Here is a 51,740-nt window from a genome sequence, read left to right on the forward strand (position 1 = left end):
CTTTCATCTCAAAATTCTTTGATCTCAGAATTCTGACTTTTGTTTCTGAAAATTCTAACTTGGGTCACAGAATTCTGACTTTTGTTTCTGAAAATTCTAACTTTGATCTCAGAATTCTAACTTTTATCTCACAATTCTGACTTTCATCTCAAATTTCTTTGATCTCAGAATTCTGACTTTTGTTTCTAAAAATTATTTGATCTCACAATTTTGACTTTCATCTCAAAATTCTTTGATCTCAGAATTCTGACTCTTGTTTCTGAGAATTCTAACTTTGATCTCAGAATTCTGACTTTGATCTCACAATTCTGACTTTCATCTCAAATCTCTTTGATCTCAGAATTCTGACTTTTGTTTCTAAAAATTATTTGATCTCACAATTTAGACTTTCATCTCAAAATTCTTTAATCTCAGAATTCTGACTTTTGTTTCTGAGAATTCTAACTTTGATCTCAGAATTCTAACTTTGATCTCACAATTCTGACTTTCATCTCAAATCTCTTTGATCTCAGAATTCTGACTTTTGTTTCTAAAAATTATTTGATCTCACAATTTTGACTTTCATCTCAAAATTCTTTGATCTCAGAATTCTGACTCTTGTTTCTGAGAATTCTAACTTTGATCTCAGAATTCTGACTCTTGTTTCTGAGAATTCTAACTTTAATCTCACAATTTTGACTTTCATCTCAAAATTCTTTGATCTCAGATTTCTGACTTTTGTTTCTGAGAATTCTAACTTTGATCTCACAGTTCTGACTTTCATCTCAAATTTCTTTGATCTCAGAATTCTGACTTTTGTTTCTGAGAATTCTAACTTTGATCTCACAATTTTGACTTTCATCTCAAAATTCTTTGATCTCAGAATTCTGACTCTTGTTTCTGAAAATTCTAACTTGGGTCACAGAATTCTGACTTTTGTTTCTGATAATTCTAACTTTGATCTCACAATTTTGACTTTCATCTCAAAATTCTTTGATCTCAGAATTCTGACTCTTGTTTCTGAGAATTCTAACTTTGATCTCACAGTTCTGACTTTCATCTCAAATTTCTTTGATCTCAGAATTCTGACTTTTGTTTCTAAAAATTCTTTGATCTCACAATTTTGACTTTCATCTCAAAATTCTTTAATCTCAGAATTCTGACTTTTGTTTCTGAGAATTCTAACTTTGATCTCAGAATACTAACTTTGATCTCACAATTCTGACTTTCATCTCAAATCTCTTTGATCTCAGAATTCTGACTTTTGTTTCTAAAAATTATTTGATCTCACAATTTTGACTTTCATCTCAAAATTCTTTGATCTCAGAATTCTGACTTTTGTTTCTGAGAATTCTAACTTTGATCTCACAATTTTGACTTTCATCTCAAAATTCTTTGATCTCAGAATTCTGACTCTTGTTTCTGAGAATTCTAACTTTGATCTCAGAATTCTGACTTTTGTTTCTGAAAATTCTAACTTGGGTCACAGAATTCTGACTTTTGTTTCTGAAAATTCTAACTTTGATCTCAGAATTCTAACTTTTATCTCACAATTCTGACTTTCATCTCAAATTTCTTTGATCTCAGAATTCTGACTTTTGTTTCTAAAAATTATTTGATCTCACAATTTTGACTTTCATCTCAAAATTCTTTGATCTCAGAATTCTGACTCTTGTTTCTGAGAATTCTAACTTTGATCTCAGAATTCTGACTTTGATCTCACAATTCTGACTTTCATCTCAAATCTCTTTGATCTCAGAATTCTGACTTTTGTTTCTAAAAATTATTTGATCTCACAATTTAGACTTTCATCTCAAAATTCTTTAATCTCAGAATTCTGACTTTTGTTTCTGAGAATTCTAACTTTGATCTCAGAATTCTAACTTTGATCTCACAATTCTGACTTTCATCTCAAATCTCTTTGATCTCAGAATTCTGACTTTTGTTTCTAAAAATTATTTGATCTCACAATTTTGACTTTCATCTCAAAATTCTTTGATCTCAGAATTCTGACTCTTGTTTCTGAGAATTCTAACTTTGATCTCAGAATTCTGACTCTTGTTTCTGAGAATTCTAACTTTGATCTCAGAATTCTGACTCTTGTTTCTGAGACTTCTAACTTTGATCTCAGAATCCTGACTCTTGTTTCTGAGAATTCTAACTTTGATCTCAGAATTCTGACTCTTGTTTCTGAGAATTCTAACTTTAATCTCACAATTTTTACTTTCATCTCAAAATTCTTTGATCTCAGATTTCTGACTTTTGTTTCTGAGAATTCTAACTTTGATCTCACAGTTCTGACTTTCATCTCAAATTTCTTTGATCTCAGAATTCTGACTCTTGTTTCTGAAAATTCTAACTTGGGTCACAGAATTCTGACTTTTGTTTCTGAAAATTCTAACTTTGATCTCAGAATTCTGACTTTGATCTCACAATTTTGACTTTCATCTCAAAATTCTTTGATCTCAGATTTCTGACTTTTGTTTCTGAGAATTCTAACTTTGATCTCACAGTTCTGACTTTCATCTCAAATTTCTTTGATCTCAGAATTCTGACTTTTGTTTCTGAAAATTCTAACTTGGGTCACAGAATTCTGACTTTTGTTTCTGAAAATTCTAACTTTGATCTCAGAATTCTAACTTTTATCTCACAATTCTGACTTTCATCTCAAATCTCTTTGATCTCAGAATTCTGACTTTTGTTTCTAAAAATTATTTGATCTCACAATTTTGACTTTCATCTCAAAATTCTTTGATCTCAGAATTCTGACTCTTGTTTCTGAGAATTCTAACTTTGATCTCAGAATTCTGACTTTGATCTCAGAATTCTGACTTTCATCTCAAATCTCGTTGATCTCAGAATTCTGACTTTTGTTTCTAAAAATTATTTGATCTCACAATTTTGACTTTCATCTCAAAATTCTTTAATCTCAGAATTCTGACTTTTGTTTCTGAGAATTCTAACTTTGATCTCAGAATTCTAACTTTGATCTCACAATTCTGACTTTCATCTCAAATCTCTTTGATCTCAGAATTCTGACTTTTGTTTCTAAAAATTATTTGATCTCACAATTTTGACTTTCATCTCAAAATTCTTTGATCTCAGAATTCTGACTCTTGTTTCTGAGAATTCTAACTTTGATCTCAGAATTCTGACTCTTGTTTCTGAGACTTCTAACTTTGATCTCAGAATCCTGACTCTTGTTTCTGAGAATTCTAACTTTGATCTCAGAATTCTGACTCTTGTTTCTGAGAATTCTAACTTTAATCTCACAATTTTTACTTTCATCTCAAAATTCTTTGATCTCAGATTTCTGACTTTTGTTTCTGAGAATTCTAACTTTGATCTCACAGTTCTGACTTTCATCTCAAATTTCTTTGATCTCAGAATTCTGACTCTTGTTTCTGAAAATTCTAACTTGGGTCACAGAATTCTGACTTTTGTTTCTGAAAATTCTAACTTTGATCTCAGAATTCTGACTTTGATCTCACAATTTTGACTTTCATCTCAAAATTCTTTGATCTCAGATTTCTGACTTTTGTTTCTGAGAATTCTAACTTTGATGTCACAGTTCTGACTTTCATCTCAAATTTCTTTGATCTCAGAATTCTGACTTTTGTTTCTGAAAATTCTAACTTGGGTCACAGAATTCTGACTTTTGTTTCTGAAAATTCTAACTTTGATCTCAGAATTCTAACTTTTATCTCACAATTCTGACTTTCATCTCAAATTTCTTTGATCTCAGAATTCTGACTTTTGTTTCTAAAAATTCTTTCATCTCAAAATTCTTTAATCTCAGAATTCTGACTTTTGTTTCTGAGAATTCTAACTTTGATCTCAGAATTCTAACTTTGATCTCACAATTCTGACTTTCATCTCAAATCTCTTTGATCTCAGAATTCTGACTTTTGTTTCTAAAAATTATTTGATCTCACAATTTTGACTTTCATCTCAAAATTCTTTGATCTCAGAATTCTGACTCTTGTTTCTGAGAATTCTAACTTTGATCTCAGAATTCTTACTCTTGTTTCTGAGAATTCTAACTTTGATCTCAGAATTCTGACTCTTGTTTCTGAGACTTCTAACTTTGATCTCAGAATCCTGACTCTTGTTTCTGAGAATTCTAACTTTGATCTCAGAATTCTGACTCTTGTTTCTGAGAATTCTAACTTTAATCTCAGAATTCTGAATTTTGTTTCTGAAAATTCTAACTTTGATCTCAGAATTCTGACTCTTGTTTCTGAGAATTCTAACTTTAATCTCAGAATTCTGACTTTTGTTTCTGAGAATTCTAACTTTGATGTCACAATTTTGACATTCATCTCAAAATTCTTTGATCTCAGAATTCTGACTCTTGTTTCTGAGAATTCTAACTTTGATCTCAGAATTCTGACTCTTCTTTCTGAGACTTCTAACTTTGATCTCAGAATTCTGACTCTTGTTTCTGAGAATTCTAACGTTGATCTCAGAATTCTGACTTTTGTTTCTGAAAATTCTAACTTGGGTCACAGATTTCTGACTTTTGTTTCTGAGAATTCTAACTTTGATCTCACAATTTTGACTTTCATCTCAAAATTCTTTGATCTCAGATTTCTGACTTTTGTTTCTGAGAATTCTAACTTTGATCTCACAGTTCTGACTTTCATCTCAAATTTCTTTGATCTCAGAATTCTGACTTTTGTTTCTGAAAATTCTAACTTGGGTCACAGAATTCTGACTTTTGTTTCTGAAAATTCTAACTTTGATCTCAGAATTCTAACTTTTATCTCACAATTCTGACTTTCATCTCAAATTTCTTTGATCTCAGAATTCTGACTTTTGTTTCTAAAAATTATTTGATCTCACAATTTTGACTTTCATCTCAAAATTCTTTAATCTCAGAATTCTGACTTTTGTTTCTGAGAATTCTAACTTTGATCTCAGAATTCTAACTTTGATCTCACAATTCTGACTTTCATCTCAAATCTCTTTGATCTCAGAATTCTGACTTTTGTTTCTAAAAATTATTTGATCTCACAATTTTGACTTTCATCCCAAAATTCTTTGATCTCAGAATTCTGACTCTTGTTTCTGAGAATTCTAACTTTGATCTCAGAATTCTGACTCTTGTTTCTGAGAATTCTAACTTTAATCTCAGAATTCTGAATTTTGTTTCTGAAAATTCTAACTTGGGTCACAGAATTCTGACTCTTGTTTCTGAGAATTCTAACTTTAATCTCAGAATTCTGAATTTTGTTTCTGAAAATTCTAACTTGGGTCACAGAATTCTGACTTTTGTTTCTGAGAATTCTAACTTTGATGTCACAATTTTGACATTCATCTCAAAATTCTTTGATCTCAGAATTCTGACTCTTGTTTCTGAGAATTCTAACGTTGATCTCAGAATTCTGACTTTTGTTTCTGAAAATTCTAACTTGGGTCACAGATTTCTGACTTTTGTTTCTGATAATTCTAACTTTGATCTCACAATTTTGACTTTCATCTCAAAATTCTTTGATCTCAGATTTCTGACTTTTGTTTCTGAGAATTCTAACTTTGATCTCACAGTTCTGACTTTCATCTCAAATTTCTTTGATCTCAGAATTCTGACTTTTGTTTCTGAGAATTCTAACTTTGATCTCAGAATTCTGACTTGTTTCTGAGAATTCTAAGTTTGATCTCAGAATTCTAACTTTTATCTCACAATTCTGACTTTCATCTCAAATTTCTTTGATCTCAGAATTCTGACTTTTGTTTCTAAAAATTCTTTGATCTCACAATTTTGACTTTCATCTCAAAATTCTTTAATCTCAGAATTCTGACTTTTGTTTCTGAGAATTCTAACTTTGATCTCAGAATTCTAACTTTGATCTCACAATTCTGACTTTCATCTCAAATCTCTTTGATCTCAGAATTCTGACTTTTGTTTCTAAAAATTATTTGATCTCACAATTTTGACTTTCATCTCAAAATTCTTTGATCTCAGAATTCTGACTCTTGTTTCTGAGAATTCTAACTTTGATCTCAGAATTCTGACTTTTGTTTCTAAAAATTATTTGATCTCACAATTTTGACTTTCATCTCAAAATTCTTTGATCTCAGAATTCTGACTCTTGTTTCTGAGAATTCTAACTTTGATCTCAGAATTCTGACTCTTGTTTCTGAGAATTCTAACTTTGATCTCAGAATTCTGACTCTTGTTTCTGAGACTTCTAACTTTGATCTCAGAATCCTGACTCTTGTTTCTGAGAATTCTAACTTTGATCTCAGAATTCTGACTCTTGTTTCTGAGAATTCTAACTTTAATCTCAGAATTCTGAATTTTGTTTCTGAAAATTCTAACTTGGGTCACAGAATTCTGACTTTTGTTTCTGAGAATTCTAACTTTGATGTCACAATTTTGACATTCATCTCAAAATTCTTTGATCTCAGAATTCTGACTCTTGTTTCTGAGAATTCTAACGTTGATCTCAGAATTCTGACTTTTGTTTCTGAAAATTCTAACTTGGGTCACAGATTTCTGACTTTTGTTTCTGAGAATTCTAACTTTGATCTCACAATTTTGACTTTCATCTCAAAATTCTTTGATCTCAGATTTCTGACTTTTGTTTCTGAGAATTCTAACTTTGATCTCACAGTTCTGACTTTCATCTCAAATTTCTTTGATCTCAGAATTCTGACTTTTGTTTCTGAAAATTCTAACTTGGGTCACAGAATTCTGACTTTTGTTTCTGAAAATTCTAACTTTGATCTCAGAATTCTAACTTTTATCTCACAATTCTGACTTTCATCTCAAATTTCTTTGATCTCAGAATTCTGACTTTTGTTTCTGAGAATTCTAACTTTAATCTCACAATTTTGACTTTCATCTCAAAATTCTTTAATCTCAGAATTCTGACTTTTGTTTCTGAGAATTCTAACTTTGATCTCAGAATACTAACTTTGATCTCACAATTCTGACTTTCATCTCAAATCTCTTTGATCTCAGAATTCTGACTTTTGTTTCTAAAAATTATTTGATCTCACAATTTTGACTTTCATCTCAAAATTCTTTGATCTCAGAATTCTGACTCTTGTTTCTGAGAATTCTAACTTTGATCTCAGAATTCTGACTCTTGTTTCTGAGACTTCTAACTTTGATCTCAGAATCCTGACTCTTGTTTCTGAGAATTCTAACTTTGATCTCAGAATTCTGACTCTTGTTTCTGAGAATTCTAACTTTAATCTCAGAATTCTGAATTTTGTTTCTGAAAATTCTAACTTGGGTCACAGAATTCTGACTTTTGTTTCTGAGAATTCTAACTTTGATGTCACAATTTTGACATTCATCTCAAAATTCTTTGATCTCAGAATTCTGACTCTTGTTTCTGAGAATTCTAACTTTGATCTCAGAATTCTGACTCTTCTTTCTTAGAATTCTAACGTTGATCTCAGAATTCTGACTTTTGTTTCTGAAAATTCTAACTTGGGTCACAGATTTCTGACTTTTGTTTCTGAGAATTCTAACTTTGATCTCACAATTTTGACTTTCATCTCAAAATTCTTTGATCTCAGATTTCTGACTTTTGTTTCTGAGAATTCTAACTTTCATCTCACAGTTCTGACTTTCATCTCAAATTTCTTTGATCTCAGAATTCTGACTTTTGTTTCTGAAAATTCTAACTTGGGTCACAGAATTCTGACTTTTGTTTCTGAAAATTCTAACTTTGATCTCAGAATTCTAACTTTTATCTCACAATTCTGACTTTCATCTCAAATTTCTTTGATCTCAGAATTCTGACTTTTGTTTCTAAAAATTCTTTGATCTCACAATTTTGACTTTCATCTCAAAATTCTTTAATCTCAGAATTCTGACTTTTGTTTCTGAGAATTCTAACTTTGATCTCAGAATTCTAACTTTGATCTCACAATTCTGACTTTCATCTCAAATCTCTTTGATCTCAGAATTCTGACTTTTGTTTCTAAAAATTATTTGATCTCACAATTTTGACTTTCATCTCAAAATTCTTTGATCTCAGAATTCTGACTCTTGTTTCTGAGAATTCTAACTTTGATCTCAGAATTCTGACTCTTGTTTCTGAGAATTCTAACTTTGATCTCAGAATTCTGACTCTTGTTTCTGAGACTTCTAACTTTGATCTCAGAATCCTGACTCTTGTTTCTGAGAATTCTAACTTTGATCTCAGAATTCTGACTCTTGTTTCTGAGAATTCTAACTTGGGTCACAGAATTCTGACTTTTGTTTCTGAGAATTCTAACTTTGATGTCACAATTTTGACATTCATCTCAAAATTCTTTGATCTCAGAATTCTGACTCTTGTTTCTGAGAATTCTAACGTTGATCTCAGAATTCTGACTTTTGTTTCTGAAAATTCTAACTTGGGTCACAGAATTCTGACTTTTGTTTCTGAAAATTCTTTAATCTCACAATTCTGACTTTCATCTCAAATTTCTTTGATCTCAGAATTCTGACTTTTGTTTCTACAAATTCTTTGATCTCACAATTTTGACTTTCATCTCAAAATTCTTTAATCTCAGAATTCTGACTTTTGTTTCTGAGAATTCTAACTTTGATCTCAGAATTCTAACTTTGATCTCAGAATTCTGACTCTTGTTTCTGAGAATTCTAACTTTGACCTCAGAATTCTTACTCTTGTTTCTGAAAATTCTAACTTTGATCTCACAGTTCTGACTTTCATCTCAAATTTCTTTGATCTCAGAATTCTGACTTTTGTTTCTGAGAATTCTAACTTTGATCTCACAATTCTGACTTTCATCTCAAATTTCTTTGATCTCAGAATTCTGACTTTTGTTTCTGAAAATTCTAATGTGGGTTGCAGAATTCTGACTTTTTTTTCTGAGAATTCTAACTTTGATCTCACAATTCTGACTTTCATCTCAAATTTCTTTGATCTCAGAATTCTGACTTTTGTTTCTAAAAATTCTTTGATCTCACAATTTTGACTTTCATCTCAAAATTCTTTAATCTCAGAATTCTGACTTTTGTTTCTGAGAATTCTAACTTTGATCTCAGAATTCTAACTTTGATCTCACAATTCTGACTTTCATCTCAAATCTCTTTGATCTCAGAATTCTGACTTTTGTTTCTAAAAATTATTTGATCTCACAATTTTGACTTTCATCTCAAAATTCTTTGATCTCAGAATTCTGACTCTTGTTTCTGAGAATTCTAACTTTGATCTCAGAATTCTGACTCTTGTTTCTGAGAATTCTAACTTTGATCTCAGAATTCTGACTCTTGTTTCTGAGACTTCTAACTTTGATCTCAGAATCCTGACTCTTGTTTCTGAGAATTCTAACTTTGATCTCAGAATTCTGACTCTTGTTTCTGAGAATTCTAACTTTAATCTCAGAATTCTGAATTTTGTTTCTGAAAATTCTAACTTGGGTCACAGAATTCTGACTTTTGTTTCTGAGAATTCTAACTTTGATGTCACAATTTTGACATTCATCTCAAAATTTTTGATCTCAGAATTCTGACTCTTGTTTCTGAGAATTCTAACTTTGATCTCAGAATTCTGACTCTTCTTTCTGAGACTTCTAACTTTGATCTCAGAATTCTTACTCTTGTTTCTGAGAATTCTAACTTTGATCTCAGAATTCTGACTTTTGTTTCTGAGAATTCTAATTTTGATCTCACAATTCTGACTTTCATCTCAAATTTCTTTGATCTCAGAATTCTGACTTTTGTTTCTGAAAATTCTAATGTGGGTTGCAGAATTCTGACTTTTTTCTGAGAATTCTAACTTTGATCTCACAATTTTGACTTTCATCTCAAAATTCTTTGATCTCAGAATTCTGACTTTTGTTTCTGAGAATTCTAACTTTGATCTCACAGTTCTGACTTTCATCTCAAATTTCTTTGATCTCAGAATTCTGACTTTTGTTTCTGAGAATTCTAACTTTGATCTCACAATTTTGACTTTCATCTCAAAATTCTTTGATCTCAGAATTCTGACTCTTGTTTCTGAGAATTCTAACTTTGATCTCACAATTCTGACTTTCATGTCAAATTTCTTTGATCTCAAAATTCTTTGATCTCAGAATTCTGACTTTTGTTTCTGAAAATTCTAATGTGGGTTGCAGAATTCTGACTTTTGTTTCTGAAAATTCTTTAATCTCACAATTCTGACTTTCATCTCAAATTTCTTTAATCTCAGAATTCTGACTTTTGTTTCTGAGAATTCTAACTTTGATCTCAGAATTCTAACTTTGATCTCAGAATTCTGACTCTTGTTTCTGAGAATTCTAACTTTGACCTCAGAATTCTTACTCTTGTTTCTGAAAATTCTAACTTTGATCTCACAGTTCTGACTTTCATCTCAAATTTCTTTGATCTCAGAATTCTGACTTTTGTTTCTGAGAATTCTAACTATGATCTCACAATTTTGACTTTCATCTCAAAATTCTTTGATCTCAGAATTCTGACTCTTGTTTCTGAGAATTCTAACTTTGATCTCACAATTCTGACTTTCATGTCAAATTTCTTTGATCTCAAAATTCTTTGATCTCAGAATTCTGACTTTTGTTTCTGAAAATTCTAATGTGGGTTGCAGAATTCTGACTTTTGTTTCTGAAAATTCTAAGTTGGGTCACAGAATTCTGACTTTTGTTTCTGAAAATTCTAACTTTGATCTCAGAATTCTGATTTTGTTTCTGAGAATTCTAACTTTGATCTCACAATTTTGACTTTCATCTCAAAATTCTTTGATCTCAGAATTCTGACTTTTGTTTCTGAAAATTCTAACTTTGATCTCACAATTCTGACTTTCATCTCAAGTTTCTTTGATCTCAGAATTCTGACTTTTGTTTCTGAGAATTCTAACTTTGATCTCACAATTTTGACTTTCATCTCAAAATTCTTTGATCTCAGATTTCTGACTTTTGTTTCTGAGAATTCTAACTTTGATCTCACAGTTCTGACTTTCATCTCAAATTTCTTTGATCTCAGAATTCTGACTCTTGTTTCTGAGAATTCTAACTTTGATCTCAGAATTCTGACTTTTGTTTCTGAAAATTCTAACTTGGGTCACAGAATTCTGACTTTTGTTTCTGAAAATTCTAACTTTGATCTCAGAATTCTAACTTTTATCTCACAATTCTGACTTTCATCTCAAATTTCTTTGATCTCAGAATTCTGACTTTTGTTTCTAAAAATTCTTTGATCTCACAATTTTGACTTTCATCTCAAAATTCTTTAATCTCAGAATTCTAACTTTGATCTCACAATTCTGACTTTCATCTCAAATCTCTTTGATCTCAGAATTCTGACTTTTGTTTCTAAAAATTATTTGATCTCACAATTTTGACTTTCATCTCAAAATTCTTTGATCTCAGAATTCTGACTCTTGTTTCTGAGAATTCTAACTTTGATCTCAGAATTCTGACTCTTGTTTCTGAGAATTCTAACTTTGATCTCAGAATTCTGACTCTTGTTTCTGAGAATTCTAACTTTGACCTCAGAGTTCTTACTCTTGTTTCTGAAAATTCTAACTTGGGTCACAGAATTCTGACTTTTGTTTCTGAAAATTCTAACTTTGATCTCAGAATTCTGACTTTTGTTTCTGAAAATTCTAATGTGGGTCGCAGAATTCTGACTTTTGTTTCTGGGAATTCTAACTTTGATCTCAGAATTCTGACTTTTGTTTCTGAAAATTCTAACTGGGGTCGCAGAATTCTGACTTTTGTTTCTGAGAATTCTGACTTTGGTCTCAGATTTTGAACTTTCATATCATAATTCTTACTTTCATATCATAATTCTGATTTTGATCTCAGAATTTTGATCTCAGAAGTTTTTTATTCAGAATTCGTTCATTTCTCAGAATTCTGACTGATGTCAGCATTCCTACTTTTTTCTGAAAATTCTGACTTTGGTCTCAGTATTCTGACTTTGACCTCAGAATTCTGACTTTTGTTTCTGAGAATTCTGACTTTGATCTCAGAATTCTGTCTTTAATCTTAGAATTGTAATCTCAGAATTCTGACTTTTTCATTCAGAATTCTGACTTTGGTCTCAGATTTCTGACTTTAATCTCAGATTTCTAATCTCAGAATTCTGACTTTATCTCAGAATTCTGACTTTGAATCTACGGGTTTTGACGTTTTTCTCAGAATTCTGATTTTTAAACTCCTAAATTTGTACTTTTAATCTCCTGAGTAGTCTTTTTTTGTAGAATTCAAACTTTTAATCTGCTGAGTTCTGACTTTTTCTCAGAATTCTGACTTTTTCTATAAAAAAAATGTAATCCTAACAACTCGGTCTTAGATGACATTTCTGCCTCTTGTGAAAGTCATGTCTCGCTTTTCTGAATATGGTGAATTGGTGTCTTTGTTAAAAGCTAAGCAGACCCAGTTAAAACTGGTCCTTAATGGTTTGACCCCTCAGACTTTGTCTCCAACTAGACAGAACAGTTTTCGTACTAGACTTACTGCAGATGAAAAAAATATTTTTTTCCTATGTGAACAAACCGGGCATTGGCCAGAAATTGTACTGCCACTCTAACTCTGAAGCTAAACAAGCTACACTTCCTAGGCAAATGGAAAACTATAACCAGCCAGTATGCAGAGTCAAATATTGATGGGCAGCCTCCATGGCTCTATTGATAATGTTAAAGCTAGTGCCTGTAATCTAGTTGGTGAATGCTTGGAGGGGGAGGGGGATTTTGCTGGGGTTAGTGTAAATTGTTTCCTAGACAGTGGCAACTACTGTAACAGAAAGTTTCTTTAAAAACAACATTTCTCATATGTCTGATAAAGAACAAAAGGACTGTGGTTAGCTGGGTTTAAAAGCAGCAAATGGGTTAAAAATTCCTTACCTTGGTTACAGGTAAGGGTTAGGGGGTGTGTTTGGGATGGTACTTCCTCATCGAGGGGTGTTGGTAGTTGAGGACCCATTAGATTGTTATATGAAACAGAAGAAATTTGATGTACCTGGGCTATTGGGAATGAATGTGGTTAACCCTCTTTACATTGAGCTGCATTAGCAATATGGTCCTGACTTCTGGGAAGTCCCTGTACTCAAGTCAGCACCACGGGGGTGGAGGAGAGCACTGAAATACTGTCAAATGATGAAAGTTATGGTCAACTCCCCAGACCCTCGTTGTGTTAGAGTGCAGGGTAAAGAATCTTTATGTGTTCCAGCTGGCAGTCTTTATGTGTTGTGTGCCTGTTACATGCCCACAGCTGCCTATACCCCAGCCAGTTAATTTGTTTGTTGAACCTCTTGATCCAGACAGGGGTAGCCTTCCGAATCAGAATCAGAATCAGAATCAGAATCAGAATCAGAAAAGCTTTATTGCCAAGTACGTTTTTGGACATACAAGGAATTTGTTTTGGCGTAGTCAGTGCAATACAGTACAAATTAAAAAGTATAAACATATCTACAATATAATATAAATATATGTGCACACATACATCCAGAGGGTTTGTTGGTTTCACCCTCTTTAGTGAAGGCAGAAATGGGTTGTGCATTTGTTCCCATTACTAATGGGAACAAATGCACAGGGCCACACGTTTTCAGTGGGTACAACTGATGTTTGCTTAACACCTTGTAGAGTTGTGGCAACTGTTCAAACTGCTACTGTGGTATCAGAGGATTCTGAGATACACGTTTCTGCTGACTCACATAGTTGTACAGCATTTATTTCTAGTCATGAAACTACATTAAATATTGACTTAGACCTACCTGAGTTTGAAAAATCTGCAGGTCAAGAAGAAACAACAGGCTGAGGAATTGTGGTTAAGGTACAACAAAATGTTTGCTTGGAGTGATCTGGATGTGGGCAGTACCAACTTAATTACACACGAGATCCTCTTATTAGATGAAACACCAGTATGACAACCTTACAGACGCATCCCTCCTTCCCAATATGACTTAGTTCATAGTCATATTCAACAGCTATTACAAGCCTCATGCAATCAGGGAAAGCAGTAGCCCATCTGCATCACCAGTAGTTTTAGTGCAAACGAAAGATGGTACTCTACGCGTGTGTGTGGATTACAGACAGTTAAACTCCCAAACAAGAAAGGATGCATTCCCGTTACCTAGAATTGAGGAATCTCTGGATGCTTGGACCGGAGCACAGTGGTTTACAACACTAGATTTGGCAAGTGGATACAGTCACGTTGAGATGGGTGAGGAAGACAAGGAAAAAACTGTTTTGTACACCGTTTGGGCTATTTGAGTTTAACTGCATGCCTTTTGGTTTGTGTAATGAGCCTAGTACCTGTAAGTGTCTCATGGAGCATCTGTCCAGGGATTGTTGTTACCAGTCAGTGCTCCTGTATTTGGATGACATTATTTTTTCTATCATCCGTTGAACAACATCTGCAATGATTAAGTCAGGTACTCTCCAGATTAGAAGCCCAGGGGTTAAAGGTTAAACTGTCGAAGTGTCACTTGTTTCAGAAAAGAGTTAAGTATTTGGGTCACGTCGTGTCAGAGGAGGGGGTCTTTGCAGAACCAGAGAAGGTAGCTGCAGTACGTGATTGGAAGCAGCCCTCTAATCTGGCAGAGCCTCGCTCATTTTTGGGGTTTGCCAGTTATAATAGGAGATTTATTCGTGGGTTTTCAAGCATAACTGCCCCGTTAAATCATCTTGTTGCTAGGCCGCTTCCCGTTGGAAAAAAGGGCAAAACCCATAAAAAACCTTTAGGTGATTTTTGGGACGGGGAGTGTGAGCAGAGTTTTCAAGAGCTCAAAACGCCATTAATAACAACCCCTGTTCTTGCTTATGCAGACTTCCAGAAGCCATTTGTCTTAGATGTAGAAGGCAGTCATGTAGGTTTAGGAGCGGTACTCTCTCAGAATCATGGGGGTAAGCTGCACCCCATAGCATTCACAAGTCACAGTTTGAAGCCCACTGAGCAGAACATGAATAATTGTTGCTCTATGAAATTAAAGCTGGTAGCTCTTAAATGGGCTGTCACTGAAAAATGCAGACAGCATTTGCTTGATAACAAATGAACAGTCTTCACACATTATAATCTGCTAAGTCATTTGGCTACAGCAAAACAGAGCAACAGAGCAGAGATGGGTCTCTGTGTTGGCAGATTTTGATTTGATTTTGAAGTACCGTTCAGGCTCGCAAAATATTAATGCCGATCCATTGTCTCGTCAGCATAGCATACATAGGAAGGTAGAAACTAACTTTGAGTTAGATGAGAGGATTACTGTAGTACAGGAAGAAATCATTCAGTTGCCTGGTCTGTGAAACTCTGACGTCTGTACATTGCAGCACATTGGCTCTTTTATACAATTTTGGGTGAGAGGTAGAATGCCTAATGCTAGGGAGAGAGATGGGCTTGATAAGATCACCAGGGACTTAGTTCGACAGTGGGGTCATCTCAGGGAATGACAATCAGTTCTTTGTCATCGTGTTTATGCTTCCAATGGACAGATGAAGGTTGAACAGGTTGCGCTTCCACTGTGTTTGCAAGAAGGCACTCTCCGTTCACTTCATGATAATCATGGTCATCAGGGGGTGGAGTGCACTTTGCAGTTAATTCGCTTGCGGTACTATTGGCCCAATATGTACTCAGCCGTAGAGGTGTGGTGAAAACATTGTGAAAGGTGTGTGTTGTCGAAGACTGTGTTGCCAAAAGTTCAAATGTATATGGGCACAAATGAGATTTTGGCTATAGATTTTACAGTTTTAGAGCCCTCTACAGATGGTAGAGAAAATGTTATTGTGATAGCTGATGACTTTTCAAAGTTTATGCAAACTGTCCCCACGTAATATCAGCGTGCTAGTACTGTTGCAGAGGCACTGGTAAAACATTGGTTTCAGCTTTTTGGTCCACCAATTCAGATTCATTCTGATCAAGGGAGAAATTTTCAGAGCAATTTGGTCCATCAACACTGTTAATTATATTAAGTAGAAAAAAGCTGGACTACCCCTTATCATCCCCAGGGGAATGGCCAGTGTGAACGTTTTAATCGCACTTTACGTGATTTGCTCCCATCACTTCCACCTGAGCAGAAATGTAAATTACCTCACCATATTTCTCAAGTTACCTTTGTGTATAATACAACAGTTCACCAATCCACTGGCAAAACACCTTTCTAATGTTTGGTAGGGAACCACAGTTCCCTATAGATTTTTTGGTGGGACTGAGTGAAACCGATGGGGTGCCTGGTCTCCCCTTAGAGTGTGTGGAGGAGCATCAAAAGTCTCGGACTGTAGCCTATGCTATGGTACAGCAGAAGGTGGAAACCAAAAGAGCTCAGAGAGATCAAAAGACTAAAGATGTGTGTGTTACTCTGGATTTTTTGGGAGGGAGATACTGTCTTCACAAGAGATCACTCAGTTCGGGGCCGGAGCAAGATTCAAGACTTTTATGATCCAACTCCCTATCAAATAGTCTGTCCGCCTCCTGCTCGAGGTGTAGTCTATTCTATAGCACCTCCGGGTCAGGAAGGACCCCTTCGCTAGGTACATAGGGCCGAGCTTAGAATTGTCCCTGAAAGTAGGGGGGTGGAAGGGTCACAAGGAAAGGAGATTTCGAAAATGTATTGACCAACCGTGGGGCAGAAACAATTGGTACGGCTGAATCTGAAATCCCATTAGATGTTGATCGTGATGATGCTGGTCTTGGTGAGAAAGTGATGTCTGATGTTCAGGTTCTTCCTGACCAGGAACCCAATAATGGAAACTGGCACACCCATAGTTTATGAGGCTAGAAGGTCAACTAGGAAAACTGCTGGACAGCATTCAAATCCATATAGGCTGCACCGATTCGTGCAGATTCAAAGATAGTTGCCGGTATTGAGGAGCTCAGGTACATCGTCAGGTTACCGATGCACAATGAAGGGGGGGAGTGTAACAGATGGTACCACAGGGTGTAGCACTTCCCCCATGGCCAGAGCTTCTATAAGAGGGAAGCTGACTATTTTGCAGGAAAGTGCTAGTTTCCTGTTGGTAGCCAGGTGTTAGCTGGGCTCGCGCCTTCCATTGTCTGTGTGATTGTGGCAGGATTTCAGGGCCACATGTTTTTAGTGAGGACCAGAGTGGCATTGACTGGGCATGGGGCTATTCAACAATACAAGATGGATTCACCTTTGGTGCCGTCTCATTCAGTGCTGCAGTTTTATCATTGTTACCTGCTGTCTTTTTAGTATTTATTTTTTTTAGGTAGTCCGCCAAGCTCCTGGATGTTTTTTTCTTTTGAGTATATGTTAGGGCGGACTAACCATTTTTTACATTTGTGTTTGTAGGTTTTTTTGTCTTTTGTTTTGGGTCACTTCCCTTGAAACTTCATGCTCTGGGCCACTACTAATCCTGTATATTTGAAGCCTGATTCCGTTTGGAGTTTTACTCTTTGTGGTGTTTTACAAGACTGTATGAATTGTTTGTTGTGGTTTTACACAGGTTTGTCCGCCTGAGTGGTGTGTTGTTATGTCCAGCCAGTGTCTGTGTTTTGAGTTTGTGTTTTTGTCTATTTCTCCTGGTGTGGTCCTTAGTTTATCCTTAGTTCTGTGTTTTTGACTTGTTAATTGACTTCACTCCCTCTGTCTCCCTGCAGTCTGACCCACACCTGTTCTTAGTTTCCCTGATTACCTGGTCCCTCTATTCATTGGTTTACCCTGGTTTCCCTCTTTGTATTTAAGCTCTTTAGTTTCCATTGTTCCTCGCTGGTTCCTGTTGTGTTAGTCCTGTCTTCCTTGTCGTTTTGTCGTGTCTGGTACTATGACCTGTATCTTACCCTGATGTCTGGTGTTCTGTATTCTGGTCTGGTTGGAGCATGTCATACTCCTGGTCTCCCTGTCCAAGTACTGTGAGTGAGAGGAATTAAAATCCAACTTACTTTCATTCGTCTGGCTCCTGGCATCCTTCACTGCACTTTGGTCCTACCTTCAACCCAAATCATGACATGTGTTGGACCAGGGTTTGAATGTTTTCCGGATAATAGCGGAGGGATGCAGTTTAATGGGAAAACCACCTATTTGTGTCAAACATTTTCAACTACATCTATCTGAGTAGTTGATCTTTACTACTTGTTGTGTTTTATTTTATTGTTCTTCTAAATTAACTAAACTTAATATTTCCCATAAAACAGTAAAATGAAAACTGCTGGATGGGGAGCACTGCCACTTTGAACTTTGACCACAGGGCGATTTGATGTTTGCACAACCATGGGAACGCAGAATGAACGGGTAGATAGATGGAAATAGACTATAAACAAATAAATAAATAGATAATTAACAGCGAAGATCCTTTCGCTGTTCCAAATAATGATTTACCATGTTTCTTTGTGTGTTCTTTACCTTAAATAGACTGTATATTTATGAATGTGTTATCGCACCTTAATATTGATTTGCAGGGAAGACTGAAGAAAATAATTGTTTTCTGTCTGTTTTTGTGCAGATTGACTGTGAAGTCATAGCGCTGATGGATGACGCAACTCTGGCAAATTACGTCCCCTCCTATGGAGACCACATTTCCCTCTTCGATTTCTGCAAAAGCAAACAACCACTCTCAAAAAGAAAACAAGGACTTCTACAGAAGCTTTGTGAGAAGATGAAAAACAGAAAGGAAAGTCCAAAGGAGAACACCTCGCATAAAAGAACACGACAGACAAAGAGGCAAAAAGCAACACGAAATATTGAGATAGGATGGATACATAGTGATGGAAAAATAACAGGTGAGAGCCAAACAGGGAGGTGGCACTAGAAAAATTCAAATGGCCACTGACAATGGATTAAAAGATATTCTTCAAGAAGGAAAGAAACTTTTTTTTTTCCTGATGTCATGTCTTCTAAGGGAACTGACAAAGATTTTGAGGTTTGGGACTTTAAACAGTATCACCTTACCGATGACACCTGCCTGTTGGTGATTTAGCAAATTTCAAAGATATTGTTAGTTACCACAAAACTTAAAATAAATTATTGTCAAATGATTTAAAGAAGCTTTTCATATTAACATTAAATGATAAACATGGAAGAAAAGGTGTGTGTGTGTGTGTGAAAAAGGTAATTGCCCCTTAAACCTGTTGTCTGGTTGTGCTACTTTTAGTAGCACCAACTGCCATTTAGGATTTGTTGATAACTTGCAATTAATGTTTTACATCGCTGTGGAGGAGTTTCGACCCACTCTCCTTTGCAGAATTGCTTCAAATTGAACCACACTGGAAGGTTTTTCAGCATGAACACCCTGTTTCCATTCATGCCACAGTATCTAAATCAGATGTATGTCTTTCATTTCCAGAGTTGAACCTTCTGGTGTGCTTTGGATCATTATACTGGTGCATAACTCAAGTGTGCTTAACATCTTCAAGATTTTCGGATTCAAAGTATAATTAATGGTTCCATCAATTACTGATGTTGACCAGGTTCTGTAGCACCAAAGCAGTCCCAGACCATCACAATGGCACAATCATGTTAGACTGTAGGTTTGATGTTTCTTTTCTGAAATCATGTGTTAGTTTTAGATCAGATGTAACAGGATGAAAAGCTTTCCAAAAGGTTCCACGCTAGTCTTGTCAGTCCACAGAATATTTTCCTAAAAGTCTTAAGGATCATCAAGATGTTTTTAGGAAGGTTTTAGCCGGGCCTTTGTATTCTTTTTGTTTAGCTGTGGTTTTGGACCAGGCCATCTCCCATGGATGCCATTTCTGCCCAGTCTTTCTTATTGTTGAATCTAACTGAGACAAGTGAGGCCAGCAGTGCTTCAGATGTTGTTTTGGCTTCTTTTGTGACCTTCTGGGGGAGTTGTCAAAGCACTCTAGGAGTAATTTTAGGCCAGATACTTCTAGGAAAGGTCACCACTGTTCCATGTTTTCTTTATTTTCGGATAATTGCTCTTACTGTGTTTCGTAGGAGTCCTAAAGTCTAGAAATGGCTGTGTACCTCTTTCTGAACTGATACATGTCAATGATTTTATTTCTCATCTCTTCTTCAATTTCTTTAGATTGGGGTATGATTTAATGCTTTTATCCTACTTCAGTTTGTCAGACAGGTTTCATTTAAGTGATTTCTTGATTCTACAGGTCTGAAAATCAGGCACAGGTGTGGCTTAAGAAATAAATACAAATTAAACTCCACTTTCATAAAAAGTGATCAATCACAGTTAATTTCTGATGTACCAAGGGGGCCATTTTGGTTTGGATTTGGCTTTTTCCTTTAATAAATGTAATAATTATTTGAAAACATCTTTTGAATTAACTGATCTTAAACTTTGTTCTATAGTCTAAAACATTTAAGTGTGCTCAAATACAAACTGAACTAAATATTTGAACATAAAATGCCTATATACTATGATTTCACAACAGGAAACTCATAAAATAGAAAAAAAAAACTGACTCACTGTTTTGAATTGTTGTATTATTTATGGGGGTGGAATATTTCCAACATAATTTAACTGTCACCACAGATGCTCTCCAGTGCTTTTTATTTACAGAAAAGTGACAATACTCAATGTTACTGTACACTTTGATATTTTCCCTTTTTAATAAATACCCATAGGGTAATAGGTCCTCAGTAGCTTTGAGTGCATTATAAAACACACAACCCTAAGTTAATGCATCCTTTACTAGCCATACAAAACAGAGACAACATAGAAAATATAGCATAACACCATGTTACAAAGTTACAGAAAATACTTCCTATATATATCTATCTTTATAGATATATATAGATATATAGTCACAGAAAAACAGCAGAAAAGCTTGCAACAGAATACATTTGTTGTGTTTAAGTTAACTATCTGAGATGGAAACACATGATGGTTGTCAGCTCAGAGTCACAGACCTGGTGTCTCAGGAGAGGGTTAAGGCAGAACAGCTCATCGTGACGAGATGCTGCAACAGTGCTGGGTAACACAAGGAAAACCGGCAACGATATCCAAAGACAGCACTGAGAGCGACAAGGGCAACTCTGGCTGAGGTGTACATTCCTTAAAACAAAGGCACAGCTTGGCAGCAGCATTGCACTCTTTATATGATTTTGCTGCAGGTTCAGACAATTGGTATGCTTTGTTTTCCTTCATCAACTGTTTCATGGAAGAAACAATTAATTAGACTTCTGATAAAATTATGCCACAATCAGTGACTGATGTAACAGGGCTCTTTAAATTATCAGTCCTTGATTTCTTTCCCCTTGCCCTCTGCTCCTGTTTGTTTTTGAGAGAGTTTAGAGACTGCAGCTGCCAGTTTATCAGGCATGGAGTTTTCACACAACAGAAGTCTGTCAAGACCTACTTGGCCCAGCCTGTTGTGGCCTCTCCGTTGATGTAGGCAAAGCCTGGAAAATGTTGCGAGTGTTCGTACTCTGAGTTCCTGCGGGGGCCGAGGGGGGAGTACATGTCCCCGGAGGTGGCGTAGCGGGATGAATGTAAAGGCGGGCTGCTGTAACAGCTGTTAGCAGGGGACACATCTGGCCAGCGGGGGGCAATGGGTGCAGGGTGCAAACGAGGAGTGCTGCCCATCAGGCATGGCTCCATTCGGGGCATCTGGCTGTTGAGTTGGTACTGTAGAGGAAACAAGAAGAAATACGATGAAGTTAATAGGTCAGCTTCTAAGAACTATTTTTATAAGCAATTTGCCAGTTAGATGATACTTAAAACTGATCATTCACCACAGAATAAAATCATAAATAAATACAACGAATAACAGCCCAAAAACAAATCTATATCTGCATTAACAACCATAATAAATATAGCTATTATTGTTATTTTTTTATTATTAACAGCAATAATAATCATAACAATAAAATAAAATAGAGTAAAGGCGAGTGGGGGCCTAGAGAACAGGGCATTTGTGTCATGCACAGTGGAAGCCCATTGCTCCCTAAGGGATTGGTTAAACGCAGAGGACAATTTCGTTGGAATGTACAATTGAAATGCCAAAAATATCGTCAGTCAGTCATCTTCTTTCATAGTGGGTCGCAGGGAAGCTGGTGCCTATCTCCAGCCGTCTACGGGCGGGAGGCGGTGTACACCCTGGACAGGTCGCCAGTCCATCGCAGGGCAACACACAAACAACCAAGCACACTCATTCATACACCTAAGGGCAATTTAGAGAGACCAATTAACCTAACAGGTATGTCTTTGGATTGTGGGAGGAAGCCGGAGTACCCGGTGAGAACCCACGCATGCACGGGGAGAACATGCAAACTCCATGCAGAAAGACCGCCAGCCAGGAGTCGAACCCAGGACCTTCTTGCTGCAAAGCAACAGTGCCAACTGTTCCACCGTGCAGCCCACAAATAAAGATTGTTATTATTATAAATCAAAATATATATCTATATTGTTAAAAAATAATAATAATAAATGTAATGTATTAAAGAAAATAAATAAATAGAAAAGATCTAAATCTTTATCTTCACTGACTATTAATAACATCTTCTACCTTGATGAAGACTGATATTTATTTTGTTCCAAACATACACATTTAACCTTCCTGCTATTGGAATATGGTTGAATAAAATCTAGAAAAGCTTCCATCAGTAAACCCATAAATTCCCTCCGTTATAAGACATTACCTCAGTGTCATCTTATATGTGAACCTGTTTATGTGAGCTGACTCTGCCGACTGCAATTTCCTGTTGGAGGGAAATTGCCTCACAAGTTCTGCCAAAATGGTCTAAATAGAAAATTAAGGCATTCAACAAAATTAGTCTTTTCCTTAAAAAAAATGGTTTTCCTATTTGTTATTTGCGTTGCCTGTGGTGATGGACAAAGAACAATGACTAAATCCGCCTGGTGATAAAAATACTCTGGACAGATGTGGATCTGGCTGAGTTTTTGGCTCTATTTCTGACCTTTTGCTCTGACAAAGTGTGGTCATTGTGCTTCATTACAGTTCAGACGGGTCTAAAAAAGAAAAGTGGAAGTAAGACCCTTTTCTGTCTAAATATACACACTACAGTTGATTCCATTATGAAGGATCATGGCATGGAAAAAGACAGACAGAGCAGAGCAGATTCCTCAGCTGCTTCTTGTTCACAGGCAGAGAAGGGACCATTGAATAACAATATTTTAATAAACGCCCCTTTGCCCCACTCTGTGGCTGCTGGCTCAAACAGATGAAGAGACCATTGAGAGCTGGAAGGAGGAGTAATAGAGCGGGGCCCCTCTTGGCCCCTGGTCGAGCCACCTTTCACTGTCTGCTTCCGCTGAGCGGAGAGGGTTGATTCAGAGACGTTCAGAAACACTGAGTTCTAAGGTCGAGCTGATCACCCCCCTCCACCATAAAAGCAGCGGAGGCTGGAGCTCCCTTAACAGGAAATTACCACCAAAAGAGCGAATTCCCAGCACAAGCTGCAAGATAACAATAAAGATACCCAGAGGCCCAACAGGTTTCTTGTGAAGTACATCAAGTTGAGTCTCTTGTAAATTTCTGGTACAAACTATCAGACTTGTGTGGATGCACACAGCTCTGCAGCATGTAAAATAGTGTAGTTGTATCCTTCCGGTGGACAATACAGTACCTTGTAAAAAATATATTAATATCACTTGAACATTCATAAAGGCCATCTTTGTTGAGTGGGTTAGGAGGATGTTCTTGTCTTGGTAGGTGTGCAGCTGTGTGATACTCTTTCCATTTTCAGATGATCTCTAACTTCATCTCTGACCTGACTGCAGTGTTCCTTAGTCTTCATGGTAATGATAATTCTGTAATGTTATCCAACAAACCTCTGAGGGCTTCACAAAACAGCTGGATTTATACTGAGATTAAATTACACACAGGTGGACGTCGTTTCCTATTTAGGTGACTCCTGCTCGTACTGGATTTTATTTAAGAGTATCAGGCTAAAAGGGGGCTGAAAACAAATACACATCACACCTCCAGGTCGTATTTGCGAGAAATGCTGTAAACCAGGAATCATTCACACTTGAGTTATGCGCTACTTTGTGTTGGTCTCTCACATAAAAACCCAACATAATGCACCGATGTCTGTGGCTGCAGAGATCAAATGTGAAAAAGTGGAAATTGTATGAGAGACAGCGTATATGATAGCATTTTCTGAAATGACAATGAATTACTAGTTCAAAATCTTAGAATAGCGTTCTTTACTTATTTACTGAAAGATTTATTACTTAGCTAAGCTGCAGACTGAAAATTATAATTACACGAAATTAAATATTTTAATTAGTGAACAGCTTTTTAAATCACATGGATAACCTTGTTTCATACATTTTGCAGGACTAACCTGAGCAGATGAGCGGTGGTAGGCGGAGTAGTGAAGCGGGGCGGTTATAGTCGGCTCATGGGCCAGGCTCGGATACTGGCTCTGGATGGAGTGAGGGTGCTGGTTGGTGTAACTGCCATAGTTGTAGCTACCACTGTATCTGAGACAGTGACAGGGGGAAAAAAGGGTCTGATTAGCAGCAAATTCAAACCAATTAAATGTCATGTGAATGAATTTAACACTGAGTTCATATTTACCCGTGTTCCTCCCTGTGGGCGTACACCGGCATCCTGTGGTTGGAGGACGGGGGCGGGACGGGAGCGTTGCTCCGCATGCAGGACAGCTGCTGTCCCGCCTCGGGAGCGGCGCCGCCTGCTGTGGTCACTGTGTATGTAAGGGACCAGGTATATGACTGAACAGCGCCTGGCAGACACAGAAACAAATGTTTCGGTGCGGAGTAGCTAAATAATGTGAAGCCTATCATTCTGCTTAGTTTTCTGTGTGCATATGCGAGTCCTGTCCTACCTGTGGAAGCGGTGACTCCTGTGTATTCTGGGGACAAGGCAGCAGTGGGGGAGCTGGCCGACGACACGTCCACGGATTGGACGGAGCGGGCAGGAGAATAGGAACCTGGAGATGGGGAGGTGGGGGTGGTTTCTGTCAGGGTGAATTCCTCCTCTCGCTCTGCTGAAAGTGTCAGGAGAGGACAGATTAATACATTATTTTATTGATACTATATTTGGAGTGAAGGAGCTAAATTAAAACTGATTCAGCCCTCTTAAACTAAACTCTGTGGAAACACCTTTTGCTGCATGCCACAGCTGCTTTGCACATACAGAACCTCACATTTTGGAGAGCATTTCTGAACATTAGTTTCAAGTCTTGCTAAATATTGTCAATTGGATTAATTCATGGACTTTGACTGGGCCACTTTAGCACAATAATGTGCTTTAATTTAAGCCATATCATGGTAGCTCTGGCTTCATTTTAGGGTCCTTGTGCTGCTGGCAGGTCAAGCTCTGCTCCAGTCTCAGAACCATTGCAGCCTCTAACAGGTGTTCCTACAGGACTGCATAAACTCTGCACAGCTTCACTTTCTCTGCAGCAAAACAGCATCCCCACAAATGATGCTGCCACCACCATTTTTCATCATGGGGACGGTGTGTTCAGGGTGATTGGCTGTGTTCATTTTTCCCACACAAGTTCAACAACTTTAACTTTGGTCTCATCGGACTAAAGCACCTTCTTCCACGCGTTTGCCGTTTCCCTTACGCGGCTTATGGAAAATTACAAGCAGGGCTTTTTATGGCTTTCTTTTAAAAATTGGCTTGTTCTTGACACTTTTTTCATTAGAGCCCAATTTGTAAAAGCATTGAAAACATGTCCTGCAGATAGATTATCCCTACATCTCATCCCTCTAAGCCTAAAATAAACTGGTTTTGTTTTAGACCAACAGTTTGAAATCAAAGATTATGTTACATCACCACAAAAACAAAACCAAGGGGGCATTTATTAAAAATAAAATCATATTTAGATGAGCTAATAGACCGGGTATCAAACTAAAAACATGTAGCATGGCCATTTCAGAAATTTATATTGACGTCTTCTGGCTCCAAGTCAATTTGGCAAAATGGAAAACTGACATAGAGCTAATCTACTGAGGTAGAAACAACAGTAGGTGCTCAAATACAGTTGAAGTCAGATATTTAGATACACTATAAAAAGACACATTACCTTTCTTTTCTCACTGTCTGACAATAATATAAATGTTTCCTGTTTTAGGTCAGTTTGGATTATAAAAACTATTTCTGTTTGCTAAATGTCAGAATTATGAGTTTTTTTTTTTACATTCTTACTTTCAAATCAGAAATTTACATACACTAACATTACTGTGTCTGGTAGAATTACCTTTTAAACTGTGGGACTTGGGTAAAACCATTTGGGTATCCTTTAATAAGTTTCTCACAATACTTTGTCTGAATTTTGGACCATTCCTCCTGACAGACCTGATCCTACTGGCTTGGGTTCGTAGGCCACCTTTTTTTTACCTCTGACCACACGTTTTCTATGGGACATACACTCACCGGCCACTTTATTAGGTACACCTGTCCAACTGCTCATTAACGCAAATTTCTAATCAGCCAATCACATGGCAGTAACTCAATGCATTTAGGCATGTAGACATGGTCAAGACGATCTGCTGCAGTTTAACCAAGCATCAGAATGAGGAAGAAAGGTGATTTAAGTGACTTTGAACGTGGCATGGTTGTTGGTGCCAGATGGGCTGTTTCAGAAACGGCTGATCTACTGGGATTTTCACACACTACCATCTCTAGGGTTTACAGAGAATGGTCCGAAAAAGAGAAAATATCCAGTGAGCGGCAGTTCTGTGGGCGCAAATGTCTTGTTGATGCCAGAGGTCAGAGGGGAATCGACTGGTTTGAGCTGATAGAAAGGCAACAGTAACTCAAATAACCACGCGTTACAACCAAGGCATGCAGAAGAGCATCTCTGAACGCACAACATGTCGAACCTTGAGGCGGATGGGCTACAGCAGCAGAAGACCACACCGGGTGCCACTCCTGTCACCTAAGAACAGGAAACTGAGGCTTCAATTCACCCAGGCTCACCAAAACTGGACAATAGAAGATTGGAAAAACGTTGCCTGGTCTGATGAGTCTCGATTTCTTCTGCGACATTCGGATGGTCGGGTCAGAATTTGGCGTCAATAACATGAAAGCATGGATCCATCCTGCCTTGTATCAACGGTTCAGGGTGGTGGTGTAATGGTGTGGGGGATATTTTCTTGGCACACTTTGGGCCCCTTAGTACAAATTGAGCATCATGTCAACGCTACAGCCTACCTGAGTATTGTTGCTGACCATGTCCATCCCTTTATGACCACAGTGTACCCATCTTCTGATGGTTACGTCCAGCAGGATAATGCGCCATGTCACAAAGCACGAATCATCTCAGACTGGTTTCTTGAACATGACAATGAGTTAACTGGACTCAAATGGTCTCCACAGTCACCAGATCTCAATCCTTTGGGATGTGGTGGAACAGGAGATTCACATCATGGATGTGCAGCCAACAAATCTGCAGCATCTGTGTGATGCTATTATGTCAATATGGACCAAACTCTCTGAGGAATGTTTCCAGTAACTTGTTGAATCTATGCCACGAAGGATTAAGGCAGTTCTGATGGCAAAAGGGGGTCCAACCCGGTACTAGCAAGGTGTGCCTAATAAAGTGGCCGGTGAGTGTAGATCAGGTCTTTGACATTGTTGTTCTTGTAACTTATTTGGTGGTATGATTAGAGCATTTGGTAGACAAATTTGCCCCTAAGGTTTGAACTTCCTGACTGATGTCTCGAGATGTTGCTTCACTATTTCCACATTATCTTCATTTCCTCATGATGCCATCTGTTTTGTGAAGTGCACCAGTCACTACTGCAGCAAATCCCCTAAACAACAAGATGCTGTCACCTCCGCTCATTTGGATGGAGTGCTGAGGCTTTCCAGCTTCCTCCTTTTCCCTCCAAATGAAACAATGAAAGACCAAACACTTCAACTTCAGCTTCATCAGATCACAGGACATGTTTAAAACAGTAAAGCTGTTCATCCCTGACCCTTATCTGGTGTTTCATGTTGCTTTTGGAGTGATGGCTTCCTCCTCTCTGAGTGGCCTTTCAGCCCATGTCCGTGAAGAACTTGTTTCACTGTGTATAATCACAGAAACGTCTGGAAATGATACCAGAATGAACCAAGTTCACACTTTTCTTGCTAATATCTTTTCTAATTTTTATAGCTTTTCCTAGGAAGAAGTGTGTTAGAGATGTTGCCTTAAAACACAACCATAGGTGTCTCTAAATGACTTGTTAACCTATCGGAAGCCTACAAAGACATTACATCTTTATCCTGGTTTTCCCAAATAAAGGCAAAGTAATCTTGGTGAATGTAAAGTTATGAATTTGAACAAACTAATACAGAAATAATCTCTAATTATTCTGATATTTAGCAAATACAAAATCATTTTGGTAATCCTAACTACCTAAAACAGGAAACATTTATTCTGATTTAATGTCAGACAGTGGTAGGACATGATTTGTGTCTTTACTGTGAATTCAGATTCAGTATCTGAGTTGAACTACATATGTAACTTTGTTCCCAACAGGTACCTCAGCAGCTGTGTCCTCACCTGTGCTTCCCTCTCCTTTCATGGCCCTCATCAGGTCATTGGCCCTCTCCTGGAAGTGCAGCGACTCCAGCAGGTAGAGAACGTAATCATCAAACATGAGGTGAATCAGGTGGAAGGACCCTGCAGACACAAAAACCCAACATGCAATCTAATCCTGCTGGAAACATAACAGATAAGGAAAATGCATGAAATAAACAATGACTGTTTAAATGAAGATGACTTCACATCCCGACAGGAGGCTTGCTGTTATTAAAAACGTAACAACTAGGGCTCTGAAATATGTCAGCTGACCCCAGAGGTCGCATGAAACAGATGAGGGAGGAGCATCACAAACATGTCATTGTGCCGCAGCCATGCGCATAATAAAAACACTTGTGGTCATTCAAGGGAGCGGGGTGCAATCCTGAACAGTCATAAAATGAGAAAAAACAGGCAAACGCATCGGGAGAGGGGAGGGGTGGCCTTTGTTAATTAGCTGTTTGTGCACAGAGACCTGCTTTATCAAAACACCGCTACCAGCTGTGTCTTTGATATTCAAAGAAAGGGTGAGTAGAGGAGAGAGAAGTCATTTTTCCTCTTTCACTTTTACTGCCACATCCTAACTTTGGCTTGTGCGCAGCAAGTTGTAAAAGGAAGTAGCCATTTCACTTTTTCCTGCTTTCTTCTTAAGACTGCAGGTGTGAGCAGGATTTCAATTTCAACACAAAAATATCAGACTCACAGATTGTATCGATTCAATTCTTTGCTGCAATCTAAAAAATTGTGAATGATTAGTCAGGGGCCAGTTTCTGGTATGAGGGTCAACTGCAGATTTAGGTTTAAAGTGATCTTTTAATTTAACCAACATCTTTCTTCTGACTGGAAGTAACATTAACATGTTGGAGAGGCCCACACTTGAATATGATGCAGAATCTGTGAAGGGAGCTAAAGATTAGGGTTATGGCAAGGAGGCCTTCCAACGCTGAACACTTGGAGTTCATGAGTAGAGATAAACTGTCAAGAAAATCGAGGGGAATATGCAAGAACCTGGTCAGCAGTTATAAGAAGGGTTTGATTCCAGTAATGCCTGTAAAGTTTTTTTTTCATTGATTATACAGAAGAACATAATTAACTTTAATCATGCAATCGTTTTAAAACAGATTGACTGTTTTTTCAAAGCTTATGCCTGTTCAAAATCATTTTAAAGCTACTGTAAATCTACCAGGGAAATAAACAGTTTTGGACCAAACTGTATCAGATCTATCTTTACTTATAAAACTAAAATTTCCAAGTTTGAACTTCCAAAGATAAACAAAATGTTCTCTAAAAGTCAGAATGGGAAGGTCGGACATTTCTTACCAATCCCGACTTCAAAATCTAATATGGTAACTTACAAAAATGGCTGCAGTAAAAACTGCATTTTTCTCTTTTTGAGGACATATCTTAAATCTTTCACACACACTGTACTATAAAACCTCCAGTAGTGAACCTGCTGTTATGGCATTGCAAAGAACAAAGTGTACAGAACGTTATTAGCTTGTATTGCTAACAACAGTAAGTCAACATTGTTCCCAGGTCCAAGTTCAGATTCTAGAAGTAAATGAAAGTAATAACCAACACATGTTTCTGGATCAGTGTGACCAACAACAACAAAGGTACATTTGCCTTTATCTTGCTGCAATTAATCAACATCAAAATAACTTCGGAGTCCCTCTAAAGTCAGCTAAAGTACCACCAGATATACTTGTAGCACAAGTTGGAGAACCGTGATGTAACATTATTTCAGCAGTTGAGGAATAATTTCTGCTTTTCTATTTTATATTGAAGCAATTACACCAAGTTATGTCATTTTTATGTAAATACTGTGAAACTGTAACATTTTTGCTCAAGGTTACCAAACAGTTTGAATCTCCTACTGCCTCCTATGCCTTTAACTGACGTGACGATATTTTCAGCTGGGTTTAGTGGCTTTACATTTTACAAAGGTAATGGGTTTTAGGAAATGATTTATCAGCAGAACTTTAGTTAGAAGAAAAAATAAAACTTAAAATGGCTAATATTGTTCAACAGAATATTTGGTTTCCAAAGCAGACTGTGAACTGGAGTATCTCAGTTAGTTGCATGAATTATCATGAGCTCACCAAAGCTCGGCGCACTGTGCAAGGTCATATCCCGGATGACTCTGGTACCAAAACATGACCACATCAGCAGGAACTGTTGGGCCACCTTCTTTAGGGACCCGGGCCTCTTCCCCGCCACCTAGAGAGAAAATTTCCATGAGAAAAGAGATGGAGGTGGGGGGAGGCGGCGCTAGAATTAACCCCTCGGTCCGTATTGGGGCTTAACCCTCAGGAACGAAAAACATGTCAACAAGTCAACTATTTAATTTGCCCCCAGGGACACGCCCTCCTATTGAACTATTGTCTGGGTGGTGCAGGACGTTGCCGGGGCGACCAAATTTTACAAGCCCATATCTGGCACATAATGGACGCAAACGGGAAGCTTGAAGACATCATTAACTGGGAGGATTGGGAGCTAAGTGCCTCTGAGTGAGAAAGGCATGCAGAGGCGATCGGATTTTAAAAGTTCGCTGCTCAAACGGGTTTATTAAATAAAACTAATCATGATTTTTACTGGTGCAGCTGGATTAACTATTTCAGTCAGGTTTAAAGACTAGTTTTTTTGATTGGAGTAAAAACTTTAAGCTGTGTCTGACGTTTTAAAGTTTTAGACATTATTATTACTGTATCATTACTGTGTTACTCTGCTGTTTCTGACAATTTTTATTCTTTCTGGCCTAATTTTTTCTTTTATTTTTAAAGAAAGAAAAACATTTTCCTATAGCTGTAGCTTTTATAGCTGTCCCGGAGCATTTTTTTTATTATTTAATCTATTTGATCTATTTACTTAAATTGTGTTTATTTTTTCTATTGCTGAACCTGAGCAGTTTTTAAAATGATTAAATTTTTTTTTATTTAGTTGTTATAGCTGTGTGTGAGTCATGGAGTCTAAAACCAGCCTATGTCTATAAATTATTTGACTATTGTTTTAAACTCTGGTTCCTTGATAACATATTTGACCAGGGTTTTATTAAAAAATGTTTTAGAACTATTGTTAGAAGAAAACACTTATTTTATTCTTATTTAATTAAAACTTTCCTGTTGCTTTGTCTCTTTTTTAATTATTTAATTTTGATATATATATAGTCAATAAATGTTTTTATTTTACTTCTTTTTTTTTTTTTTTTTACAGAGCTATGTGACCTTGACCAAGAAGAGGTCCACCATTGAGTGAAAATCTCACATTGGCCTATAAATGCGATGATGATTTTATTCTTTAACTTCTTGAGGATGGTATGATGAATCATCCATATATTTAAAGTTTTTATTTATCTCTGTAGCTGTCTCTCACCTTGACGACGCAGCGGTCCACCATGGAGTCCAGCCACTCGATGTAGGCCTCAATTGGAGACTGCTCCTCCAACAGGTGGTCGAATTCCTGATATACTGGGTGAAACAAGAGAGGAAAAAAACTTTACATAACTTCAACAACAGCTCGTAACACAGCACCGTCCACATATCAGCGACCTCTGCTCCTCTCAGGGCAAGTTGAATTGCCGCAGCTCAGTGGGACGTTGGAGAGGAGGATGAACTTGTTTAACCTTTTGCTCTCTGTCCTCGGTGCTTTGACTCTGCCGGTCGTGGGAATGATCTTCACTGAATGTGTTGTTTACGCGGCAGTGAAAGATTCAGTTTTAACGGCGATACTTACAGTGCATAATAAGCTGCCTGTGCTCCTCCTGCGAGTCCTCCATGGTGTAAAGTGTCTGCTTGGTGATGCTGTTCAGGTCCACGTTCCTCCAGTCCTCCAGCATTTGGAAGGTGATGTCGGCACTGTTTATCACGGTCCGAGATGCCTGTGGGCAGATAAAACGGCAACATGACGCCTGTGCATCTCTTATCTGATTTGGTTCTTTGTTTTTCATATGGACTTTATTAAAAAATATACAGAAACATGACATTCACCTGACACAGATGATTTAAAGATGTCTGCCGCTTCAGAATCTGGGAGAATCTCCTCGACACTGGAAACAAGATGATAGAAAAATGGTCATTATTGAGAATGTGTGTTATTGCATGAGCATATACAGTGTATATAACTCATTTATTGTTGACTTACATTCAAATTTGATATTCCTCAGGTTTTCAGGAAGGTCGTGAAGAGCTATTTTAAGCCACTCATCGAGCTGTTTGGCAAATTTCCGAATAACCTGAGTCAAGCTGCACAGAGGAGAGACAACAGAGTAGATTTATAAGAGCTGCAGCTGACGAATCTTCACCTTAAAGTTTCATCTGAAGGTTATCACATAAAAAAAGAAAATGCTAATTTTGCTTTTTTTTTTTTTTACAAACTATCCAGATTAGCATCTTAATTTCAGTTTTTTTTTTTGCCTCAGGTCACCATTTACCTTCTTAACTGTGACAATGACACAAATGTGTTTCACAAATTTTCCTGATTGAATCTCTTTTTCTCACTATTCTTCATTATTAAAAAAGGAAGAAATACAGTGAACTTTGCTGATGTTTAGCAACAGTTTGTGGTAATGTCTATAAATGACATTTATTCTAAATACTATTTTACCATGGAATCAAGGAGAAAAAGGTTGCGATAAATTAAATAGAAAATTAAGTAAACAAAATATAACAAAAAATAACATTTAAAACAAAATAAACTCTCAGGTGAAACTTGAGGTGAAAGTTGGTCTTTTATAGAATGTCCAGATTAAAACAACAGCAAACAAACATGCTTCAAATAAAGAACAAAGGTCAATTTTATAAGGCAAATACAAAAATGAGGTCATGAATTAACACTTTATTGCAACAATTTGTGCTTTTTTGACTTGTGTGCCCTTTTCTAAAACATTTTGTATGTTTATTTTATAAACAGTATAACTTAGGTTTTATATTGAGGATGTTGGTGCAAATCGTTTGCTCTGATCAACACAAACCAATATAAACATGTTCCACTCAAATACAATCAGCCTTAATGTTCTCAATTCAAATCTTATTCACAAATTTATTTTTTTTCTGCAGTGCAGCTTTCTTAAGAGTTTGCTTTCAAAACGTTATTATTAAATATTTTTCTTTGTTGGCTGCATAATAAAGTAAAGCCATCCATGCATTCTTTATTTAGCAGTAAAATAATACTACAGAGGACTATTCTGAACTAGTATTATAAGGCATTCTGAATAATAAAGTATATATAGTGTAGGAAAAGGCTTAATTCATCACAATGCTGTTGATTGACAGCTTTAATTCATGCTATTTACATTTGCATAAATAGCATAAATTGCGTAAGTAGCATGAAGTAGAGATGAACAGAGACATCAGTTGTTAACAGGAATTGGATGATTTTCAGCTTAATGGATCTCATTTATTATTTATGAAGAAAAAACAAGATATGTTGTTTAAAACATGTGTTTATATTGTCTAACAAAACCAAAAGTTAAGAGGCTGATCTAAATTCTTATGTAAACACCATCGGAAATCAGTCAGTAAACACACCCTATTTAAGTGCTAACAGCGTCCTGCCACTCTTCAGTGTGTAAGTTGTTACTGAAAGAAGAAGACTCAAATTTAGCTGCTTTCAGTATTGATGAGGTGTTTGAAAATCAGATTAGTGCAAAAGGGAAAGAGTAACGTAGGCTGTTCATTCAGAGTGCTATTTAAAGAAATAGTGATGCCAAGAAGGCTAAACCCAAAGGTCTTCTGTTTTTTTACTTTTGAGCTTTCAATCTTTGTCAGAACGCGTTGGATGTAGAAATGTTGGCAGCCGTTTGCAGGACTTCAGGTTAAGGTAAGGGTCAACATTCTCAGTCAAACCGTGTTAATCGGTAATATTTGTTGTTAAAGACAGTTTAAAAGGTAAATTATCATCTTTGTTTCAAAATAATAGTAAACTCCTGTTTTACAACAACTCTCGTCACACACATGGTGTGATGTCACCCCTGCTCCTATTATAAATAAATAACTTATGGACTAAAGAAAGGTTAGAAAAAAATATTTGGTGCCGTCAAATCTGAGGAGGTCAAAACACATCTATATTTAAAATTAAATGTACAATGCAGAAAAAAACATATCCTTTTTTCTGAATATCTGACCTTAAATCAGACTAAACCTTTCCTTTTTTAGGTCACTTAAGGCTTTATAATCTTCTGACAGGTTAATTAAAACATTTTTAAATAATTGGAGGTCCACCTGTGAATGTATTATAAGGTAATATCAAAAATTTGCTGCTTCTTTGTGGGACATCATGGGAAAGTTGAAGGAAATCAGACAAGATATCAGAAACAAAACTTCTGTACTTCTGTGCCGAGACGTTCGATTCTTCCTTAGGTGCTATTTCCAGATCATTACAGGTCAAGCAATTATTAAAGAATAAATAGTATGGGAATGTCCAGCCATCATCCTATTCAGGAATTAGACAGGTTCTGTGTCCTAGAGGTTAACATGTTTTAATGTTATAAGTGTGAAACACTCCCAGAACAAAAAATAAGAGCTTGTGAAGACGCTGAAGCTGGTAAGAGAGACTCATTATCCACACTGAAATAAGACCTGCAGTGACATGGACTGAAAGGCTATTTAGCAAGGAAGAAGGAACATAAAAAAAACAGATTATGATTTCCTAATATATTCAGGGACAAATACCTTGATTTTCTGAGACATGTCCTGCAGTCTGATGAAACTAAACTTGAAGTGTTTGACCATTCTGATTATTCTTTCATTTGGAGGGAAAAAGAGGAGGGTTGGAAGCCTAAACTAATAAAGTATTGGCTGTTGACATCATGTTGCTGCAGGAGGGACTGGTGCACTTCTTTTAAGAGATAACATCATGAGGAAGAAACATTATCTGTAAATATTGAAGCAACATACCAAGACAGCAATCAGAAAGTAAAAGCTTGAGCATGGTTGGGTCTTCCAAATGAACAATGACCCTAAGCAAAGTGCCAAATTAGTTGGCATAAAGACAACAAAGTTAATGTTTGACCATCAAAAAGTCCTGATGTCAGTTCCTTAGAAAATCAGTGGGCAGCATTTAAAAGGAGTGTGTGAGCAACAAACCTGACTCAGTTAAACCAGTTCTGTCAGGAGGAAGGAGACAAAACTACTGAGAAAGGCTTGGGGGTGGACACTAAAAACAATCAACTCAAGTCATACAGTTTAAAAGGCAAAGTTAAATTGTCTACTTCTGAATTTTAAGACAGTTAATAAATAATCCTGAAATATTAAGGCATTATGCAAACAGAAATAATGTTTGTGATCCTAATTGACCTAAACAAGAGGCGTTTTGTGTCTCATTTAATATCAGACAGTAAAAGAAAGGTTAAATATCTGGTTTCAACCTTACACATCTAGCTCTAACACTATCAGACTGAAGGTTGTAACAGATGCTCACCTGTCAGGCAGTGCTTGCAGGACGGTAGGCATCAGCACCCCGGAGATGGCTTTGTAGAGGATGGAGTCACAAACACCGACAATGTTCACCACGGTGGTGGAGCCGAGGACAGGGAGCATGTGGGGCGGCATGCCCTGCCAGAAGTGCAGCAGGAAACTTTGGACCTGCAGAAGCCGAACAAGGAGGGTTACAAGAAGAGGTTTATACTTATGTTTCATAAAGAGGGAAGAATCTGAGCTCAAATCCTTGCCTCGTCAAAATTGGCTCGGATAACCGTGTCCAGTATCCTCTGACAGTGCGTTCTGTACATCATGATGAACGTTGACACCTGAAAGCAACGACCGAGTATTAATCTGTTTGCAGCAGAAAGTTTTAAAGCCTTTTTTTCTTTTTTTGAGGGGAAACAAAAAAAAGTGTTGCAAAAACAAGAAAATAAATCTGTCTTTGAACCAATAAATACATGTTACAGGTCCAGGCTGGAGCAGAGTGATATAAAACGAGCTTTAGACATCAGCAAAACAACAAACCATTTAAAATCATGGCCCCCCTTTTAAAAGCCGGACAGCTAGTGCCTGTCCTTTGTCCACTGGTAGATCTTATTATCTGCCCCCTGAAGATTAAGAGTTAGTGAGGAGCCAGCACATAAATCCTTAAGGTCCTTCTCTCTACTCAAAGTCAGATAAAACAGTCAAAGAGGGGGAGCAGAGATGGTGAGATGGGAGGAGTGGGGAGGGGTCTGTAAGTAAGTAAGGACTTAAAAGCTGCTGTTTACCCTCTCCTCTGGCAGGCTGGCAGGCAAATTTAGGTCTTTGACATTTGGAAACTCTGGCAGGAGCGTCCCCAGTTTGGAGCGCGGTGAATACGCCACTGTCTGCTTCGTGACCTCTTTCTTCCCCGTCTCGTTCACCCACGCCGTCCCCTTTTTGGAGTACATCACATCGTAGTACGGCGAGGTCTCCTTCACTGCGATGCCGTAGTAGTGGTACCTGAGTAGCACAGACACCAGACATTTAAAAAAATTATAATCTATCACTGCTAGCTCAATTTTTACAGAAAAGAAATTCATTCATTCAAACCCTTAAAATAATGTTCACTTTTAAAAACTTTTTTTGTGTAACTGCAATATGTCTGTTTCTGCTTGTTATTTGTAAAGTGCCTATAAACATGAACAGAACAAAAGCCCAAACTCACTTGGACTGCCCTCTTGTCCCCAGTCTTCTGGTAGTCAGTGCTGGGAATTGCTGCCTTATAATCTATTTATAAAAAGGAGATCAAAGCTGTCAGAGTGCTGCCTGTACAAAAAGAAAGATGATTATTTCACAGAAGGACATCATTGTGTGTTTGAATTTCAGCAATGTGTTTCTTTAATAGTATTTCTGCCTCATAAATGCTCAGCAAAAGATAATGCCCAATAGATAGCTATTACATAAACAAAAGTGACCCACAACTAAGCCCTGTGGTACACCATGAACACCACTGGAATTCTGATAACAGAAACAGTTTATTTTCATTTATTCTCACTGAGATGCATTTAGTTTTACATTTTGCTTCCTTCTAAAAAAAATAAATAACAGCCGACATCTGCAGCAGAACTAATAACAGTTTACACAATCAGTACAAACATTAAGTCATGTAAGTTAATAAAACAGGAATCGGGGAGAACTAACAACTACTTGAAAAAGTGGAAACAGGTGGGAGGAGGGATAACCATCTGAAAGGGGATTCAGCCTAAACATCCAAATAAATCCATATTCTTTCTTCAATTTATAAAAATATTCTTGGGAATCTTGGGAAAGGTCTGCATTGGGTAGGTCTAGGTCCAGCTATGGTTTACTTCTATGCTAATTAAACAATTATTTATACCATGGCACAGTGTACAAGTAGCAATAGATTCTCATAAATTTGTATTTTTTTAAGTTTGAAGTACTTAATGCTCAAAATACCTAGTATATGGTTTTCACATGTTGCTGCTCATTAGTTACCAACCTGACAGTTTATGTTAGATGGCGCTCATCTGAAAAAGGTTTATCTTTATCACATATCCAAAAACCATGGTTCGCAGTAAGAGTCTGTTTAACACTCCATAAACAGTGCTGTGAAAACGTATTTATCCCGTTACAAATTTCTTTTAATTTAGCTTTTTATCACATTTAAATGAAACAAGTTTTTTCATATCAAACATAGTTAATACAAGTGAATACAAAAATAAATTTTCATATTGTGATTTAATTTATTAAGGGAAAAGGCTACTCAAACCAGTCTGCACCTATGTGAAAAAGGAAATGCACCTCTTGTTAAATCATGATATAACTGTTACTGAGCACGTATTTCAGACAGCTAAGCTCAGTTTTGCCATACCTAGCCCAGTAGAATCAAGAAAAAACCTAAATAGAACCTGTATGACAGCATGAAGTAGACTAAATTATCTCAAAAAGTAAGATAAAACAGTTATGAAAGGAAGGGCTCCAGCAAACCATTGAGACAACCATAAATGACAAATTAAGAAAACATGGAACAGTGGAGAACCTTCCGAAGACTGCTTAAGCGCCTCAACCATGATATCATAAAAAATCCAGAACAACATCTAAAGCACTGCAAGCCTCACTGGCCTCAGTTAAGCTCAGTGTTCGAACTTCAACAATAAAAAAGAGGCTGGGCAAAAAAAAAAGCTATCCATGAGATAGATCCAAGCAGAAAATCACTGGGGACCAAAGAGGCCTGTTTCACATTTACCAAAAACAAAACCTCTGGATGATACCCTGTTTTGAGAAAATATTTTGTGCACGGACAAGACAAAAGTGGAACTTTTTGGAAGGTGTGGATCCTGTATCACCTTTTATATAACTAACTCAGCATTTAAAAAAAAAACAACACCACAGCAACAGCAAAGCATGGTGGTGGAACTGTGATGGTGTGAGGCTGCACTGTTGCTTCAGGACATGGGTGACTTGCCGTAGCAGAAGGACCCAAACAATTTGCGCTCTACCAGAAAATTCTGAAGAACGTCATCAGCTTGTGACCATAAGCTTAACCATACTTGGGTTATGCAGCAAGATAATTTAAAACACTCCAGCAAGTTAACCTCTGAATGACAAGGAAAAGAAAATGAAGGTTTAGAACTGAACAAGTCAAAGTCTGGATTTAAATCTGGTTGAGATGATCAGCTGTGACCAGAGCATCTAAATGCTGTTAAAAATACGGCATACCATGCTATTCAGAGCTTTGTTTTACTTTATGTGTAATATGTGTTGATCCTTGCAACATATTAAAGTGGATTCACTACTTTCCTTTCCCAATGTCTAATCATTTTCAAAAATAGCTATAGAAGAGCTGTGTCGATGCTTTTTAACCAAGTCTATGGGACATTCATTATTTCTTTTAATTTACGTTAAAGAGTTCTGTATTTTATTCATTTTGTATAATGATTATTGCTGATATATTTAGCATTGGTTTTCCAAGTCTGAGAGAAACTGTAGCTCAACAGGACATGACTAATTAAATGAAATAAGGTTTAAAAAAGTATTTACGGGAAGGTTTATGATACTTTTATGACATCCAGTCATTTTACTTGTTCCTTTCTTCATCAGCCTCTCCCTTCCTCACTCCTCCTTTTCATCTCCCCTCCCGTCCTTCTTTCCTCTTTTCTTGTCTGCAGAGATTGGCTCCTCGGTTCGGCTCCCGGTGCAGAAACTTTAGCAAACAGTGTAGCTCTCCATTGTGTGGGATGAAAAAAGGGGCCAAGCTGTGAAGTTTCTGTCAGGCCCCGCTTGATAAATGAGCAGACAGGGAGGCAGCCCGGGCCCTCTCTCGTTTTTTTGTCCTGAATCAATGAAGCCTTCCTAAAGGACACCCCACACTGCTCCAGCCACTGATCTAACATTCCGCAACATCTCACCCTTCCAAATTTCCTTTAATTACACATTAATCCAGGCCCCTTCTCTTTTTCAATATCTTCCGACAGGAGCTGGCGGAGGGGTGGGGGTGGGCTCGGGGTTGGGGGTTGGGGCCGGAGCCCGGGGTACAGGGGATGGCTGGGGGCAGGAAGGCTGAGGAACTTGTTGGGGTTGTGGGAACAGACGAAAGCACATCTCCTTTGGCTCTAGATTAAATGTTCACACTGAGCTGCGGTCGATGCGGCTTCAACACTGCAGCCCCAAACCAACCCATGCATGATCGGGTCAGACCGGACTAAGCCTGAATGACTGAGATCACAGCTTTTATGTTAGTTTATACACAATCTGTTGAGTCACTTTTGGATTCGCTGCTTTAGCCTTTGCATGTCAGTCATCAGATTAAATTAAAATATTTAAAGAAGCTGAATGGTTTTTAGATGATGAGTTACACTGAATTCAGCAGGGATTGATTGTGATGAAAACTGAACCTCACCTTCCCAAAGCTGGCTGCGTTGACAGGTTGGGTGTCGTGCTTCTCACTGAAGTCCAGGTAGTGCATGTAGAGGGCACTTCTGGGGATGCACACACCTTCAGCTATCTCGTAGTTTTCCTCTAACCTGTGGCACAACAACACTAACAATTTCAGGCAAAAATATGTGCTCTAGTTTATTACTGAAATGTGTATGATTCAGCACTGGAAAATAATCTAGCAACAAAAGGCTATTTATTTAGGTTTACCCTAAATGTACAGGATGAGGCTATATTACACATCTAGCTTCTTCATTAGAACAACATCAGAACAGATAATCGAGAGGAAACCGAACATTTCGCCTCTCTGACTAGAACCTACAGCACAGAAATCTTACACATTTACAACCAAACAGTGAACGTCTTGTTTCTTAAACAGCAGACGGCGATAGCTGCTCAGTCAGTGTGTTGGGGTACGCAACCTAGCATCTATTAACATCTCACAATGTAAACAACAGCTGGTCCACTGGGATGACTTCCAAATGTTGCAATTTAAAACCGTAGCTGCATGGTTTGTTAAATTTTTACCAACATTCAAACGTAGTTAGGCTTTTATTTTTCATTGGCTGTTTTGACAGTTTAGAGCAACTGCACTGAGCCATTTAGAAACCCAATAAATTGTTTTGATGGATATTATGTTATTGCTGTTGACTCTTACAGACAATCTCACTGTAAAGAGAACTGAAACAGTGTTTCAAATAAAATACTTATGATTGTTTAGTGTGTATATGAAGAATAGTTTGAATTTAATTATTTGTGGGTGGCAATATTATTCATTATGAATATAATAACTGGCATTAAGCCTAATTTTCCGACTCTGTCTTTTCCATCACAATTCCCAATCTGCTTTAGCATCTCGGCCCAAACAAATCTATATCAGGAGAGTCCGTCCAACTGACCAATGCATGCATATCTATTTTTTATGCAGAGCATGAATCAGCATCAGTCGAAACATAGCTGCCTACCAAATATTATTTCCAAGCAGTTGGCAGCAAATTTGATATTTCAGAGATCGAAACTACAAAGCCTCGATTAACTTTGGATAACAATAATAATGATTATATTTGAACTCAAGGAAGTTTTTCTCCCCTCTATTGTGCAGAAAATAAATTATTACCTTCGTTTTGCTCTCTTAAAAATATAAAAGACAAATGTACCCAAAACTGAGCCCTGAGGTACACCATGAACATAACTCTCCGTCAGTTTAGTATGTCTCAAATGATAAAATTTCCCCTAAAAAAACCAAGACTGGCCTTGGCACAAACTGTTTCTTTACAGTTTTTAGTGGTGGAAGACCACTAAAAGATGCTAAAATTAATCTTTTATGAACAAACAGTATTTAGATTTTTTTTAAGGCTTCATATTCAGTCATTGAGAAAAGAAGGTACAGACACCTTTATTATCAAGGTATATTTGAAGGTTTGCATGGTCTATATTTAATTAAAAACGACCCAGTGAGATCTGTGGTGTGTGGTTTTGTAGAGGTAGTTAGAAATTTAATAATATTAGGACCAGATCAGTAATTTGTTAAAAGTATAACCTATCACTGCCATGACTGTGCTTACATAGAAAATACAAAATACCTCCAATTTGTTAATATCAAAAGGTGCCATTTCCAGACTTTTTGGCCTTTATTTAATTTCTACGAACTTAACTTACACAGAAATTCCGAACAGATATATTTAGAGTGATCAAGCCTTTTTCATCCACACGCTTAAAACGCCACAACAAAATCTAAACCTAAAACTAAATGGAACAGGAAAGAACATTTTGGTCTAAAACTCAAAGGTGTCAGCTGTGGTATGACCGGTTCTACCGCCTGAGTAACACTTTTCCCTGAATATATCTATAGATCTGACTTTTCGTTGATGGTAAAGCTCACTGCTTTTATTCATTTTGTTATTTTTTGACATAATTAAACATACAAATAGATAGAATATCACTGGATTTTCATCCATGGGACAAAGAAGAATTTATTTAGTGGTTTGTGTCTTTAATCAAGATACCATCCCATGAAACCACTGCTTCTTTTTCTAGCCATTATAGAAGTTAATGCAAATCTACAGTTAAGCCCACAATTATTCATACCCCTAGCAGATTTAGATTTAAATGTATTTGTATTCAACCAAGCAGGAGATGACACAGGCATCTCTCAAAAGATAATAAATCAATTTAAAAGGTTTTGCTTTTTATTTAGATTTTATTAAAACATTGAATTAAATTCAGTTTATTTATATAGTGAAAATTCACAACATATGTTGCCTCCAGGCACTCAGAATGACATGTTGAAAATGCTTTCTAGCTTTCTCTATAATCAATGCGAAAATCTTGGTATGTTGATTTATCTTTGGAGTTGGAAGGTCAGAAGGCCTCCTTGCCATCACCCTAATCTTTTGCTCCCTTTACAGATTTGCTATCAGATTCATCTTGGGACTCTGGTTGGACCACTTAAAATGTTGATATTGCCTCCAGTCAGAAGAAACACGTTGGTAAAGTAAAAGATTAAACCTAAAAATCTAAACCTGCCACCAGTTTTCAGTTTTAGGGTGAACAAACACAGGTTCCGAATTGCTTTTAGACTGTTTATATAAATATTCTATATGAAATAAAACCTTAATTGTTTGAAAAATCAGTTTATAAATTAGGATTTTTATATTCAAGGATATTGTGAATAAAGTCTGAAAACACAAACACTTTCGTTTCCTTTTTTCCATACTTATCCAGGAGCTGAAGAAACAAGTACCATATTTTTGCATATTTACAGCACAGTGCAGGAATCCTGCGTCAGTTAACCTAGTTCACAGTTATGTCAACAAGTCAATAAGACAACCAATGACAGCAGTAATGGAACAACCTTTGGTGCATTTGTGAGATAAACCATAATTTGACTGACTAGCTGCAGATCTTTAACATGACAGAGCATTTACACAAGGTGTCATTTATATGTTCATCTACTTTAAGGTAAAAAAGAAAATATCTGGCCTGCCCCACAACTCTGGTAAAAGACAAGAATGCTGCAGCCATTCTTTTGCTCTTTTGTCAGAAACATGAATTTTGGGGGTTTTTTTGAGCTGGAAGGCCAAAACTAACAAACTGGTGGAAAGCATGACGTCTCAAATATAAGAAACTAACATTTAAAGACGAAACTGAAGACGTACAAAGAGGAAACAAGTTTAGGAACACAGAAAGATTAAAAGACAAAATCAGGTCGATCCAATCTATTTTTGTTTAAACATAAAGGTTTTGTTTTAGGATTCACCATAAATCTGGTGGAAACTGGGGCAAAAATCATGCGGGTCCTGAAAAGTAACTTTGTCATGGAAAGCAACTAAAATCAACACAAATCTGATCTCAGACATGATATGAAGGGAATTTCGAAAAGTTAGAAAAAGAAATATATAAGGGTTGAATTTTAATTCTTTCAAAATAAAAAATCCCTCATATTTAACATGGATGTTCGGTGCTCCACAAGCATTTTAATGGTGCTGCATTATTATAATTATTGCTATTATTATAGTAAATTTGTTTTAAATGTCATTCCTTCGTCGTACATTTTTGAGTCTGAAAAAACATAAAGAAATAACAATAATTGTTCATAACGGCTCACCATTCCAGAGTAGCTGGTGTCGAATGTGGTTTAGTCGCTCGGTTATTCTCCTTTTCCTCATCTGCAACAGTCAGCATGCATCACAGTAAATCAAATTATTATAACACACTTCTGCACAAGCAATGTTAAACAGCTAGACTGAACAGTAGCTGGTAAAGGAACTGAATGAGTCTCAAACAGCACTTTCTTACGTTCATCGTTAGACATGTTCCCCAGAGACGTGTGGCTGGAATATCGCTTGCTCTCACTTTCATTGAGGCACCTTTCGATCCAGCTCTCTATAAAGATAAAAAAAAAAACAACCAATTTAATGGCTAAAAGTTCAATTGAATTTTTAAAGACACAACCAGTCTGTTTTTGTTCATTTTACTACTCCTTTTAAAAGCTTTTTGCAGTGATGGAACATCAACCGGCAGCAGAACAGAGTGAAAGCTGTTTTTACATAAACATCATCCATGCAGGACACTTAAAACGTCACTAATGTGACAGGCCAAGGCCACAACAACCGATTGTATGGGGCAGCAGCGCAGCCGTGGGTCCTGTTTGAGATGTTTTCAGCAAGACGGCAGGAATCCAGCATTGTTCCCCAGAGACGACGAGATGAACACACAGAAGCTTAAAAAAAAAAAAAAGAGCCTGGGCACATTCACTGGAGCAGTCTGCTGGAATAGAGGCCATTGTGCTCATTTGATTTCTGCTTAGAAATAGCCCAACTGGTGAGCTTTCTGTGAGCGAGCAACAGCAAAACAATGCTTTCATGTGGGAGCTGTGTGATAAAGTGAAAATCCTTTTAAAAAACACCAAGGAAGGAGAGTCAGCAAAGAAAAAACACGTTGGTTTAATATTCTTCTAATGTCTTCTTGTTTTCCAACAGTTACCTGGATGTTTTTTAACTTTCTGCTTGAATTTTGCAACTTTTTGAGCTTAGCAGAATGCAGATTATACAAGTTTACATTAAAATCAACTGAACCTGTAGATAGCTGGCAGGTGCCTTACACAAAAATGACAAAAAAAAACTCATAGAAAGTACTTTTTATCCTACTTTAAATCAAGTATACTGAGTTTACCTCTATGAAATCAGCTTGAACTACTTCAATAATGTCTTACTGCTAAAACAAACTCCTGAAAAACATTAATAATTATTGTCATTATTTCCATTTATCCTGCTTTAGGTACATTTATTAAACTGAACCGTTGCAGGTGGCCCAAACTGCCGGTTTGTCCTTCTTTTCACATTAAAAAGACAGAAAAGAAACAGCATGGAGATGCATAAGTGAATCCACTGAAGTGAAGCTAATTCTCTACAGAGACTCGGAGCTCAGGCTTCATTTGCCACAAGAACAGATAAATTGGGGGGATCTAAATAATTGGATTAAATCTGATCAACAACTGAGACGGATGTTGGCCCATTTATCAGCAGGAACAAACTACGTTTTCCTATGAAAGCTGCTAATTTAGTGTGGAAACCTCCTTAAACAAAAAAAATAAATAAAAGGGGAACATTCAATTTATTTTTTTACATTTTAGTCTTTCCAATAGGTTAGCTTTATTTTTATTCTTTTTAAACGTAATTAACATTTTTCAATTTTTTTTGTTTTACACCCAAAAATTTGGTTGAAGGGAGCAGGTGCACCTCTAAGAGAACCGTTTTTGAAACAGATCCAACTAAAAAACATGGGTCCCTATACCAGCACTTACCAAAAAAGTGACCAAGGAGCAGAATTTGTTTTATTACAGAAAACGATGCAGAGATGCTCCAGAGGAAGTTTGAGACCTCCCAGACAGGCGCAGCAGAGAAGCAGAGTTTCTGGACAGTTTACAGGGACTGACCTGTGGAATCCATGTCCGGCTCCTCCAGCAGCCCGCAGTGCATCCTCTTCCCATCAACGACGCCGACTCCTCCGAGTAAAATGGCTTTCTTTGCCCCTTCTCCGATGATCACCTCTCAGCTCGTTTTAAGTTTCCTTGACCACTGCCCGTCACGGGAGATGTTGAAGATCTGGGGTTCGCCCAGAGAAGGGCGGTGTTGGCGGAGGAGGGAGGGAGAGAGAGAGAGAGAGAGAGAGAGAGAGAGAGGAGGTGGAGGGTGTAAAGAAGGGAGCAGGAGACTCCAGAAATCCAGCGGGGGGAAAGCCAGACCCGTCAAAATGTTTGCTGATGTTTCATGGGAAAGGGGCTGATTTTATAGGAGCCCTGATGGGGACATGTCATTGATAGGCTTGGAAGGCTGATGAATGGCCCCAAGTCAGATGGGGATGTGGCAAGGCTCACTGGAAGTCTTTTGTGGAGCTGTTTTGAATAAGAAAAGCTCCCTCCAAACTAGAAAAAAAGAGCCTTAGATCTACATCCTAACACTGTGGCCTCCCCGTTCTCAGTTATGGCATTTCGTACATTTTATGCACCCTCGAGCTCCAAATAAACCCACTACTTAACTTTACAGTTTTTTTTTTCCCCATCGGCTTTCACCTCCATTAACACAACCCTCGGCCACCTGTTGCCTCATTTGGACCGCTTCATCAATAAAACAGCTTCTTCACGTTGCTCTCGCTCCAAACATTTTCAAACTTTACGCATACATGTTTAATGTTAAAGTTTTTGTTGTTTTTTTTGCTCACTCTTTCGCCTTATTTTTTCTTTTGGTGTGCCTCTGAGAAGAGGGAACGGCCACAAAAGAAGACGGGGGGGTGGGGGGTGGAAGTAAAAGTGCAAAGCCCGAGGCTGGGAGGGCTCTGATGGAGTGCCTGAGAGCTGGAGAAGGGAACGCTGTGATTAGAATATGAATGGAACGGCAGGAGAGGGGGGGAGAGGAGACAGACAGAGGAGAAAGGCGGATTATGGCTGAATTACTCACCACACCACGGTAGGCGAAGGAGGACTTTCTCTTTTTAGCTTCGCAGGCTGATACTTCACGCTGCTGCAGACACCTGATGCACGGCAGAGCGAGGAGGCGCGGCTGCATCCCCAACCTCACCCTCTGCATCACACTCAGACAGGAACAGGTGCAAAACAAACAAGATCTGATTCATTTAAGTCAAAACAATTTATACTTTTATTTCCTTATTACAACCTCATAAAGCAGAACAGGTGCAGCCACCAAAGCAGTCTTTTATTATCACATCTCAGTTACAAATGCACACATCCTTGCTTTTGTTGCCCTAAAAAAAGGCCTTAGTTGAGCTCTGTCTGTGTGTGTGTGTGTGTGTGAGCAAGTAGGGGGTGTGATTACGCTGCAAGCGACGTGTTGGTGGCTGCAGTTTAAAGAGGAAACCATACGACTCAAAGCAGCTTTCTCTCCCCGCTGACATAAACACGTCTCCCGCGCCGGCGTTTAATGTCCGAGTGATGTCAGCGAGCATCGTGGCGCCCTGAGTCCAGCTGTCTGCTCGTCACATGGCGTTTAAATGAAAGATGTCAGCTCCGGCTGAGGCTCTGTAATCGTCTCGGTTTGTAAAAAAAAAGGACAAAATGAAAGGATTTCATGAGAAGTCAGGGATTTTCTTTGAGAAAATATAGCAACATTTGAGATAATATTTAAAAATAATAATCTAGGAAACAAGGTAAAAGTGGGAAAAGAAAAAGGTGTTTCTTCTGACTGGAGGTATATTGATGTTTTGGAGCGGTCCAGCTAGAAGCCCGACTTTAATCTGACATAATCTGTGGAGGAAGCTAAAGATTAGGGTGATGGCAGTAAGGCCTTCTCTGAGGTCTCCCTGCCATCACCAAAGATAAATTGACAAAATAACATCAATTTTAAGCAGGGTTTGATTGCCTTAAGGCCAATAAAGGGTTTTAAAAATGGTAAAATTCATTTTTATAATACAATATTTTATTGAAATATAAATATATTTTCTCAAAATTGATACTCTTTTTACATTTGTTTTAAGAAACAAACTTTATGGTTGAATGAAAATTTTAAATATTAAAAGTATTCCAGGGGTATGAATACTTTTAGCCTTAACTGTATAAATATTACATACCCTCATGATGGGCAATATAGTATTGGAATTTCAATTACTTATTTAAACTGTGTTCAACAAGAATATTTTAAAAATAATTTGGTGCACAAGTTGTCATTCCCTGTAGATTTTCCAAATATATGGATAGACCCCACTAACCTCTGGTTAAAAGCAGCAAATTGCAGAGAAAATACACATTTTCTTCACCCATCAATACAGATCCAGGAATAACTATTCCTGGATATTCGACCAAATCCTCTTGGTAGACTTGAAAAAGCTCGCGGTTCTTTAATTCCCTGATTGCCCAGTTGTGTCCAAGTTTCCACTGGCTTGTTGGTTTGAGGTGAGGCTAAATGATACGGAGGTCGTCATCCTTCATACGCAGCCCCTTAGTATGATGTGACCACCACCATGCTTGACAGTTGGGATTTTATTTTAGGTTTAGGACACCTCACCATGACTCCTCTAAACATTCTTATTGTGGCCGAATAGCTCCATCTTTGTCTCATCTGACCATAAACATTACTCCAGAGCGAGTTTAACTCATCTTGAACTAAAGAGGAAGAAAAATAATTACCACAGTATTGCAACATTATTAATATACACTCTATGGAGTATATTTTCTGATGAAATATATTTGGAGCAAACTGCTCTGGATGGTAGTGAGATTTTAGATCTCGTCAACCATTATCAGAGCATCCAAAACACATTTTTTATACAGGTCCTTCTCAAAATATTAGCATATTGCGATAAAGTTCATTATTTTCCATAATGTCATGATGAAAATTTAACATTCATATATTTTAGATTCATTGCACACTAACTGAAATATTTCAGGTATTTTATTGTCTTAATACGGATGATTTTGGCATACAGCTCATGAAAACCCAAAATTCCTATCTCACAAAATTAGCATATCATTAAAAGGGTCTCTAAACGAGCTATGAACCTAATCATCTGAATCAACGAGTTAACTCTAAACACCTGCAAAAGATTCCTGAGGCCTTTAAAACTCCCAGCCTGGTTCATCACTCAAAACCCCAATCATGGGTAAGACTGCCGACCTGACTGCTGTCCAGAAGGCCACTATTGACACCCTCAAGCAAGAGGGTAAGACACAGAAAGAAATTTCTGAACGAATAGGCTGTTCCCAGAGTGCTGTATCAAGGCACCTCAGTGGGAAGTCTGTGGGAAGGAAAAAGTGTGGCAGAAAACGCTGCACAACGAGAAGAGGTGACCGGACCCTGAGGAAGATTGTGGAGAAGGGCCGATTCCAGACCTTGGGGGACCTGCGGAAGCAGTGGACTGAGTCTGGAGTAGAAACATCCAGAGCCACCGTGCACAGGCGTGTGCAGGAAATGGGCTACAGGTGCCGCATTCCCCAGACCTGGGCTACAGAGAAGCAGCACTGGACTGTTGCTCAGTGGTCCAAAGTACTTTTTTCGGATGAAAGCAAATTCTGCATGTCATTCGGAAATCAAGGTGCCAGAGTCTGGAGGAAGACTGGGGAGAAGGAAATGCCAAAATGCCAGAAGTCCAGTGTCAAGTACCCACAGTCAGTGATGGTCTGGGGTGCCGTGTCAGCTGCTGGTGTTGGTCCACTGTGTTTTATCAAGGGCAGGGTCAATGCAGCTAGCTATCAGGAGATTTTGGAGCACTTCATGCTTCCATCTACTGAAAAGCTTTATGGAGATGAAGATTTCATTTTTCAGCACGACCTGGCACCTGCTCACAGTGCCAAAACCACTGGTAAATGGTTTACTGACCATGGTATCACTGTGCTCAATTGGCCCGCCAACTCTCCTGACCTGAACCCCATAGAGAATCTGTGGGATATTGTGAAGAGAACGTTGAGAGACTCAAGACCCAACACTCTGGATGAGCTAAAGGCCGCTATCGAAGCATCCTGGGCCTCCATAAGACCTCAGCAGTGCCACAGGCTGATTGCCTCCATGCCACGCCGCATTGAAGCAGTCATTTCTGCAAAAGGATTCCCGACCAAGTATTGAGTGCATAACTGTACATGATTATTTGAAGGTTGACGTTTTTTGTATTAAAAACACTTTTCTTTTATTGGTCGGATGAAATTTGCTAATTTTGTGAGATAGGAATTTTGGGTTTTCATGAGCTGTATGCCAAAATCATCCGTATTAAGACAATAAAAGACCTGAAATATTTCAGTTAGTGTGCAATGAATCTAAAATATATGAATGTAAAATTTTCATCATTACATTATAGAAAATAATGAACTTTATCACAATATGCTAATTTTTTGAGAAGGACCTGTATATTCTATCATTTCTGGACAATTTATAGAATAATTACCACTCAACATTCACACCCCTGACCTTTTTTACATTTCGTCACCAACATTAAAAACTTCAGGGTTATTTATGCTTCTTCCCCTAAATAAAATATTGTAGAAATAAGTACCTTTAGAGGTCGCCTGTGTGTAATTTAATCTCAGTGTAAATCCAGCTGTTCTGAGGGCCTCAGAGGCTTGTTAGAGAACCTCATTAGGAACACAGCAGCCAGGTCAGGCAGAAAAAAATAGAGAAGTTTTAATTATATCCTGACCTTTGAAAATCTCATAGAGCACTGGTTAGTCAACCATCTAAAAATGGAAAGATTATGCCTGTACTGCAAACCTACCAAAACATGGGAAGACAAACACAATCGAGCTGCAGAGACCCAAAGCTCAGGTGGGAGAATCTATGAACAGGACAATGCTCCACAAATCTGTCCTTTATGAAGAGCAGACACAAAGAAAGTCTCCACTGCAGATCGCCGCCAGCCAAGCAAAAAGTGGAAAGAGGTGCTCTGGTCGGATGAGATGATAATCACCGTTCTGGTTTACATACAAAACAAAATAACAATATGGTTTGTTTGTACTGTGAGGAAGGTGGTGGCAGTATAATGCTGTGTGGATTGTTTCCTTCAGTAGGGACAGCGAAATACAGGGCCATCCTGGAGAGAAGCCTGTTAGAGGCTGCAGTAGAATGAAGACTGGGATGGAGGCTCACCTTCCAACAGGATCGCAACCCTAAACATACAGTAAGAGCTACGCAGAAAAAGGTTGAGATATTCATGTGTTAGAACGTTCCAATAAGATCCAGACCAAAATCAAACAGAGAATCTGTAGCAGGACGTTAGAACTGATGTTCACAGACGCTCTCCATGCAATCTGACAGCTATTTTACAAAAAAGAACAGGTGAAAACTTCAGTCTATCCCATGCTGGTGCAGACCCTTAAAGGTTTGCAGCTATAGTTGCAGCAAACTGTATTGTTTTTCAGGAGCTGGATACAGACTTCTCCATGCTTCTCATAAGTTTATTTTTAAGTAATTTTGAAAAGTATTTATACTTTTCCTTTTGATTCACTACTATGAAAAAAATTCAAACCTAATACACTGAGGTTTGCTTATGAAAGGTGACAAAATGCAAAAAAACCCGTTTGCTTTAATCATTGTATAGTATCTGTGCTTCAGATGCTTCAGAGCTGCGTGCATCCACACATTTTAAAATACTGTAAATTTGATCAGAAATTACAGTTTACACAAAAATGTTATGATTTATGATCAAGCATCTCTACCACTTTATGTTTGGTGTTTCAGGTCTTTGATTTAACAGTTTTAACAATCTGAAGAGCAAAGAAACACCTTTAACAATTTAAATGATTGATTTTTAACCCTTTACAAAAACTGCAAAGAATATAAAATATTCTTTCAATTTTCGATTAGAAATAAATAGCATGTAACCTTGGGGGCCACTGGCCTCTGCATGCAGAGAGACAGGATGTCAGGTAGAAAGACAGAAGGGATCAGTTACAATTCGGTTCCTCAGAACCAGCTTCTCCTCATTTTGCCACGGTACTCACAGCTCTGTAAGCGAAGTCTTAATGTTTGCCAAATTCATTCATTCATTCATCTTCTATACTTTCTTCCATAATGGGTCGTGGGGGAGCTGGTGCCTATCTCCAGAAGTCTACAGACGAGAGGCAGGGTACACCCTGGACA

General features: G+C 37.5%; 1 protein-coding gene across 1 annotated transcript; it reads right to left on the bottom strand.

The window, feature by feature from the left end:
* Positions 1 to 20,284: 20,284 nt before the first annotated feature.
* On the bottom strand, positions 20,285 to 46,548 carry rfx4 (regulatory factor X, 4). Its single transcript, XM_047380680.1, has 18 exons — positions 45,599 to 46,548; positions 43,960 to 44,046; positions 43,769 to 43,829; positions 40,127 to 40,250; positions 36,932 to 36,993; positions 36,513 to 36,726; positions 35,991 to 36,068; positions 35,741 to 35,904; positions 32,465 to 32,565; positions 32,311 to 32,369; positions 32,057 to 32,201; positions 31,697 to 31,791; positions 30,427 to 30,544; positions 28,307 to 28,426; positions 24,632 to 24,793; positions 24,364 to 24,529; positions 24,128 to 24,266; positions 20,285 to 21,443 (listed from the first exon to the last, which is right to left on the bottom strand). The coding sequence occupies exons 1-18, from the start codon at positions 45,639 to 45,641 to the stop codon at positions 21,171 to 21,173; spliced, it is 2,211 nt and encodes a 736-aa protein (XP_047236636.1). The 5' UTR covers positions 45,642 to 46,548; the 3' UTR covers positions 20,285 to 21,170.
* Positions 46,549 to 51,740: the final 5,192 nt, after the last annotated feature.

The sequence above is a fragment of the Girardinichthys multiradiatus genome, chromosome 2, assembly GCF_021462225.1.
Source record: "Girardinichthys multiradiatus isolate DD_20200921_A chromosome 2, DD_fGirMul_XY1, whole genome shotgun sequence".
NCBI lineage: Eukaryota > Metazoa > Chordata > Actinopteri > Cyprinodontiformes > Goodeidae > Girardinichthys > Girardinichthys multiradiatus.

Excerpts from the sequence above, each read along its gene's own strand:
- rfx4 (XM_047380680.1), bottom strand. The coding sequence starts at position 45,641 with ATGCACTGCGGGCTGCTGGAGGAGCCGGACATGGATTCCACAG. Across the intron at positions 28,427-30,426 it reads GCACAGTGCGCCGAGCTTTG|GGTCCTTCCACCTGATTCAC; the intron begins GTGAGCTCATGA and ends TTGTGTCTGCAG. Across the intron at positions 21,444-24,127 it reads ACCACCGCTCATCTGCTCAG|TACCAACTCAACAGCCAGAT; the intron begins GTTAGTCCTGCA and ends TTTCCTCTACAG.